General features: G+C 33.3%; 1 protein-coding gene and 1 pseudogene across 1 annotated transcript; both read right to left on the bottom strand.

The window, feature by feature from the left end:
* Window positions 1-34,019: 34,019 nt before the first annotated feature.
* On the bottom strand, window positions 34,020-43,794 carry LOC149531309 (caffeic acid 3-O-methyltransferase-like; annotated as a pseudogene).
* Window positions 43,795-47,058: 3,264 nt separating this feature from the next.
* On the bottom strand, window positions 47,059-48,065 carry LOC149531308 (F-box protein At2g27310-like). Its single transcript, XM_089808473.1, is given in 2 exon segments — window positions 47,059-47,573; window positions 47,576-48,065. Coding segments are annotated over 2 exon segments (1,005 nt in total).
* Window positions 48,066-72,089: the final 24,024 nt, after the last annotated feature.

Raw genomic sequence — 72,089 nt, 5'->3', positions numbered from 1 at the left:
GAGAAGAAACAAAAGTGAGTTTGGAATGTTTGGAACTTCCTCTACTAGAAGAAGAGGAGGTATAAGAGGTGGAAGATTCACCATCCCCATCTCAGATGCCAATTTACTAGTCAATGTTCCTTTTGTTCATTTATGGCATTATTAAAGGTTTTATATATATTTTGTATTGAAATATATGAATGTACCAAGAACACCTGAGTTCTGAATGAGAGTTTTTGATTATTAATACACTTTTTTTTGTTTATTTTGTGTTTATCTTTTATTTTAATTTAATATTTGTTGGTTCCTTTTTGTCTAACCTTTTAATATCTCAATGTCTTCTTAAGGATTCTCTAACCTCTTAAGTATAGAGCTTTTGCTGGATCTTTATCTATGTTGTTTTAGGTTATGCAAATAGATGGGGTAACTAAGGAATTACAAAATCTCTCCTAAAGTTTTATTTTATTTATATATTATCATCCAATGGTTTTGATATGAAAAGGGCAATAGTGAAGGACTATCACCCAACTCCATCCTCCTAGTACTCCTTGAGTTGGGTTGTATTACTATTTTTTAAAAATTAATATATGGCTTCAACCTCTTGCTTATCAAAAAATGAAAAATAAAAAAAATTACTATACAAGTAAGAAGGAAAGTACTGGCTATTATGTGGCACTTACGAGTACAAATTACAAAAAATAATTAAAACACAACTAACATTAACTTCACTCTTTGTTTTAAAAAAATTACAAATCATATGTGATGGTTTGATTTGCCACAATGCAAAATTTTTATGAAATAATTAGATAGATCTATGTATATCTTGCAAACTAGGGCTTGGCCTTTTAAAAGTTTGTTAGCCCTAGAAAAAGCCCTATTTTAAAAACTAATATTTGTTTCCTACGATCAGATCTTCCTTCAAATCTATGGTGATCGTCATGTCATTACCAAAATTTGTAAGGTCTTTATCCTTCACGACATGGTGACCATCGTAAAATAGAAAAATGGTGAGAATAAATTCCAAAAGATGGGCGTTACATTTTTGTTTTCTTTTTGTGAATTTTGGCGACATGATGGGATGTCAAAAATGTTAGGCACTATAAAAGGTACTAGTTTAAGCATGTTTTTGTTTTACAACACCAATTTTTGTGAAATCATGGTGGTCACTATGTCACCACTAGAAAAAGAAAGAGTTCTACCCATAGCGACATGCCACATTCTTGTAAAAGGAAACCACGATTGGCCAAAAGTGAACACGGTGCTGAAAGTCCTACCTATCATTAATGAACCATATCCACATGATGGACTGCTAGATGTGTATGAAGGGCAGTAAAGATAGTCATAACCAGAGTATGTGCTATTTTTACAATGCCAAATCATTTTAGAAAACATGGGAAGTCACTATGTCACCATTGGAAGTTATGAGATTTTTTTGGTAATGATATGGTGACCTCCTGGCAAACCGAAGCATGATGAGGCCTAACTTTAAAGCCAAGCACTATATAATTTCTTTATCATTTATTAAGAAGTGTCATTATTACTATGGAATGTTAGAAGATGCATTAAAAGAGCATCCTAATGAGAATGTGCCTTTTTCCCAGTAGCCAAATTTCATAAGAAAACATGTTGGTCGCCATGTCGCCACTGAATGTTGTGAGATTTTGCCAATAACTACATGATGACTTCTCGTAAAACAAAAATATGGTGGAACCTAATTTTGAAGGAGCATTGCCAAAATGATTGACATCTATAAATGACTATGCCAGCATGTCAAGGGAAATCTGATGTCACATGCTATGTGGACCTGCACTCATAGAAAGATGCATGTTGATTAAAGCCTTTAGATTGAGGATGCATCAATGATGATCGTCTTGTTGCTACAGAAACTTGATCGATGTTTAGTGCATGTACAATGGAAACCAAAGGAAAAAAGAAGAAGGACCCACCATAATTGTATTAAAATACTTGTTAAATACACATGGTCAGATCAAGGAAGAATCAACAATGGTTACTATGTTGCATGTAGAAGTTGCACAATGTTTATGATAGTGACATAGCGAGAGTGTGACACATCTCCATGAGTGCTAGTGGGTCTAGATTGGGTTGCCAACGGTAGAGAGAAAAGCTTACATGGAGAAATTAGATTGGGTTGACAGCCAGCCTAGTAGGTGGAAAGTGAGTCATTCACAATTTTGTTCTTGAATCGTCAAATTTTTTGGAAATCGATGACATGTTTTAAAAACAAAGGGTGATGCCACCCTGTTTCTCCTTATGATTCATTTATGAAGTTTGAAGGTTCCTTGTGCAAACCAGAAACAAAATAGATTACAAAGATCTCACCATTTCTCCTCTATACAAAAAAACTTTAGACCTTCAAAGAGCTCAGAGCCATTGAGGAATTGTACTTTGTGCAATTAAAATGTGAAAAAATAGACTTTCAAAGAGCTCAGAGCCATTGAGGAATTGTGCTTTGTGCAATTAAAATGTGAAAGGATTTCCAATATTTATGATGTGTCACATAATTATAGTGGGAGAGTAGTGAAAAGCCAAGTAAGTTTCTAAATTCACTATATATATCAAAGTACTCTACTATTCTACTATTTTTATCCATCATGCTTCCAAAGAAAGTATTCTCGAGACAAGTAGATTATGCTAGCATAAACATACATGATGACCTTTTGGAATTATTGCTTGAGTCCACAAATGAGTCTGCTCAAGTGAAAAAGATAACCTCTATAGACCCTAAAGATGCTACCACTGCTAAAATAGGGCTCCATCTTTTTAAGAAATGGTTCTTAGAAAGAAACTTGTTTGCTCCTCATGGGAATGTTTGGAATTTTGACTTGGGAAGGCTAGTGGTCCCTAGTGTTTTTATGGATTCTGACTTATTAATGGCCATTGCCCAAAATTATGACCCAACAACTAGGGTAATGAGAAGGATGGATGGTGAGTACCTAGTTAAAATAAATCTTGAAGAAATTAGAGAGGTTTTCAGCTAGAACCATTTTTCAAATTATCATATACTTATTGACCTACTAGAACTAGAGAAAGAATATTTTTCTAATAAAGATAAAATTAGGAAAGGTGCATTGAGGCCACATATAGGTACGATTAGAAATTTTCTAGTAGTCACGACATCTACTAGGGAATCTTTTAAAAAGGAAATTTTCACTTCTTGGGCTGTAGAAATAGACATGACCTTGTGCAGGGTTTTTGGTGAGGATGACGGGAGTTTTATGCCTATAAATATTATGTATATGATGGCTCAAATTTCCTCTTTTAGGGTTGATATTATTTTTTATTTTTCATTCTACTTGGCAGAGGAAATTCATGTAGGGTTAGTTGGAATTGCAAAGGGCAAGGTGGAAAAAACTTTTGGCCACTACTCATTGTTGATGCATATGTTTTTGTTTAAAGGGGTATCATATTTTGAGAAAGAAATGGTTCTCAAAAAAGAACATTGAGGGGAAGCTCCACTGATCTAGTTATGGAGTGCATAGATGACTTGGCATGTAGAAAATGCTAGCTTTGCCAAGTTTGATAGATACTTTGCTTCAAGGCTAAGATGCCTCATATTAAGGGACAATCCTTGAATCCCCAAGGCATTGATAAATTTTATCAGACCCATGGATAATTCTTCTGGTTTGAAAGTATCACATAACTAGGTAGACATCATACCATACTTTGTTTGAACTATATTTAGAGTTTATGGTTTCCAAGAGACTCCCCATGTATTTCCCTACAAGGTACCTTTGAAGGTAGGAATAGCTGAGATGTTGTGGCATCTAGGAGGATTAGAGGAAGCATATTTGGTAAGAAGAAACAAAGGCTCAATTTTCCCCACTTGTGTTGTGGCCCACCATTTTATAATTAAAAAAGGTGGTTGGTTGTTCTTGTACAAATTTCTAGACTAGTACAAGATGGCTATGTCTCATCCCCATTTTTGTGATATTGAGGGATTTTTTGATGTGTTTAGACTAAGGGCTAAAGTTGGTTGCAAAATTCATGAGTTTTACTTCCATAAGGACATCATAAGAAATGAGTTCTCTCTGCAAGAGAAGGAGGCCAAGAAGGAGAAATGTAGAGTTTTTTCTAGAATTATGGATTTTATTCATTGTTTTGATAAGTATTACAAGCCTCTATGTGATGCAAAAATAGAGGTAGATAGATTAAATAAGCTCATGATTACTTTTCCTGAGATCATGGAGGCTATGAATGAAAAGAAACAATTTTAATCAATTCTTTTCCTAAAAAAGGCTAGAGAAGTCATGAGGAGATTGAGATTTACTCCTACAATAGGCACGGGGTAGGTGATAGTCTAGAAGAGACCTGGATATAATGTGATTCAAAATAAAAGGGCTATTGTGGACAAAGGTAAATAGATAGTGGGATCAACCAGTGTTGCCCTAGAGGAAAGACCTAATGAGCCTTCACCCAAGAGGCAAAAAATAATAAAAGAACATACTCCTCACATTAAGGAATATTCACCTACTCAGTCCCCATTAAATTTTTTAGATGAGTAGCTCACCAAGGATCATATGGAGTAGTTAGGGTCCCAAGGAGGAGTATTTATCGCTCAAGCAAAGTTAGACGAGGGGAATCCTCAAGAACTCCAACGCCAAGCCTTGAATTGACTATGGCAGATTATAGAGGAAGAGATTTGAACCCTATGTTGGAGGAAGCCTTCGATGAGTTTATATTTGATGATGATTTTGTTAAATCCAGAGCTTCTCATTAATTTTCTTGGACAATAAACATAGGATTGTTTGAAGAAATATGCAGTAAATTGAGTGTAGATCATCCAAAGATGGAAGAGGTAGATGCATAGAATCAGGTCAAAGAAGAAATGACACAAGAATTCAAGAACATGACCCTTGAGGACCGAAGACAAATGGTAAAAGTATCTAGTGTTTTGCTACTATCCAATTGGGATATTGCAGATGCTTTGGTTTTTAATTTTGTTTTAGATAGATTGAGTATAGATGAGCAGGGGAAGAAGGAAATAAAGAGTGCTAAATTTAGTGAGGACCAAGCTATATTGGTCATATGGTCAATAAGGAAAGGGTCTAGGAATGGTTCTTCCGAAACCTAATAATACTATATTAATAGGCAACCTGATTGTGAAGAGAGTGGAAGAAACTACTAATGTAGAAGTTGCACATCTGGGTGTTGGAGTATCTGGCTTGACTTTAGCCACTGTTCAAAGAGATGAAAAGACAAGGTTGGATTTGCAAGATAAATATGAAAAGGTTCTAGAAGCATATAATAAAGAAGTTCAAAAAAGAATTGAACTTGAAAACAAAGTGATGGGATGGTCCACCAGGCCAAGGATCATATAACCTTGCCCACCAGTGAAGCATTTTAAATCCACTCCCCTCTTGAGATTCCTGATACACCACAGAGGCCACATTACTATACTATTGAAGATTTTGAAGAGGAAAAGCGAAAATTATGTGCATTACATGTAGAGTTAAATGTACAATATGAAGATAAACTAAGAAAGTCCCTCATGTATTTAGTTGATAAAATTAAATGGTCCTTGTTTTATGATCAACTAGTAAAGACACCAAACATATGGGAAGAAATAAAGGCAATTGATGAGACCTTGAAACCTATTGTCAACAAGTGGCATAAGGGAAGAAAATAGGCTACCTTCTTATGCTTTTCTATTATTAATTTGTCACATGATCATATAGAAATAACTTATGATGTTGCCAATGATCTCTTAGAGTTTGATGATAAAAGAGTTGATTGACAGAGGAGAATTGTCAACTAATTCGACAAATACAAGAGTGCTAAATTTTATTTATTCCCACATGTTTTGGATAAGAAGAATAAATTGAAAAGTAAGGAGGAATGGGCCAAAGAGTTAGATGACTTATTTTGTCCAAGGATGAATATAGTCATAAATGAAAGAGGAAACACATGCTTGACAACTACTATTGAGGAAATTGTAAAAGCCTAATTATTCTTTGATTCTTTAAAGAAAGATTTTATTAAAATTGAAAAAATAGCTAAATACGTGATTAAGAAGCAACATGATATTCTGCAGTTCAATTGGCCAAATGAAACACTTTTGACAAGTGGATGGAAGATATTGCTCCTGGTGAGAAATTAGAAGATGTTGAAACTGATGATGATGAGGAGATGGAACAAGATGAGCTATAGATAATTGATACATCATCAAAGGATCAAAAGGAAGAAGGGGATAAAGGTGAGCAACCAATTGCAGTTGTAGGCATAGAAGCCTAGACTGATAACATGGAAGAAGAGGAAATAAAGATAAATGTTGTTTTATCAGTTCATGATGATATTAATGGGGATCCTCAAGTTGAAGTAAGCTTGCACATATCAAAGCAAGATATGTCACAATAATTCCCATTAGCTACAACCTTCAAGCCACAACAACATTAATAAGGCTAGTCATCAAGTTTTTTCAAACAAAGAAAGTATAGTAACTAGTGTAACAGAAAGTAGGCCCACCAAAGGGAATGTTATGATGTAAAATATTTTTTGTTGTAGGAAAAATTTGTCTTGCATTATAGTAGAAATATGTAAATATCTTTTGTTGTAAGGATAGTTGTCATTTCTCTATACCTGAAGCTTGTTGCATCTCACCATATAAGTGAGATCCCAAGGTCAGAGAAAGGGTCTGTGAATTTTGTATTTTTGCCTAGTTCGAAACTACAGTCGGTCCATTTCTATGTGTAATTTTTGAGTTTATTTCCTAGCTTTGTATTTTGTTGATGTGTTCATATCAATGATAGAACTAGCAAGGTATCTTGAGTAACATTGAGTCTCTATCAGTTTTTCAAAGGATAATGCAAAAGGGCACTTACACTATATTTGTATTATCAATCTCTATCTCCATTTTATGAGTTTGTTTACTTTGACATTAGTTAAATAAGGTTTAATTGATTGAATGCAATTTGGATAGGTTTTATATTGATTCTATTGTTGCTTTTAATTCAAGGAATTAGGGAAGTGCTTCAATGAATTAGTGGGGTTTTTGAATTCATGAGAGGCATATTTTGTAAGAATTAGAATTGGTGATCACAGCTAATATAATTCATTTACAAGGTATTTGAATTAGATCCCTACTAATAGTTGACTCTTTGTTACAATGTATAAGGTACTAGTCATATAATCAGAAACAAACTAAAGTAAATTCTACTACACATATCCAATTTATATTCAAATCTAAATCAATCAAATATTGTATCAAGTGCATAAAGGTGGTCATTGTCTATCTATGGAAATTTATGAGTTATTGTTAGGTGTTGTAGCTCATCTTTGTTTCATATACATTAGAGAACATGGACCACATCTGTTATTTCTAGGGATTAAGGTTAAGAGTCAAGGAAATATTTGAATCCCTAAGGTACTCCCACCTTGGTCTTGTAGAGCTAGAAGTATAGGAAATATTTGCGTTTTGTGAAGTTAACCCAGAGACTTAGTTTATTATGCTAAATATGAGCATTAGCTACCTCTAAGAATGGTAAATTGTCTACTGGTAATAATAATCATTGTTAAATCAGGAGCCAACAATATATATAAGAAAATACAATTAAGTTGAAATAAGATTTTAAATAGTTTTAAATTTTTTTTATTAATCTTATAAATAGAAAATTGCTATTTATGATTGAATAGAATTAAAAATATTTAAAAATATTTTTTTAATTTACAAAAGTATATAGTCACATAGTAAATAAAATATAAAAGTTTAAATCAATAGTTTTTAGATTAAAATTAAAAAATATAAAACAAATAATAATATAATGTTCATGCTTTTAAAATAAATTTCTCAAAAATGAGTACACAAGAATTCAAACTTAACTTATTCCATAACTAAATTCATGCCCGTGGGTAGACCTAGAATTTGACAGTCACCCTTGCTTGTCATCTTACTTTCTTCCAACGATTTGGTCATATTAATGCCTTTCATTTTATATTTTGAGATAAAAATTGATTGTAAAAAAATCATATAATATGCATATAAATTAGGAATATTTTTAAAAAAATCTCATATCTCAAAGTTTCTAAATTCATATATTCTAAAAAATAATATAAAATTCTAGAAAGTAATTAAAAATCAACAATATGTGTAACTTAAGAAAGTTTTTAAGTTTATATTTTGCATACTAATATTTCAAATTGGTAAAGCAAATCTATATAGTATATTATAAAAATATTATCTATTACAATTTTTGACAGCTTATTTATAAACTTAAATACCATATTGATGGTTTTATAAAAAAATTAACATGCCAAACAATACGGTCCGATAAATTTTTAGCTTGTCATATATGGCTCAAAAGTAAAAAACTGACCAATAGGACCATCAAATTCCAAGCCTACCTATGGGTCCTTTGGTACTATTAGAAAATAAAACTTAACATTTTTTTTTTTTTTAATCCATGCTTTATGGATAAAGCTTCTTTTCTTAGTGTGTAAGCTAACTAAGAAATACTTCTATTTTTTAATTTTTTTTCCAGTTTTATTCTTGTCTTTCCTCTGCTTTATGCTTTGAGGAAGCCTATATTATTGTAATTATTTCATTGTAATTAATGAGAAGTTTCATTTTTCATCTTTTCCTCTCAATATTTTCTTTTTATTGCTGCATATTTTTTATATCATTCCAGCTAGATTATTTGTTGGTTGGGTGAAAATTTTACATTGTATCAGAGCTTATGGAACCTAGAAAGGAGAATAAATATTTTTGTTGGAGGTATTGAAGAAACATAGAGCTTTTAAAGAATGGAATTTTCTACCTTTTCTTGCTTGAAGCTATATTTCTATTTTAAATGGAAGCCAAAGAGATTTTCATGGAATAGTAATGACAATAGAGGTTGAACTAAATTCCATTGGCCCATCATAGATAGGAAAAGATCATTCTCTTTTTGCACAAGTCTTGCCTTCATCTTCTTCTTAGTGAAACACAATTTTAGTGGACCTACCATGCCTTTCATTTCAAGATTTTGGAGGGTTTTCTATTGTTAGTGTTGATGCTTCCTTGGTTCCACAGTTGATTAGTTTTGTAGACAATTTGCACCCATTTTTTCACCTAGCAATTTATTTTTGCATGGTTGAGTAGTTTCATTTGGGTCACTCATAAAGATTTATGTGTCATCTGCATCTTTAACTAATATATCTTTTTCCTTTGTTTTCCATCTATTCATTGTTTGGGGGATGCTATGTAGATTATTGTTTGTTGTATCTTTGACTAATAAATGTTTTAACTAGTTTTCCATATGTTCATTGTTCGAGTAGTATAGTTGGGGGCCCTCATGCAGATTGATCCTAAATTTATTCCTAGTTTCAAAGGAGGTTTTTCATTCAATACTATGACAATTATCATTTGAAAGTCATCCACACTTTTCTTGTGTCTCAAAAGATGTTTTTCTAATGCATATTTTGAGGGGGTTTTCTGTTCCTATTGGGTTTTCCCTCTTTCCTCTTTCCTATTATTAGGTTTTTGTCTCCTTGGTTAGACTTAAAGGGGGGTGTTAGAGAATAAAACTTAGCATGATGTTTTTTTTTTATCCATGCTTTATGGATAAAGCTTCTTTTCATAGTGTGTAAAATAACTAAGGAATAGTTTTGATATATATATATATATTTTAAATTCCTATTTTTCCTTTGCTTTATCCTTTGAGGAAGCCTATATTATTATAATTATTTCATTTTAATCAATGAGTAGTTTCATTTTTCATCTTTAGTTTTGAATTTTTTCTTTCTATAACTACATATTTTTTTCTATCATTCTAGCTAGATTATTTGTTGGTTAAGCTAAAAGTTTACTTTTGTTCTTACTAGATTTTCCCTCTTTCCTCTTTGACTTATGATTTTGTCTCTTTAGTTAGACTTAAGGGGGGGTGTTCTAAAATAAAACTTAGCATGTTTTTTGTTTTAAATCCATACTTTATGGAAAAAGTTTCTTTTCTTAGTGTGTAAGCTAACTAAGGAATACTTCTATTTTTTTTTTCCAGTTCTATTCCTATTTTTCCTTTGCTTTATGCTTTGAGGAAGCCTATAATATTGCAATTATTTCATTGTAATTAATGAAAACTTTCTTTTTTGATCTTCTATTTTGGATTTTTTCTTTCTACAACTGCATATATTTTGTTCTATCATTCTAGATAGATTATTTGCTGGTTAAGCTAAAATTTTATAGGTACACTAAGCATTTTAATTTTTTTTGACAATATTTGCACCTATATTTGACAAATCTCTCCTCAAACAAGAAGATCAAACAAGACAAGAAAGAGCACAAGGTGAAAAGACATAGCTTACAAATAGTGCATGATTTAAGGTAACACCACCACTAGAATAGCTATATTTGTTGGTTAAGCTAAAATTTTACAGGTACACTAAGCTTTTTAATTTTTTTGACATTTTCTACACCTATATCTAACAAATCTCTCCTTAGAATAGAAGATCAAACAAGATGGGAAATAACCCAAGGTGAAAAGACATAGCTTACAAACAGTGCTAGATTTAAGGTAATGCCACCACTAGAATGGCTATGCCAAGGTAGAAGAATCAAAAAATTTCATAAATAAGAATGATCCTAGGAAAAAAAATTCTAGCAAACAATGTGTCTTTGATGCAACTTCTTACCTTCATTTCTCCAATTTTCCCCACTCAATCTCGAAAAGGGGATGAATGTTTGGGAGCATATATAGAATTGAATAATTTTTTATCCTTTTTGAAGCCAATGAGGATTCCTTCATTTCAATGTGAATGTTGTTGAGAAAGTAGATAAGGAAAATCTTAGTTTCTCCAAATTTCAACATTACATCTTAGAAAGTAGATAAATTATTGAGAACATGGATAGAATTTATGAATTTTTAATATTTTTGACTTGCCGTTGAGGATTTCCTCCTTTACAATGTGCCTACTTCTTTAATCAAATCTCTCAAGATGATAAAATTTGTGAGATGGTTTGTCCAAGCCAAAGACTTAGTCAACTAGGTTAGATTGTCAATGTATGCATTGTTGTCATCAATTTTCTCAATTAAATCTCCAAATTTTTAGGACAACTCATACTAAAATTAAAATAATAGGGGTTAAATCCCCTATATACATAGGATTTGATCATCATTTCATTGCTCATTTTTCCCTATAGCATAAAAGAGAAGGGAAAAGACAATGATCTTTTTTTGCATGCTACTAATTATAATAGTCACATTGGTTAAGTGCATGGCACCTATAGCCATTATAAGCTCACCCTTATCCTGATTACTTGCATTGAAATTTTTTATTATAAATAATGTTAGATCTCTACAATTCATTTTTTATGTAATTTTTGTTTTTGAATTTGATTGTGTATGTTTTTTAGTATCAGTGTTTTGGATCACATTATGTAATTTTCATTGTGGTGATTGTTGATATATTTTTAGGTATTGCAATTGCTCGGGGTGATCCATGCATGGATAATACATGCTATAACAAGTCTCATTGTGGCATTGATATGACATGTTGCAAGATAGGAGCATGTGGTGAATAGAGGTGATATGATTGTGATCCCTACACGGGTGCTTGTGTTTTTGACACTGATTATCTTGAGGAAGGTGAAACATGCTGTGAGATGGGTGCTGATTTCTAAGCCTAAATTTTCCATTAGTGTCCAAAAAATTAATCATTTACTAGGCAAGATTACATGATCATCACTATGACTAAGTTATCTAGTAAAGGCTGAGCATACAAATCTTATACTGAGCAAGATAATGATTACCAAGTATTTAGTTGAGACCAAGCACCTGTACATGTCAAGAAATATAGTTGGAACTAAGCACACTGACAAGTCAATTATTTTCAAGAAAACATGTATATAGAAGCTAAGTGTCAACTTGAAGAAGTTTACATGACTGAGCACAAGAGCATTCAAGTGCCAAGCAATTCAATTTTGACATATAAGTTTGTAATGACACAAACACATATGTAAACCATTTTGATAGACTTATATATGACATTTAATATTTGTAGATATAGGTAAGAAGATGATCATGCATCATTACAAAAGGTAATGATCCTAAGGAATGTAATTCAACCAATCAAAAAATTAGATAGAAATGACAAAAGATAATGAATTGAAAACTATCGATCAAGATCTAGAACCTTCACAGAACATCTATTTAAGGAGGATTATAACCCTAGAATTTCTATGCATGTATGAAGGAAAGAATTACTTGGTGTATGTGCATATGAAGAAGAGAAGACTAAGTTTGAAAGTAGATAAGACATAGAGCAATCAAAGTAGTGAAGGATTGAACATAGTTATCAGATTAGGAGATCAGATTAGAGATATATGTAGGGAGGAGACCCAAGACTAACTTATGGAGAAAATTGAGGGTTAGGTAATGAATCAATTAATATTAATTGAGTCAAGGTAAATCTCTTAAAAAAGTGGTTTTAACAGACCTATGTAGATCTCCTAATAGAGTCCTAACTTCATTGTGAATGTAAAGTCCTTTAACAAGGAAAAACCTAATAATATTTAAAGATTTTAATAGGGCATACCCCTCACAGGGTTGATCATATCTTATGATCAAACATTGTAACCCTAAAAGGTTAAATTTATTGTTGCAACATTGAAGATTTGTGGGTTTCATCCCCATCCTAATTTTACCTTCACATTGAAGTGTTTTTAGGTTACCAAATCATTGTTTTATGTGATGAAATCTTTCATGGATGTGATGTATTTTATTTATGTTTTAGCATTACAATTTTAATGGTAGATCCATTTGAGATGAATAAGGTATCAATTCATTAAATTAGTTTTGAAGATAAAATGTTTAAGATCCCAATTCATCCCCCCCTAAGTATCTTGTTTCTCATTAACTCATTCCAACAATTCCAGTATTAGAGCCTAGTTCTTTTATCTAGAAGCCTAAAAACTTGAGAGGATCAAATCATGGAGATGAAAGTATATAAGATGGGAAAAATCATTGAGAATTAGATGATTGAAATCCAAATCATAGTGCAACAATTAGAAGCATCAAAAGAAGAGTCAAAGAAAACCTTGAAAAGAAGGAAAGAGATAACTATTCAAAAAAATGAGACAAAATACAAATAACTTGACATAGAAGGACTACTTAATAGTAGAAAGGCTAGTAATAATGATGAAACATTGACATAATTATTGGAGAAGAATAGTGCCCTGAAGAAACAAGAAAAATATCTCAAGATAGAATAAGGAAATCAATCTATTACAGTATGCGAAGAAATGAAACAAAAGAAGAAAGAAATGGATGACAAGATCATGGCTGAAGATGACAAAAGATAGATGACTATCAAACTTGAAGAGAGATCATTTGAAGTATAGTTTAGCTTACAAATAATCAGCTGGATATGATAAATCAATTAGTAGTTTTAAATTAAGAAGCAAATAGAAAGGATTTGGAGATCACAAATCTAAGGCTAAAAAATGAGATATTTAAAAGTGAGTTAAGGCATGAAAAGGAACTTATGGAGATAATGAATAAACCAAATGAAAAAATCAATTTTTTTGAAGAACTATTGAGGTCAACTAGAATAAAAGACACCTATGAACTTGGATACAACTAGCACTCTTCATCTACTAAAGAAGAAAAATTATCCAAGAGTGGATACATAATCCCAAATCCAAATTAATTGGTAACTATTTTAATTGCAAGAAAGAAGGACATTAAACACATGAATGTAGATCAAAGAAAAATGACTCAACCAAAAATGTATTTAAATTCCAAGGTCATCATTATAAATGTGAAAAGTATGGAAATATAGCTCATGAGTATAGATTCAAGAAAAAGTCGAATTGGATATCTGGGAAACAAACACACACATCAAAGAAAGGCAATTCCTACAATTGGAATTACAATACATATTACAGTTGTCATTATCGTGGAGAATATGGAAACATTCTAGAGAATTACATCAAAACACATTTCATAGGAAATTACAAGAAGTGGCTAAATGGAGAAATAATATGTTTTAGTTGTCTCAAAGTTGGACATATTAGTAGAAACTACAAAACCATAGCACCAACACCAACACCAAGTAGTGGAGATGAAAAACCTAAAAGAAAGAAAATATGGATAGAGATAGCAAGAGCTTGAAGAAGTGGAGTGGACAAAATTGTGATCCCCCAATTTGAAAATTTAGGTGATCACACCACATCTCTCTAAAGAAAGAAGGTATGTAGGAACTGTATATTCAATGTTTTATTTCTACATTAGTTCTTAGCATAGAAGTGCTAAAGGTTCATAACTACATAAGTAAGGATGCATTAATAACTAAAAGTAAAAGAAAATCATCAAGTACTGAGCATCAATGGTACAATCTATATTCATCGAGCCTTGTAGTATAGACTGAGTGATCAAGGAAGTTAATGTAATTGAGGACATATTAGTTGGATTTTCTATTCAGGTGATTGCACACAAATTTTATCAATTGAGTAGGTTAAATAGTGTACCATGTGTAGTAGTGGATCTAGGCTACAAAATTGAGAAGAAAAATCATTCCTATGATCTTTCCAAGCTACAACTTCACCAACTTATAGAGAATTTATAGGTAGTAAGGAAAGTGGAGAATAAATCCTGTAAGTTTGAATCTTTATTAGTCTATATATTTTTCTATGTACAAAACTCTTTTTAGGTACTATTGGAACAATTTCTTGGGATAGAAATTGACCAACTATGGAGCAGATAAGTGATTTAGTTAGTAGATTGGGAGAAAACTTTGAAGCAATAATGGACAATTATTTTGAAGAATTCAAAGTAAAGATGATGAACAAGATGAGGATTCCTAAGTTAGTTGTATATAATTACTATGATGAAGTATGTTTTATTATAGATACATATTTTATTTATGCTCAAGTAGTTTGGTCAAGGATAGCATGGCTAAGGCCAATGCCCTACGAATTGAATGTAGATGAGGTCACTACAATACTTACTGCACTTTTGGCTAAAGACAAGTGATAGCTGATCCTCATTTATCTTGAATAATTTATCCTTAATCTCCTTAGTAAAGATAAACATGTCACTCAACTTGACAAATAAAGAAACAACATTATTTATAGATGTTTCTAGAGTAGAAAGAATAGTAGATAGTTCTACTTGATTAGTAGCAATCTTCTATGCTACTTGATCCAAAACTTTATTTTCAAATCTTCTCTCTGCTCTCTCTAACAATTTTTCTTGTCCATTCAGTTCTTCATTGTACTTGTGGATAATTTTAACTAATTGATCTAGAATGGGTTGTTTCTCATCAACCTCAATGCTCAGAGCATCAACAAATATACTCTTGATGTCCTCAAGGACTTGATTTTCATTTTTCCTCTCTTCTCTAAGATTTTGTTACTTAGCCCTCTTCTTCCAAATTTCTCCAAGGGTATCCATTTGATCATGTGTTAGATTAGAAAGATCCCAATCTAGTATTACAATATCTTCCTCTAGATCATTCTCATCCTTAGAGGTTTCAACCTCTTGACCCTTATCCTTAGGAATAATAGATGAAAACCTTTAGTTTGCACTAGCCATGGTGGAAACAATAATTGAAAAAGTAGGAACAACAAAAATTGTACTAATAGTAGAAATAGCATTAACAATAGGAATACTTAGTTGTTGCTCGGTCAAGCTTGATGTTGGAGAGACTTGCTACTCGACAAATGAAGTGTTAGACACTTCGGTCATAAAAAAACTCAGTAGAGTAATTCCAAATATTGGTTGGGTACTATGTGATCTAGTTGTACCCACAACCAACTTAGTAGAAACCTTCTCTGAGCCTGATTGCACTAAGGCTTTGCTCAAAGAATGAGGAAAGGACATCATAACTTTTGTTGCAATCTTTTCTGCATCAGATTCCTCAATACTTTGAATTTTTGGAAAACTTCCTCTAGTAGCTTCTTGTCCTTCTTCCTCAACAAAATTATCAAGATCTACATTTTCTATTTCATTATCTCTGATTTCTTCTTCCTCTTCCACATCATCTTCTTCAACATCTTTATTATCTATTTGCACAACATAGTCACTAGGCTTGTGCAACCCATAGATTTTTTACCATGTCATAGTATTGGATTTTGCCACATATTTAATGTCCCTTAGCAATATTAGACATGTATTAAAATTAGGTGTAAGCTTCTTCTCATTCTTTTTCAATAATTCCTTCACCTCTTTTTCACTATGACGTGACATAAGTTGTCTCAAGTTTTATTCACTAATTTCTTTAGCAACTTTCAATGCACTATCCCATTGAGGTTTGATTGCTTTTAGAATTACATCAAGAACTTGTGTGTTAATTCATCAGGTGAGTACTTCCACTTACCCAATTTTGTCATAAGGGCATCCTCAATTTTCTCTTTCTCCTCTTGGCTTCTAGTCTCATACTTAAGAGACTTGAAACATGTCATACCTATTCCCTATTCCAATCTTTTCTATTTTTCCTAAAGTGTAGGGGCAAACCTCTATAATATAATCTTTTCTACTTCATCCTCCATCCAACTTCAGTTTTCTATTGGATTTGGTAGACCTTATTGTACCATGTGTAAGTTAGTGGATTTGGGCTATAAAATTGTGAAGAAGGATCATTGCTATGATCTTTTTGAGTTGCAACTTCACCAACTTATAGAGAATTTAGAGGCAGTAAAGAAAGTGAAGAACATCTCCTATAAGTTTGAATCTTTATTAGTTTGTATGCTTTTCTATCTACAAAACTCTTTTCCTATTATTGGAAAAATTTCTTGAGATAGAAATAAACCAGTTATGGAGCATATAAGTGATTTAATTTGTGGATTCAGAGAAAAATTTGAAGCAACAATGCACAATTTTTAAAAAGAATTCAAAGTAAAGATGATGAATAGGATGAAGATTCCTAAGACAGTTGTAGATAAGTGTTGGAATGTCTTAATGGGAAGAGTGCTTCTAAGAGGGGGGAGGGGGTTGAATTCGAAGTACTATCCTTTTTATTTGTTTTAAATCCTTAATAACATATAATTGAAATTAACATACATGCATAAAAACATTAAACAATCATGAGAAGAAAACATGCATCACCACATAACACTTGAGATTTTGATGACCCAGAAACCCTCCATGAATAAGAAGGTAAAATTGGGGTGGGGATGATACCCATGAAATTACTGCAACAATTGATTTCAACCACTTCTGATGGTTTGCCCTATTAAAGGCTACAACACACTATTAAATGTGATCCTGTTAAAGGATTTCTACACCTTGTTAGGAGTGTGCCTTGTTAGAGGACTTAAGAAAATTCAACTTAGAATGCCACCCTGTTAAAGGATTTACATAAGGTTGTTAAACCCACCTAACTCAATAGGATTTCCAAATTCGTAATACAATTGTGAGAGAGTATTAGAATAATACACCTGATCTAATGCAATCTTTGATGCTGATGTCAGGCTCTTGGTATGCTCTTTTATCACTAATCTCTGCTAGATCTGATCTACTAATTGTGTTCCTTGTTCCGTTCCGATCAACTAGATGTGTAAATTTCATCCTTTCACTAAATCTTTGACACCAATGTTCTGCAATGACCTTAATAATAGGCTTTGCTTTTCCTTCTTTTGACTCTGCTCCTCTCCTTTGTTCAATGGCATCAAGACTCCCTTATAAAGATTAGTGGTTTGTTATGCATCCTTGATTCAAATGTTCCTACTCAAACCCTTGAAATTCACCCATTAGCTACATGCAATCTCCAATTTTTTGGTTGGCTGCATGTAGAATGCATGGACAAAAGAAAGGATTCGATCTTATCTCCTTATCCTACTATGAGTCATGCATAACCATTTTACATCTTTGTTTGCGATTGCACAAACTTTCATGTTGATCCTACATTGCTCAGAAAATGAAGTAATACTGATGCTTGGCACCATCTATTATGGATTGCTTGACATCCACTATGTTTCCTGGTTGCTTGGATCCTATAGAATTCCTATGTTACTCGACTCCTGTAGAATTACTATGTCACTTGACACCTATTAGTTTTTTGCATTGCTCGACTTCTACTGATTCCTAAATCACTCAGCTCCTATTAACTTTGCAATGCTTAGCTCCTGTTGGATCCTAAGTTACTTGACACATATTGGTCTTATCTACTCGACACCTACTATGACTTGCTCAACACATACTATCTTTTGGTCTACTTGGCACTATCTGTAACTCGGCATGTGTTAGATTTCTAGCTCGGCTTCCATTGTATACTCGACATGTATAGTGAAGATGGTTAAGTGTGTTGACACTCATTTGTCAATCTTACTTATTTGATCAACAATCTCCCCCTTTGACATGAGTGTCAAAAACACTTAACTGATCATTCATGATCCAATCCTTGTGTGTACATTCTTCACTTGCTTAATTCACATACAAAATTTCAAAAAGATATTGTAAACTACAATATACCTTATGACTCGCCCTGAGTTGATTATGCCTTATCATGTCATGAACTCTGATATCTTGTCCCATTGTGCTTGATGTTCTTTGTTTCTATCCTGTTCTTGCCTTCTGATCCTACATTTCTCCTCCTTTAATATATCTCCTCCTTAGAATATTGTCTCCTTCATAATCTCGCCCTTTGAATATTTTCTCCCCCTTTTTGACACTTATGTCAAAGGATTCTAAATGTTAATGCCATGCTTGGCCAAAAATATCTTATTTACCTCAAGGAGGATTTGGAGAGCTGCATCCCAGTTATTCAATGCAATATCTAATGACTTGTGTTGGATTGCAAGCTCTGCTGCTAGATCAACAAGTCCTTCATGTGTAGAAATATTTGGATCCTTCTTCAAGACTATTTCTGCATACATTTTATCCTTGTGTAAGACTTCCAAATGGGGAGTGATAGAGGCTTGTATTTGCATAAGCTTTTCTTTAATAGTGGCCTCTTCTACTGATAATGAAGCTAATTCCCTCTGAGTGTGAAGAATTTGAGAAAAATGCTTCTCACTTTGTGTAGGATTTGAGGGTAGCTTCATGCTGGAGAGCTTTAGTTTTCTCTCAAGGTTCAAAAATTTCAGATTTATTTCTTGTGTGAAGTTGGAAAAATCACACAATTTTCTATAAAGGGAAAAGATGTTCCCTAACACAATCTTTACATTATCCAATTTCTTAGCTAGGTCAACCTGTCCCAAAATAATGTTACTAGCTATCTTTTGGTTGAATTTGCCTAGAAACTTCTTTCTTGACCATTCCATTAGTTTTAAATTTGTATCATGGTCTTCATTATTCACTTGGTCAACTATATTAGATAGTTTCTCAAGGATTGGCCTGCTTGAATATGGAAGTTGTAGGTTGAAGGCATCCATGAATATATCTTTGATCTCATTCATTGCTTGCTTGTATTTGAAGTCTTTCCTTGTTGCCTCTTGCCTCCTTCTTTTATCCAATGCACTCTATATTTCATTCATCTTTTCCTCAGTTAGAGTGCTTGGATCATAACAGGGTATTTGGATTTCTTCATCAAGCTTAGGAATACCATAATGAATGGTCTTGGCTACCCTAGTAGAACTTGAGCTCGATGTACTGACTTGTAAGGTCAACTTGTCAGTACTTGGCTGCTGAATAGGTTTGGTAGGAGTTCCTATTTTTGGCAATTCAATCAAATTTTGTATTGCAAACTCCTCCTTATCCTGTGTTTCTTCTTTATCCTCTTCTTGTGCCACTGCTACTGGGGGTGTACTTGTGATCTATAATGATGTACCTATGACTTCTCCTGCTGTTGCACTCAGCTTTTGATGAGCTTGCATGGCTATTCTTGGTGGAGATGGAGGTGGTAAAGATGGAAGTCCAGTAGTTTGAGTGATTAGAGGTGGTTCTTGTGGTGACACCTTGGCTTCTTTGAGTTTATCTACTGACTTTTGGAGCTCATCTACACTAACCAATATGGCAATTGTACACAAATTTGCTTGAAGAGTTGTTTGGTCAAGGATCTTAGTGAGATCCTCTATAGTTAATGGATTGATTTTTTGACTTGAGGTGTCAAAAACATCTTTAATCTTTATGATTTCTGCAGGTGTAGTGGTAGAGTGAGGAGGACTAGGAGGTGGAAGTTGTGTGTCTTGCACACTTTGCTGCTCATCAATACCCCTGTCTTTATCTTTTCCTTCCTCCTCTTCAACCTTTTTCTCTACTTCTATCTTCTCTCCTCTCCTCTTTCTTCTCTCTTTTGGTTTAGCTATGGCTTCTTCTTTGTATTCCTCTTCAAGGACATCTTCAATTTTCTTATACAAATTTTTCCATGATCTTGTTGTCCTTTTTACATCTTCTTCAATTTTATTTTGCAAAATGGAGAATGCCCTGTACTTTGGTGTAAACCTTTTATTATGCCTTTTGACTGCTTTAATTATTTTTTCCTTTTTCAAATCAAGTAGTATACTTGCTAGGGTTGATTCTCTCATTTCTTTCAACATTTTTAAATAGAAATGCCATCTGTCTTCTACAATTTTAGACAATTCCTTTGGCAATTGTCCATCTAGTTCAAGAGGTGTATACTTGAACTATGCCATCCTTACATAGACTGATTCTTCTATTTTGTTTTGTTCCTCTTTAGTGAACTTATTGAAATCAATCTTTTTCATTTCACTTAAGTCTCCATTCCTAATCTTTTCACATAATGTATCAACTGAAGACTTAGGAGGATGACTTACCATTTCAGAGTGATCTTCTTCATCAATATTAGGTTGAGCCACATATCTTTTCCTTTTCCTTGGCTCCTCCTATGCCTTCTTGGTTGTTTGCTTCTTCCTTTTAGCTTCCTCTTTGGATTTTTGTGTGGTGGCCCTTGTTGTAGCTCTGGTTGTTGGCTTCTTTGGTGTAGGCTGAAAAGTAGGAGTTTTCTTTGCCTTCCTTTTAATGGCCTTGCATTTGATGGGTTCTTCCTTGGCTCCTTCTTCCTCGGCACTCTCATCTTTGTCTTCACCTTGGCCTTGTGAGAATTCAAGTGGCCCTTGTTCTGGCTCATCCTCATCTTTCTCATCATCACCTTCCTCTTCACCTTCACTAATTTCTTTTGCTTCTCCTACTACACTTGTTGCTTCAACACCAAATTTCTTCTTTATTTTCTTTTCTAGCTTCTCTTTCTTCTTCACTGCTGTGCAGTCTTGAGTTCTGTAACAACTCTTGATTTGACAGTGTCATAAGTTCCAAATGCCTTGGTAGATTTGTCCATTTCCTCTGCAATTAATGCTATAATAGCTGCAAAAGCTTGATCAACATCAAGCTCATATCCCAATGGTTTGAGCCATTTTACTCTTGGGAGGATTGCTTGGATGTAAGTATAATCAATGTCAACAAGAAAGCATATATCATTCTCATGTTTTTCTACCAATGAAACTAGTATCCTCATTCTCCTTTTCATTGCATTCTTGAAATCATCAAAATATACAGTCATTTGATCATCAAAGCTATCTCCCATTTGTGCAATAAAATCATTTATTTGATCAACAATTGTTTTATTTTGATTCCAGTTGACTTTGCCAAATGAAGGGAATTCCTTCATCACATAGAAGAACATACAAACTAACACTGACCCAAATTTGCATTGTGCTCCCTTGGAATTTCTAATTGCTCCAAGATTTTCATTAATCTGCTGCAACATGAGCTCTGGAAGGTTGTATGTATGATCCTTCTTTATCAGTTTGTATGCAACATCAACAACTATACAAGGCACACTATTCAATCTACTGGACTGATAAAATTTGTGTGATATGATCCTCACAAAAAAATCTAGTAGGGGGTTTTTAACTGTGTCACTTGTCATTCCTCTGTTATTCGATTTTGCACCTATGTTCTTCTCTATTATTTCCTTCTTTTCACTTCTTAGTGTCTTGGGTCGATCTAGGGTTGGAAATCTTGTAACCCTATGAACCATCTTTTTGGTAATTTTAACTGGTCCTTTCTCTAACCAGAATGATCCATCACGAATTTTGCTAAGTATTATGCGTATCCACTCAGTTTTGAATACAATTGGAAAAACTAGGGCTTTGGTTAAACCCTTCTTCTCTATAATTGAAAATTCATCCTTCAATATACCATTATCACAGAGTTTATCATAGGTGTTGGAAATTTCTAGGTCTCCAATGGCTCCTATTTTGTAGTTATAACATTTACGCACATCTTGGACCATAACAAATTTTTTGGGGATCATAGACAATGTACCTACGGGATCATTTTTGTATGCTACTTCTAGGATTGGCCTAAATTCGGGTTGCTTAACCTCATTGTTGACAAGCTAAATCTCATGGCTTTCCTTCCTTTGGGTCAACTTTGAACCAGACACCATTTTTAACCAAACTAGGGTTTGAAATTTAAAGTAAACTTCACAAACTGTACAACTCAACACCTGAAGGAAATACCTGGTTAAATGCTTAAATTGCTTGGGTAGATGCTGAATCACTACAAATCACTGGTTGAATGCTTGAAAATTGCTCAATCATGCTCCTGGTAATTGCTCTTCGTTTGAATGGATTAAATGAATTGGTTTTCACCTTTAAGCAGCTCAAAAACCTTGCATTTAATGCATTCTTGTACCTTCACCTGTCACTTGGCTTCCAAAGGTTTTCAACTTGGCATCTATTCTATTTCACTCGACAACTATTCTCACTCGGCATCTAATAACTTTGTTAATAACTCGATAGCCACTACAGTTTTACTCAGCTTCTACTTGACTTTTTAACTGGACTTCCAAAGCAGTTTCACTCGGCAACCAAAGATAGCTCGGCATCATCATTCAAATTTTGTCTTGGCATCTTAACTCATGCAGATTTATACTTTGCAGTGCTTCTTCACTATTTAGGGCTAATGTATGATACTTCCTTATATGTATCAACCCCATAGGCTCATCTTGTGATTAGTTGGATGAGGTATGATCACTTGACCTCTTGGGTGAAGTGACCCTTTTGTTAGATGCATTTGGTACATCCTTTTTCTGCCATGTCTTCTTTACATCTGTTCTGATGTGTGCCTCCTAACTTTTTCTTTGCCCTTATTTACTTCAATCTTGGGTGCTTTGGCCTTTGTTGGACAATTCCTTCTGACATGTTTAGTTTTCAAGCAATTGAAGCAAGTAGTTTGGTTCAACCATCTTTTATAGTTCCCCTTGAAGTGTGTTCTGATGCAATTTTGGGGTATGTGACCATACTCTTGACAATAATGACAACTTTGTCTTGTATTGTAGTCCCAATTGTAATGATGTACATAGTTGTCCCTCTTTACATGCTGATTTGGTGTCCACATAGGCTTTGATCTATACTCAAGGGCTCTATGTCCATACTTCTTGCAATTATGGCAGTGTCCATAAAATCTTTGTGTCCTTGTGACTTTAGACCTGCAGCCTTATGTCATGTGTCCTTGCATGTTGCACTTGTGATAGTAACTCTTGCTTTTAGGTATACTTTGTTGATTGATCCTTCTATTCCTAAAAACATTAGCAGTATGCCCCTTTTTATTATAGTAATGACAAGTGGGTTTAGAATCCTTAACTTTGTCACTTCTTTGCTTAGCACTCTTCCATGATTCACCAACTCTAGTGCTAGTGTATCCAAGTCCTGATGTATCATGGGCTGATCTTGGGTATTTCAACAATTGTTCGAAGTACTTGATAGCTTCACTTGACTTGTTGAGATTCTCTTCTATTTCTTTTTCTCTCTTCAATTCATTCTATAGTTTTTCATTCTGCATCCTCACAGTAGAGATCTCAATATCTTTCATACTGAGATCATGATGAAGATTCATCAGTTGGGCAAGTGTATCCATCTGCATTTTTGAGATCCTTGTTAATTTAGTAAATTTTTCTTCGAGTCTGTTTGCAAGATTTCTTTTGTCATCTTCCATCATGAATCTATCCTCAACTACTCTTTTATTTTTCTCAGTGATTTCACATAGTATCATGGCCTGTGATTCATGCTCCATCTTAAGAGTTTTTTTATCTCTTCTACTTGAATTCTATTTTTCTCCATCAATTCTGCTAATGCTGCATCAAATTCTTTGGAATCTCCTTTGGCAAATACTTGTGTGGTGTCAATCTCCTTGTAGTGATTATCATTTTTGGCTATAGCTATTTCCTTCCTTCTTTTTAAGGATTTTCTTAGTTCCTCTCTAGATTCCTCTACCTTGTGTAGAGCGAGATGCACATCTATCACTTGGTTCTTAAAGATCTTCCCAAGTTTGAAGACTTCCATCTTTAGATCTTTTCCTGCAAGCTGTTAGGCTTCTTCTTGAGAGAACTTGGCTCTGATACCAATTGTTGGAATGTCTTAATGGGAAGAGTGCTTCAGAGAGGGTGGGGGGGGAAGGGGTGAATTAGAAGTACTAGCCTTTTTATTTGTTTTAAATCCTTAATAAAATATAACTAAAATTAACATGGATGCATAAAAACATTAAACAATCATGAGAAGAAAACATGCATCACCACATAACGCTTGAGATTTTGATGACCCTGAAACCCTCTAAGAATAAGGAGGTAAAACTGAGGTGGGGATGATACCCATGAAATTACTGCAACAATTGATTTTAACCACTTCTGATAGTTTGCCTTGTTAAAGGCCTGCCCTACTAAAGGCTACAACACACTGTTAAATGTGATCCTATTAAAGGATGTCTAGACCCTGTTAGGAGTGTGCCTTGTTAGAGGACTTAAGAACAGTCAACTTAGAATGCCACCCTGTTACAGGATTTACATAAGGTTGTTAAACCCACCTAACTCAATAGGATTTCCAAATTTGTAATACAATTGTGAGAGAGTATTAGAATAATACACCTGATCTAATGCAATCTTTGATGCTAATCTCAAGCTCTTGGTCTGCTCTTTTATCATTGATCTCTGCTAGATTTGATCTACTGATTGTGTTCCTTGTTCTATTCTGATCACCTAGATGTGTAAATGCCGTCCTTTCACTAAATCTTTGACACCAATGTTCTGCAATGACCTTAATAATAGGCTCTACTTTTCCTTCTTCTTTCGACTCTGCTCCTCTCCTTTGTTCAATGGTGTAAAGACTCCCTTATAAATATTATTGGTTTGTTATGCATCCTTGATTCAAATGTTCCCGCTCAAACCCTTGAAATTCATCCATTGGCTACATGCAATCTCCAATTTTTTGATTGGTTGCATGTAGAATGCATGGACAAAAGAAAGGATTCGATCTTATCTCCTTATCTTTCTATGAGTCATGCATAACTATTTTACATCTTTTTTGGCAAATGCCCAAACTTTCATGCTGATCTTGCATTTATCGGCACATGAAGTAATACTGATGCTTGACACCATCTATTCTATATTTCTTAGCATCCACTGTGTTTCCTGGTTTCTCGGCTCCTATAGAATTCTTGCGTTACTCAACTCCTATAAAATTACTGTGTCACTTGGTACCAATTATTTTTCTACATTGCTTGGCTTCTACCGATTCCTGAATCACTCGGCTCCTAATAAATTTGCAATGCTCGACTCCTGTTGGATCCTGAGTTACTCGGCACATATTGGTCTCATCTACTCTGCACCTATTATGATTTGTTTGGAACATACTATCTTCTAGTCTACTCAATACTATATGTAACTCGGCATGTGTTAGAGTTCTGGCTCGGCTTCCACTGTATACTCGACATGTATAGCGAAGATGGTTAAGTGTGTTGACACTCATTTGTCAATCTTACTTATTTGATCAACAATAAGTACGATGATGAAGTATGCTCTATTGTAGATATAGATTTTGTTTATGGTCAAGCAGTTTTGCTGATGATATCATGGCTAAGGCCAATGCCCTACAAAGTGAATGCAAATGAGGTCACTACAAACTCACTGCACTTTCAGTAGAAGACATAGATGCAAGTGCTGAGAGATATGGCACATATGAAATATCAATTGTCAAGCTTAGTGTTGAATCTAGCACACCCAAAGCAAGAAAGAAAAGAAAAATAAAGATTGCCGAGGGTGGAAATAAGGAAGAAGGAGAAGGGTTTGGACAACCTATAGAGGTTGAGGAAGGCAAATGAAAATAAATTTCTATTGCAAATCTTAAGGCTACTAAGTAGAGAAAGGTTGTTGTTATTGAGCCTAAGGTAAAGGCCAACCTAAAGAAGGATGTGTAAGGAACAGTGACACCTTAGGAGCCAAAGGGAAAGGTGATTATCACTAGTTCAAAGATATCTTAGCCCCTTATCCAACAAGTCATAGTAAGTCTATCAACAAAGAGGAAACTGACTAAAATACAAAAGCATCCAACATAAGAAAATTCAAGGAGAAAATTGATTGCAACACAAGAGGAGGAGGCATATGATGGAAAGACCAATTTTGATGAACCCAACAAACTTCAAATAGTGAAGAGACTCCCTCGAATGAATGTGGATTAGGTATGTAAAAAATTAAGAGAATCAAAAGTTTCATGGATTCAAAGATTTTCATTATGATTCTTTGAATAATGTTGATCAAGATAAGATTGAAGGAGCTATGATTGACATGATGATCAAGTTTAGACATACACCCTTGGAATTGGGAGATGGATTCCCAATAAGATTGTACAAATGAGTGGATGAAAAGTGGAAGTGGGAATTGGACATTGCAAAAAAAATAAGAGAAACACCATTGGCACAAGCTATGCCAAATTTGGGGAAGATTCATAGCCCTTAAAGATTTTTTAAATAAATTTATGCCAAGAGATAGAGCATATAAGATTTGTTTGAAAAAATTCTCATGAAGTTAAGTAAGATAGCATTTAGATATAGAAAGAATCATTTGGATTGGTTACTCCATCTGTGGAAGTGAGAGAAGGCTGAGACATAATAGAATTTGAAGATGACTACAAGCAAGAAGTTTCCATGCTGACCAAGGATATTCAATAACTAGTTAGTCAATGCGAACAAAAAGAGATCGTCACAATAGAAGATGACATAGACACCCCTCCACCGAATCCAAATATATTAGCAAAAGATGACATTCAAAGCTTAATGAAAGATTTAAGAAAGCTCTACACTAACCTAATTTTTCTATATATTGTAGATTATCCAAATCTTGACAATAAGAAGATTGATGATATTGATGTGACATTAGTTATAGAGGATACAAGTCTTTAGAAAATTGGTAAAGCTTTAATTATATTTACACCATTTACTTGTATGCCTATTTTGCAAACAAAGGTGAATTTAAAAAAGGACACATGCACTGAATCACTAGCAAAAGAAGTAACACAAAAAGAGAAAGAGGCTACTCAAGCTCTTATTCAATTTTTGACCATAAAGGCTGCAAAACACACAACTAAGACACCTATGCAATAGGTGATTACTACGCAAGTGTAGCAGCCAAGATCAAGATTAAGATCAAGTGACAAGGGAAAATAACTACAACTATCACCACCAAGAGATACACCCTCATGATCTCTAGACATGACTCAATCAGGTGAGGATGATGAGTTAGTGAGCCTTGATGAGGTAATCATATTACTTATGTATGATTTGAATAATCTAACACTTGAGAAAAAGAAAGAGCTACAAAATTTATTGAGCTGTAAGGCAAAGCAAGAGTATCTAAGAAGAGAGAAAAAGAGAAGGAAGGTATTACATACTGTCAAAGATTATTTTGTAGATGCATTTCAAATCACAGATTTGAATAATCAACATACAATTTTGGATCAACTAGTATATTTAGTTGATAAGATTCAGACAGAAGGTATAGAGACCAATGAAAAATTAATACAATAGTCTAAAAGAAGAATTGAATAAAGTGCTAGAGAAAGTCTCATAGGAACTTGTACAAAGACAAGCTAAGCTTTCTACATCAATCACACAATTGGCAATAATTTTGTAAATTATTAATTCATTGTATTTGAAATTGTGTGATATTCATTTCGTTACAATACATACTACACATTCATTTAGAGCACTTAGATGCAGCCATAAGAAAAAGTGTAATTACATTGGGCAATAACACACATTCAAGCTCATCCTTCTATAATAAATTGACATCTAGTCAAAGGAGGTTAGCCAAGCTCAAGGCTAAAGACACCAAGATCAGGAATAAGTTGATGCTGATTTAACTTTAGTTACTCCCACATATAGAGATTATTTAGAAGGAGGTATATGTTGCCATGAATATTTTGAAGAAAGATACACATTTTTCACATATTGCAGGATTTATTGATCTAGCTTCCAATCTAGAAATTCAAATTCAAAATTTGGATCAAGTTAAGTAGAAATGGATTAAAGGCTATTCCAATATTGTGGAAAATCATAAGCAATTCTTTGATAGGTATAAATTAGCTAGACAACAACCCCAAGTTCCATCAATGACAAAAACAAGGGGGATATAGTATGAAAAACAAGAAAAGGGGAGATAAGAAATGAGTAGATTATGGATTAGACATCAGATATCAGATTTTACAAGTTCAAACTATGGTTTCAAGGGGAGTACTCATTTTGAAAGAAATGATTATTCATGAAAAAGTATTTTTGCCACTAATGTCAAAGGGGGAGATTGTTGATCTCTAAGTCTACATTGTCTATTAGTGTTCAAACACTTAGTTATTTACTAGGCAAGATTACACGATCATCACCGTGACCAAGTTATCTAGTAAAGGCAAATCATATAAAGGTTGTACTAAGTAGGATACTCATTTTCGAGTACTTAGTTGAGACAAAGCACATGTACATGTTGAGAAATATAGTTGGAACCAAGAAAATTGAAAAGTTTATGATTGCCAAGAAAGCGGGTATATAGAAGCCAAGTGACAATGGGAAGAAGTTTATATGACCTAGTGCCAGAGTATTCAAGTGCTAAGTAGTTTAGTTTTGACATATGAGTTTGTAATAGCACAAACACATATATGTAAACCATTTTGACTGACTTATATATATGACATTTAATATTTGTAGAGCTAGCTAAGAAGATGATCATGCATCATTAAAAAAAGGTAATGATCCCAAGGCATGCAATTCAACCAATTAGAAAATCATATAGAAATGGAAAAAAGATGATGAATTGTAAATCAATGATCAAGATCGAGAACCTTCAAAAAAAATCTATTTAAGGAGTATTCTAACCCTAGAATTCATATGCATGTATGAAGAAAGGAACGACTAGGTGTATGCACATGTGAAGAAGAGAAGACTAAGTTTGAAAGCACATTAGACAAAGAGAAATCAGAGTAGTGAAGGATTGAACAAAGTTATCAGATTAGGGGATTCAATCAAAGATATAACAAAGAGGAGATCCAAGACCAATTTATAGATAAAATCGAGGGTTAGGTATCGAATTAGTTACTATTAATTGAGTTAGGGTAAATCTCTTTACAGAGTGATTTTGATAAACCTACATAAACCTCCTAACAAAGTCCTTACTTCATTGTGTGTGTAAAATCCTTTAAGAAGGTGAGACCTAACAGTCTCTAAAGATTTTAATAGGGCATACCCCTCATAGGGTAGATCATATCTTATGATCAAACATTGTAACCCTAACAGGTTAACTTTATTGTTGCAAGAATGAGGATTTGTGGGTCTCATCCCCACCAAGTTTTACCTTCACATTGAAGTGTTTCGAGGTTACTAAATCATTGTGTTATGTGTTAAAACCTTTCATGAATGTGATTTATTTCATTTATGTTTCAGCATTACAATTGTAATGGTAGATCTATTTGAGATGAATTAGGTGTGAATTCATTAAATTGGTTTTGAAGATAAAAGGTTTATGATCCTGATTCACACCTACCACCCTCTCAAAATCTTGTGTCCCATTAAATCATTCCAACAATGGGACCCTACAGTGAGGTACTTGGGCATTACTATGTGGAGACTTCAAAATGATTATCATAGTATAGAGATGGATATTTTGGATTCGATTATGTGTCATATTTTTGCATAATTTTTTTGAATCACACTTAATGATCCATCATCAGTGTGAGAAGAGTTAGAGGACATATCTCCTTCATCTCTTCCCATCATGATGATGGATAACTAATTTCTCTAGCTTTTTGCATTCTTATTGTTGATCACTAAGCCTGATTCAAAATGTTGATGCAATAATATGGCACATAATCAAATTTATAATCTGCATCTCTCTAGCATGATTGATTGTGAAATCTCTCTATGTTAATGATTATCACAACACAATTAGATTTTATTTCATTAGATTGTGATGAAGATTGTGTGTGAGGTTACAATAATTTCATAGAATTAGTATAAGACAATAATGATATGTATTGTCAACCTATAGAATTTTTGTGTAATATGAGTCATTTATATTAAATTGTCTATTATCACATAAATTTTTTAGAGTATGTATGATTATATATGTAAATTTTAGGTTCTACTCAACTATAGAAGCATCATAACTAAAAGAGAGATCCTCATTTTTTACATTTAGTATATTATTTTCTTATAATGGGAATGAATAAGAGTAAGATAATTATCTTTTATTTGTATTAATATTAATATTAAATCTTTTTCTCTTATACTAATCATAAATAAAGTGGGTGCTTATCTTTTATCATGTACTATATTGATTTAGTGGAATGGTGATAGATTTCTATAGACATAGCAAAGTTATGATAATAAAATTGATTAGATCTTTTATCAAATTAGATCTTGAAATTTTGATTATTATAAAACTAAAAGGTTTACAATAGAAGATGAATTAAAGATATTAACAAAAAAATTAATAAATTAATTTTAATTCTTAAAATATGAAATAGAGATGATTTATCCTTTCTAGTGATTGATCTCCCCAAGGTAGTTCCTATCACCCCATCTTTAGGGAAAAGTTATAAGGAGGTGGTGAGCGGATCCAAGGAGAGAATTGTGACATTGGATCTTCCAAAGGTCATATAAGGAGTTGTGGGCCCAATTTTTTTCTATCAAACTCTCTAGCAAAGAGTATATCCTTTTCCTTAAACATCTTCTTGGTAGGAATGTTTTTAACAATCAGACCATCGATTAAGATGGTCAGAAAATGGAGTGGCCATTGGAAACTTAAGGTTAGTGTCTTAGAGTGAATGCTCCTAGGTGGATTTTTCTCCTCAAGTTTACCTTAAATAGTGATATTAACATGGTGTTATTGGGTACTTAGAGTTATGGAAACCATGGTTTTTTGTTGGGTTGATGGAAACAAGGATTTGACCCTACAATTAACCTCCATCGCTTGGCCCCTATATGGGATCATTTTCCTAGGCTTCCACTTGAATTCTTGGATGAAAGAGTCCTTAATAAGATTAGTAACTCATTTGGAAACTTCATTACTCTAGACAAGGTTACTAGATCTATATCTAGGCAAGTTAGTCTTTTCTTGAATTTTGGTTAATGTTGCTACCAACCAACCCCTCCCAATGACTATCTCACTCAAACCCAAGTGGGGGAAGAGAACCAAATATTTGGATTATGATAATGCAACCCCTTTTGCCAATTATTCTTGAAATTTGGTCACTTAGATGTACATTGTAAAGATTCATTCCAAAAAAAGAGAGGAAAAAGTGTCCTCACATGGGGTCTCCAAGGTTGGTCGTAGTGAGACAAGTTCCACCTCAGCTAGCCCCCTTTTGGTGGTGCAGCTAGTTAAAGTACAAACAGACCCCACTTTAGTGGAATAGGATGAGATAGTGACTATACTAGAGGATTCAGAGGACTATCCCTTCACCAACGAGATCAATGAGATATAGCTAACCATAAAGGCTTCCATACTAGATTTAGGTGAGACAGTGTTGAAAGAGTGCAAAATTCCAGAGAAGCCTTTGGAGGTCATGCTTGACATCAATATGAAGGATAAAGATGTGTCATACCTTCTCACTCCATGATTGACTAAACCTATCAAATAGCATTGAGGGAACTCCCTCAGTTTGCTTGGTAAGTTAAGCTTGATAAAAGACCAAGAAAATAACTTACTAGAGCCACAAAATGATGACAATTATGAAGGATGGGAAGAGCTATAGAGAAAAAATTGGGAAAACTTGAAGGCAGATGTGGGAAGTGAGGTCAAAGTGGGGAGACCCAATAATAGATCAACTAGAACAAATGCTATAGAAATGGAGATTGCTAATGGAAAATAATCAACCTTGGAAAGTACCTAAAGGAGAAGAAATAAATGAAGGCCTTATCCTAGAATATAAGGGATTTGAATGAACCCCAAAGATAGTTTTTGGAATATAAAAAAATGATTCTCTACAAGAAAATTGATATCCTACTACTTTAGGAAGTTAAGATGAAGTATGATAACTTTGATACTATTGTGAATGGCTTTTGACTAGGTGTTGGTTTCCACTATATGGAAGCTACTAGGGCTTATGGTGGTATTTCTAGTCTATGGAATCCAAGTAAGTTCTTAGATAAATTTATTTCCTTCTCACATAAGTATTTGGAAATTATGTCTAATTATCATGATACCTTCTAGCTCCTACTTAATACACATGTCCCAAACTCTTTGTCCAAAAGGGTACTAGTTTAGGAGGATATCACTAAATTTTTGTCCATTAATGGTAATGCACTTTGTATGTGTGACTTTAATACCCCCTTTTCCCATCTAAAGAGGAGGGAATTTCAATTGATATTAATAATAGTATATTAAATTTGGGTAATTTCATTAGTAGGAATTATATTATAGACATTGAGCTCTTTGGATATAACTTTACTTGGTCTAAGTATAGGAAGGGAAATGACTTTATCCGAGTTAGACTAACAGGTTTCTATCTCTGTAGTGTGGGAAATCTCCTCTTCCTCTATCCTCCATGCTCTTCCCTGAACAACCTCAATTCACTCTCCTATTCTCCTAGTTTGGAAGGAGAACAACTAGAAAGTACCACAACACTTTCATTATGAGATGATGTGGCACTCTCGCCCATAATGGTTGTATAAAGTTCATGAGTTGTGGAATATCAAAGTGAAAGGAATGACTATATTCAGGAACAACATTGTGCTTTTACACATATACTAGAAATGAAAGCTATTTAGGCCTTATAAGACAACCTTTTAACATTATTTATCATAATATAGACCATTTTTGTTTAGATGTAATCACATAATCCTAGCTTAAAAAATGATGGGATGAGACTCCTTTATTAGTAAGGAAATATGCAACCCAATTTCCTTCATGATACTCGTGTGAAATTAAAAAAACATTGAAAGTCATTCAATATTTATATACAATCATTTATGATGTTCCTAATAGTCCTACTAGGATGGGAGAGACCCTTTAAGAACTTGATGATGTTTAAGGAATCCCTCTCAATCCAAACTTTAGCTAAACTTTTTTTTTTTGGCTATTTTAAAGCCCAAATAGATTGCTCTAGCCTTGACTACATGTTCTTTATTCTTTGAAATAAATAATTAAGCCCTCTAAAAATTAATCAATTTTTAACATCCTATTTATCTCTCACTTAATATAATACAATAATAAGTTTTCAAGCTTGGTTAGCATAAGCATCGTAATTTTCTTTAAAAAATTTACATCTTATTCTACCATCATGACATGTTTTTTATACAAACAATACTTAATAAATAAATTTACGAATATAAAGAATACCTCCTTATTGAAGATAATTTTATTGTTTGATCTAGTTTAATTTATTTTAAAAGGAAGATAAATAGTAATTTATCAAATTTTTATTTTAATTTTATAGGGTTGTATTTGTTTATTATTATTTATCATTATAGAAAAATTAAGGACCAAATGACTAGACATCATTCATATAATTATTCAATAATATTTTTGGTATAATTTGAAAGAAGCCATTGAAGGAGGCAAGTGCTTTTTCTACAACAATTTGCTAAATATATTACATTTCAATTAATTTGCAATGCAATAATAGTTATTCAAATAAGAAAATTTATTTAAGCTCCCTATTGAGACCAAAATATGAAAGGAGGCTCATATATACAACTAAAACTAAACAAACATAGTATATGGAGAGTGAAAAGAAAACTAGATAAATGTGTTATCTATCCTTCTTAGAATTGAACCCCATCAAATATTTTTTTATAGTGTTAGCAAGGGTGTATATTCCACACCCAACAAGTTATTCTATATGGTAGAAGACAAGTTTGCATTCCAAGAGCTATTACAATGAACATTTAATAAAGTCACTTGTAGAACTCAATAACCCATAAACCATTGACACAACAAACTAGCTTAATATCTCTTGAAAAATTTACAGCTTTTGCAAGGTTGTCAAATTCCTCCTTTGACCTCTCTTTTCACCCTAGATTGTATGCCAACATTAAAATATCTATATGAAATGACTATCTTACAAATGTAGTGGTCTCTGCATCTATTGGTAAGATACAATCCACTACAATCAACTTTCCATTCTTTGATAATGCCTTGTGACAATGTTTCAAAAGCCTTATGCAATGATCATCACTCTAATCATGTAAATTCCACTGACCAAAATAATAATAATATTAATTGTCTAGTTCAATATTCAAATCAAAAACATTTTCAAATATCATATAGATAATAAATTAGACCATAACTAACAAACAACTAATTTCATTGTAAGAATTATTATTATATCATGTAAGATTTTTATGTTGTAAGCTTCAATATTTACAAAAAGTGTAATTATTATATTTGTTTAAAAAAGAATATTACATTTCTCTAGCTTAACTAATGTTTTCTTAATAATCCATTACTTATTCAATAATAATATCAGAATTATAATGACTTTCACAATAAAGTTGCAACCTTCAAATTGCTTTATGCATTTAAGTTGTGCTGGTAAACAGATTTGTCATAGTAGAATATGCCCAATGGAGTGTGTGTGGCAAACCGTTCACAACAGTTGGAGAGGCCCTTGGTATGCGGCCTTCCTCTGCGTTTAGAGGGGCAGCTCCCTCGTATGATATAATTTTGAAGTTTTTCAAATAAAAGATGGAATCAAAATTTTAAAGATGAGAAAGCTCATGATGACAAATGCACCACACGACTTCAAAGCTTTCTCGAACTACTAACTTAAAACCGCTAATAACAATGATCAAAATCTACACTTGAAAACTATTACTAGCACAACATTGATCCACAGATTCATAAACATCTACACCATACCATGAGAATGCTCACTACAAAGAGAATCAACATTTGTAACGATTTAGATTCGAAAAGAGGGAACTCAAACTACACATTCCATTATTTTCTTGCACCAAGAACTTAAGAGGAATTTCTAATTATAAAGACAAAATCTGTACATACTTTCCAAATATCATCTTTTAATCAAAATTTCAGCATAGTGTTCCCTTATTCTCCAACCCAAAAAGTCCCCTTACAAAGCCCAAAAGAGCCCTTATATAGACACAGAGGTTAATAACTACCCTTCTGTGGTTAATAACTACCTCCCAAATATGTGATTTGGGTGAGGTTAATTAACTTCTACAAAATTAACCTTAAATGACAAAGATCAATAATTGAAATGTATGGCTTAGAACAAGTCTTCAGAAGGTCCGCCCTCTCTTTGCTTTTGTGTACAAGACTCTCCATCAGAGGGAAAGTGACAACTATAAGTAATGAGGAGATTTTCAAGTTTTCTCTTTGAATTCTCATCCAAATGTTGCTTGATCTCATAATGTATACAAATCTAAGGATTTGAAGCTTCGCATGAATATCACATAACTATTTTGTGGTTTGAATCTCCATAATGCATTTGGCAATTCGGGCAATATGATCTTCCCATCCCATCATAATAATTTATTTTTATTTTTTATTTTGGTTCTTTGCAAATGGATGCATGTTGAGATCTAGTTGTAGCATCCAATGATATAATTTCTCCTAGAAGACTTTTTTCTAAATTCTCTATTGTTCATCTTATAAATGGTCTAGGCAAACTGCTTCCTTCTTTCACTACCATGTCTTCAAGAACTTGTACTGTCTATTCGATTGATGGATTCTCAACTTGACAATTTTGCATAGAGGAGCTATAATTAATAACAAATCAATCACCTCTTAAACCATTTAGATTGAGTTCAATATGATTCAAACTTGCTTTATAGGTACAACCATCATAGTTAGTAAATTTTCCTGTAAATGAATTGTTACTTTTCCATTTCTCATTCGATTATCATTGCTATGAAACATTTTTACAATCATTGCTCGAATGAGGGAACTTTTCTCTACACCTAGCATGCCTTCTCTTCAATTATTTTTCCATGGACCTATCTGTCCTATTTGAATTGATTCCCATTTTCAATATAATGGTCTACTACGGAGAACTAGTAGACCCAGATCTAACTTCAGATTTGTAAGCCTTGAGAATGTCAATTATCTTCCACTTTTGTATGAGAATATTCATATTTTCTTACCATTCTCAACAAAGAAATATGCAAGAAATTAGTTGAAGCTGCCCTCTATTTAAAGATCTAGCTTCATTGCTCATGGAAAAGATATACCAGATCAATCAAAGATAATAAAGTAGACATTTCCACTGTCGAGGCATTTTCCACCAATCTATGGCCATTTTCTGAAAGTAGAAAAATGCTTCTCGTTCTTCTTCACTATATCTCATGAACAAAATCTCCATTATTAGAATTGATTCAATGGAGATTTGGCCACCCATATTACTTCCGGGGGGAGCTTTTACTTACTGCACAAACAAAACTTTTACTACATTGGATAAATCTCAGAGTGTACAGTAGGGGGAACATGCACAACTTTGGCCAAATCTCCTTTACTCTCATTTTCAATAAATCAGGCCTTCCAAAGACTTTAGCATTCGGCCCATATCCATTGTTCACCACTATGGCAACTCTGTCACTTACATCTATCTTGGAATGAGCATCTCCTTCCCTTTGAGTGACTTCCTCCATAGCTCTCAAATTGTCACAAGTAGGCAGAATGCTTGCAAGCATGAAATGATCTAGAACAATCCCACTCCATTTCATTTCACTACACAAATTCAAAGCCTCCTCATCATGTCTGTGCTTGAAGCAAGCTGCAATCATAATAGTCCATGCCATCACATTTCATTTAGGCATTCCATCAAATGCATTGCATGTATCCATAAAATTATCACATTTGGCATACATGGCATACATATTGAGGATTTTGGTTTCAATAGAGGTACGAGAATGGCATTTCCTAGGTTGTCTGAATAAGTTGACTCCACTACAGACCTTCAAGAATTACAACAATATCAATAGAATTGATTCAATGGAGCTTTTTGCAAGATTACCCCAAATTCTTCTTCTTCTTCAAGAACTTGATTCACTAGATGGTATTGTTGAGCACTTCATCTACACCTCCAGGCTAGAGTGTTAAAGTCTGAGATGATATTATCCTAGGTGTCTTGAAAGCCGAGGTTCGGTTGGAGAACAGGAAAAATGTTCTCATGTGGAAGCACCATTGTGCTTCATTACAGGCGACTGTCAATCTTTCTTGTTCAGTCTCCCCAACAGAGTTGCCAAAAATCTGTTGGTAAATAGATTTGTCACAGTAGAATATGCCCAATGGAGTATGTGTGGCAAACCATTCACAACAGTTGGAGAAGCCCTTGGTATGTGGCCTTCCTCTGCGTTCAGAGGGGTAGCTCCCTCGTATGATATAATTTTGAAGTTTTTGAAATAAAATATGGAATCAAACTTTTAAAGATGAGAAAGCTCATGATGATGAAGGCACCACACGAATTCAAAGTGTAATGCCCTGCCAAGGGATCCAAAGAATTAACCTAGAATTTCACTAAGTTTAGTAGCATTTTTTTCTTTTTTTCTATGAAAGTAAATATCACATAAAACTTATGGACAATAATGGAAGCAATAGCAATGTCCATCTGAAAGTAAATATAACATAAATAATAGATTACATTCTTTAAGATCCCTTAACGTTGAATCACATACATGAATCCATCTAGTACAACATCCACATGAAATGATAAGTCCAATGTTTATACATTACATTTCAAATGTTCATTCATCCACTATACATGTCACAGGGTATGACAAGCTCAAAAATATACATACATAGAATAAGGTACATCATCCTATTCTAATCCATGATACATCAAAGTAGAGATAATCACATGATACAACATCATAGAGAACATATACATCCATCATAAAGATCAAACATAATAAACTAAGTGCACGGTTCCTCCCAACCGTCAATAGCATCATTAGACCATCGTGGATCCTAGCCATCCCTTCGTGCGTAACAGTCCAAATCACCGAAGAGATCATCGGTATTAACATAGTAGGAATGTCACTCCTAATAAATACAACATCATATGTAGAAGAAATCTAACATGCAAATAAAAGCAATAAGATAACATCATCTAACATATGCTAATCATCAACAATAACTGAAAATAATATAATGATCATCATACATACATGAAATGTAAATTCTAAATGATCTCATCATATAACAACTGAATCCATAACATAATGTCTGATAGTGTCAAAACAGTACCACTAATCCATCAACATAAAACTAGTCTATCATAGTCTGATAATAATAGCAATAATATGTCCAGAAAAGATGTGAAGGAGGGTAGGCACTACACAAAGCTTTCTCGAACTACTAACTTAAAAACACTAATAACAATGATCAAGATCTACGCTTGAAAACTATTACTAGCACAATGTCGATCCATAGATTCATAAACATCTACACCATACCGTGAGAATGCTCACTACAAAGAGAATCAACATTTGTAATGATTTAGATTCAAAAAGAGGGAACTCAAATTGCACATTCCATTATTTTCTTGCACCAAGAACTTAAGAGGAATTTCTGATTATAAAGACAAAATCTGTACATACTTTCCAAATATCATCTTTTAATCAAAATTTCAGCATAGTGTTCCCTTATTCTCCAACCCAAAAAGTCCCCTTACAAAGCCCAAAAGAGCCCTTATATAGACACAGAGGTTAATAACTACCCTTCTGTGGTTAATAACTACCTCCCAAATACGTGATTTGGGTGAGGTTAATTAACTTGTACAAAATTAACCTTAAATGACAAAGATCACTAATTGAAATGTATGGCTTAGAACAAGTCTTCAGAAGGTCCTCCCTCTCTTTGATTTTGTGTACAAGACTCTCCATTAGAGGGAAAGTGACAACTATAAGTAACGAGGAGATTTTCAAGTTTTCTCTTTGAATTCTCATCCAAATATTGCTTTAGCTCATCATGTATACAAATCTGAGGATTTGAAGCTTTGCATGAATATCATATAACTATTTTATGGTTTGAATCTCCACAATGCATTTGGCAATTATGGCAATATGATCTTCCCATCCCATCATAATAATTTATTTTTATTTTTTATTTTGGTTCTCTACAAATGGATGCGTGTTGAGATCTAGTTGTAGCCTCCAATGATATAATTTCTTGGGGAAGACTTTTTTTTGAATTCTCTATTGTTCATCTTATAAATGGTCAGGCAAACTGCTTCCTTCTTTCACTGCAATGTCTTCAAGAACTTGTACTATCTATTTGATTGATGGATTCTCAACTTGATGATTTTACATAGAGGAGCTATAATTAATAACAAATCAATCACCTCTTAAACCATTTAGATTGAGTTCAATATGATTCAAACTTTCTTTATAGGTACAACCATCATAGTCAGTAAATTTTCCTGTAAATGAATTGTTACTTTTCCATTTCTCATTCGATTATCATTGCTATGAAACATTTTTACAATCATTTCTCGAATGAGGGAACTTTTCTCTACACCTAGCATGCCTTCTCTTCAATTATTCTTCCATGGACCTGTCTACCCTATTTGAATTGATTCCCATTTTCAATATAATGGTCTACTACGGAGAACTAGTAGACCCAGATCTAGCTTTATATTTGGAAGCCTTGAGAATGTCAATTATCTTCCACTTTTGTATGAGAATATTCATATTTTCTTACCATTCCCAACAAAAAAATATACAAGAAATTAGTTGAAGCTTCCCTCTATTTAAAGATCTAGCTTCATTGCTCATGGAAAAGATATACCAGATCAATCGATGATAATAAAGTAGACATTTCCACTGTCGAGGCATTTTCCACCAATCTGTGGCCGTTTTTTGAAAGTAGAAAAATTCTTCTCGTTCTTCTTCACTATATCTCATGAACAAAACCTCCCTTATTAGAATTGATTCAATGGAGCTTGGGCGACCCATATTACTTCCGGGGGGAGCTTTTACTTACTGCACAAACAAAACTTTTACTGCATTGGATAAATCTTAGAGTGTACAGTAGGGGGAACATGTGCAACTTTGGCCAAATCTCCTTTACTCTCACTTTCAATAAATTAGGCCTTCCGAAGACTTCAACATTCGACCCATGACCACTATTTACCACTATGGAAACTCTGTCACTTACATCTGTCTTGGAATGAGCATCTCCTTCCCTTTGAGTGACTTCCTCCATAGCTCTTAAATTGTCACAAGTAGGCAGAATGCTTGTGAGCATGAAATGATCTAGAACAATCCCACTCCGTTTCATTTCACTACACAAATTCAAAGCCTCCTCAACATGTCTGTGCTTGAAGCAAGCTGCAATCATCATAGTCCATGCCATCATATTTCATTTAGGCATTTTGTCAAACGCATTGTGCGTATCCATAAAATTATCGTATTTGGCATACATGGCATACATATTGAGGATTTTGGTTTCAATAGAGGTACGAGAATGGTGTTTCTTAGGTTCTCTGAATAAGTTGACTGCACTACAGACCTTCAAGAATTATAGCAATATCGCTAGAATTGGAAGATGATTATTATAGGCATGGACTTTGGGTATTGTTTGTTTACGAGTACCAACAAGAGTTATTGGTGTAACAGGAATGCCATGAGAAGATCTACCAAATGATCTAATAATTTTCTATTAACTCTAGAAGCTTTTGCAAAGAGGGAGAGTTATAAATCTTCAATTTTCTTAACTCTAGGTTGGCCTGCAGATTCATCTGCAACTGTTGCTGACAATGATAAACTATCTTGCATTTGATGCATTTCAAGCCACAAGAGGCTAGTCTCAGCTGGAATGGAAGTGATTCTCCTTCTGAGGGACGAATCACTAAACGAGTGGAAATGCCCGCCCTTTGTTTTGTTAGAATTAGCTCAAGTCCTTTTTCTTCCATAGATCTAAGTTGTTTTGATCACCATAGCCGAGGAGAGCCCAATTGATCTGCCATTTGCTTTCCCAAATCGCTAAGGTGATCGTGCATTACAAATCTCTACTCCTCCATTTCAAGTTGGAGCTTATCTTTCAGGGTTTGGAGTGCACGCTCAACACTCCAACCGGATGCACTCGGATGACAAAAACACCTTTTGCATCTTTCAAATTCATTCAAAATGCATGAACATCCCATAGCGGACACTTAAAGACAAGATTAGCAAGGAATCTGTTCGGAAAGCTCACATCTTTTGCCTCTTCAAGGGACAATTCAGAAAGTGTCATATGTTTTTCAATTTCTATCTTTGTTTTGTGCCAAAACTTTTCCCCCCTTTCATCTCTAACCAGCATGCTACAGAACCTAGAATTGATCAAGATGGCCTTGGTGAACTTTTCCCTTAGAACATCTTCATCCACTTCATTTTTCAAGAAAACCATGCTATAGATAATCTTATCCCATCTCCTAAAGATTCTCCCAAATGGTGTCATAGGCTGATCTCCCATGTCAATAACAACATCATGGTCATCTTTGCCACTATGCATTGCAATGATATTCTTTTGCTTTGTGCAGTAGGGTAGCAGATAAGATACCTCTTCTCTTGGGTAGTGCCACACATTTATCTTCTTTATTCTCCCCACTTTTTGCATGCTTGTTTAATTTACTTCTTATTTTACTTCAGCTTGTCAGACAGATCTTTCTCTTTGTTTCATTTCAAACCTTTCACATATCCAACTTCTCATGGATAAATTTCAAACAGGTTAGAGAAATTCTGAAACAGGTTAATAACTGTCTTGGAGAGGTTAAGAAACACACATTTTTGGAGAGGTTAATTAACCTACTCCAAAATGTGCTATCATTAACCTATTTGGGAGGTTAAGAAAAACATGTTTTTGAAGGTTATCATTAACCTTTTAAGAGGTTAATGAAAACATGTTTTTGGACATTATCATTAACCTTTTGAGAGGTTAATGAAAACATGTTTTTTGAGGCTATCATTAACCTACAATAACTTGAGGATCAGAAGTCAGATTTTAAAAATTTCAAGTGTTGTGCGGAGCTGGGAATGAGCTAGTGACACGAACATTTAAAAACTCACAAGAATTCAAAAAATAAAATGGCCATTTTAAAGCTTAAAACCAAGCAAGTTTCAAAAATTAATCATGGCTTATAAAATTGAAAGAATTTTATAACCGGGCAACAAGTTGTTTATAAATCTAATGACAAATGTTGAAGAACTAAGCACCAAATATATTAATTGAGAAATTTCTCAATAAAATGACCCCCAAAAAGCATATTTTCCTATATCAAGGTAATTTTATTTTGAAATTAAATACCCACCACATTTGATAAACAAAACATATATCTAAAGTAGAAACATAAGTATTATATACTTCATTTAAAATCTAAATGCTAAAATACTAGCAAATACCATTTGAAACTTCACCCAATTATTTAAAATTTTGAATTTGAATTACATAACTTAATAAAAATAGCCTTGCTGGATGGTACACTCTGAAACATGTCTCCTCCAAAATGTGTCACACCTTATGAAAAATTCATTCGAAATTGTTTATTTTTTGGTTTATGAGTGATTCAAATAGAAATCTTGAAATAGAATATAAATAGAAAAATAGGAGATATTTTCCATAACAAGTCAAAGTCAATGTTTAAGTAATATAGGTATTTTTAGATTTTTGTTGTTTCTGAAATAGATAGTATTTAAATTTTTTATCAATGTGTTGGGTCAATCTGCAAGATCCTTCTTCATAATGCTTGAGAACATAGATTAGACAACATTTAGATTTATGGTCATGCTCTAATCTATTAAACACAATCTGAGTTATTGATCAGTATCTGAAATACAAAAATCAAAATTTTAAAATTGAAATCCTTATTATCTCAATAACAACTCACAAAATATAATACAAAACAATATGAAAAACGTCAAACAATGTAATCTTTGACAACGTTACAACAATCAATAAAATCTAATTAATCAACACTAAAATAGAAATGATTATTACTCATTTACACATTCATCAATATTGTTTACTAACCTGGATACTCGGGGGCATCTTTCACAACATGAGGCAAGTCAAAATTCACTCCCTTGATATGAGGGTACTTGGAGAGTATAAGATTGAGAGTAGACCCAACTCCACCTCCCACATCCACAAGCTCCTCCAAATCTTTGAAGCCCTGATAGACATCAAGAATCTTCTCCATCATCATTGCAGAATGTTCAGACATGGCCTTGTTGAATACCAGATTGAATCTCTGGTCCATGGCAGGGTACTCAAATGCATGCGCCCCATAAGCTTTGATGAATGGCTGACTCCCCTCAAGAACAGCATCCTTGAGATGAAACCAAGAATCTATAAACACCTTGTCCTGATTCACCAGTGCAAATGGTGCCAAGGATTTCCCATCCTTGTTGGCCACAAGGTATTTGCAGAGAGGAGTAAGTCGATAAACTCTCTCAGGCTTCCCATTATTGTCCGTGTTTAAAGAGCAAGTGAGGAGTGAATGGCTTGCAAGGACTCTCAGAATCCTATCTAGAGTAATTGCTGCGTCTGGATTTGTTACATTGTGAATTTGGGCCACAATCTGGGCAGGAGAAATTGGAAGGCCAGAAGCCGCATTGGCTATGATTTGTAGCACATCGAGTTCTAATGCAACTTTCATAGCAATGGGTAGACAAGAGGAGGTGCCAAGAGCCATTCCTCCTCATTATTAATTGCTGCATCATTGGAGGACATTTTCGCAGTTCTAGTTTAGAATTTGATACACAATGAGAGAGTCTGTAACATTTTATTATAGATATATATAAGGATGGCCGCAATATAGAATCATTTAATGAATGCATTTTTGTATATCCAATGATCATAGCACATGGTACATGCCGATTGCTACCATTCTAAAGTAGTTTTACCATTCCTTCATCGGTAGAGGTGGTGGTTCTGAAAAATGTGCGTACGATATACGAACTATAAAAGATCTAGTGGGAAAATGTGCAGAGGAAGAGGAAGCGTATGTTCCCTCCACGTTCATCGTAGATTTCGGATTCATGGAAGTTCTCGTGATGCGCAAATCAAATTGTTGGCTTTGTCACGATGTGGACACTGAAATTTGTGCAGTGGGATATAAATTATGAAACTGACTAATTGAGAGATGCTTTGATTCATTTGTTTTTCAACAAAGCTACGATCTAATAGTCGTTGAAGAATGTAGACCTTTTACAAAATAGCTAAATAGTTTGACAAGAAAGTATATATAAGCTTGGAATTTGATGGTCACCTCCACTTTCATTTGGTTTTTCTACGACGTTTGATCATTTTGAGGCCTTTTATTTTTAGTTCCATAAAAAAAATCATTGTCATTTTTTATCAATATCAAATTTCTTAGTTCAAAAAATTATAAATTAATAATATTATATAATAAATTATATTGAAACTTTCTATTTCCTAAGCAAAAATAAAAAAATAAAAAATAAATTAAATAGATATATTTTAAATTTGGATATTTTATTTTAGAAAGATTATAAGTTAATATAAATATATAATAAACAATATAGAAACAATACATTACATACTAATATTATAAATTAGTAAGTATCTAGATCCATATTAAATATAGAATATTCATATCCACCACTTTAAAATATGTAAATAAATCAATAGCATATATTTATTTTATAAAGTAAAATACTAGATATTAATAATAATAAAATTTTATGATTTCTTTATAATTTAAAGTTTCATATTGACGGTTTTATGGCATGTCAACTTTTATGGTCTAAATAAATTTTAGACTAGCATATACATTTAAAAATTGCAAAAATGACCATTATGGCCATCAAATTCTAGGCTTTGTAGATATGATTGAAAATTACTAGTATTTCTAATGACATCAAAACTTTGATAAATTGTTTGAACATCATATTCCTACATCCCTTCTTAATGATACAACATTAAACTAATACACAACGTTAAACCTTAGAAACTAGATTATGTCTAAAATTCTTCTTGTGGGCATTCATGCATGATAGTATTCTCACCAAAATTTAACTTCCTCTTGGAAGAAATGGGAAATCCAAAGTGGAAAAATGTCTAGCACCCCCACTTTCTCCCCAAAATTAACTTCTTCTTGTGGTCATTCATGCTTGATAGTATTCTCACCATTGATAACCTCAAGAGGCGCAGATTCCAGATGTGCAATAGGTGTGTGCTATGCTACTAGAAGGAAGAATCCATCTCACATGCCTTCTTATTCATTGTCCTTACTCTATCCAAGTTTGGCAGAATTTTTTTTGGCAGCTCGGATTATCATGGGTTTTCCATCATTTCATTTCCTAATTCACTTTGGGGTGGCAATGCCCTCTCCACCACTCCCTAATTAAAATGCTTTGGAAGGCCATTCCCCCATATGTTTGCTGGAACATATGGAAAGAACAAAACAAGCATATTTTTAGAGACATAGGTACCCCCTAGGGGTGGTCATCCATAAATGTATGGGAGGAATAAGTGATGGGGCCCTCAATTAGAAATGGAAACCACCTTCCAACATGTGTTGAGTGGGCTTGGGAGATATTTTGAAGCATAGATCAAATTATTGAGAGAATGGATAATTCCAAGATTAGCTAAAGGATTAAAAAAAAATGACAGCCACCCCCCGAACTAGTTGAAGTTGAATTTTGATGGTTCTAAGTGTCATGAGAGGGTTGATGTGGGAGGAATAATCCAAAATTCTCAAGGTGTTGGCATTGGAGTCCATACTCTAGGAAATGCGGTAGTGTCTTGAGCAAATTGGCTGAGGTATTTGGGCTTCTATGGGGAGTCGAGTTAGCTAATAGCATGGGAATTCAAAATTTGATTATGGAGGGATTAAAATTATTAAAGAAACAGATTTGATATAAGAAAAACAAACAATATATTTTAATTTTTTAATTTTTTAAAGGGGTTGTTCGGAAGGTTCTTTCAGAATATCATTTTCCATTTGTAAATAGAACAATGAAAAGTGTAATTAATTCATGGCTGTTGTCCTCTCCAATATGAGATAAGATTGAGGTGCTGAGACTTTCCATGTACACGTAATTGTCAATATTAAAGTAGTTCAATGGCCCGTTCTTTCCATTAGACTTGTATTTATTATGCTGCATCAGGCGTAGGAAGATAGAGATGTATAATACGCTTAGGTTATGAATATTTTACCAAATGAATTATTCTTGGACGAATTGGATTTTCTTTTGTCTTTCCTGTTTAATGTTGTACAGATTTTATTCAATCACTGAAAATTACATTATTTTTGTGAAATCTAATAATGTACAATACAAATGATTAAGAACTATGTTTGGTTGATTTAAGTGCTAGTCAATGTCATTGATTTTTATCATATCTAGAAATATGAATGGGTGATTAAAATATTTCGGATAGATTCAATCAATAATATATGTACACAGAAAACTTTTTAAAAAAATAACTGTTAATATTATATCAAAATTGTCATATAAACAACCACAAAAAATGGGATTTCAGAATCTCTGTAAAACCTATTTTACTTAATAAAAAACAAACACAAAAAATGATAATAATAAAAAATGATTTACATCACTAATATTTATAAAATGAAATAGTTTATTCTAGTTAATCCATATGTAATGTATTTAAATTAAATTAAAAATTAATCTTTGAAAGCCTCTAAAATAGATTGAGAAATGGTAGCTTGATATTAGCTAAAACTCCAAGAAGATGCTTGATGAAAAATCATGACCGTAAAATTGTTTCAATATTTGACGGTCTCCTTTTAAAAATTTTGAACTTGGTGTGTGTTCAAAACATACTAGAAAGTGGGGAATAAAAAATTAAGTTTATATATCATCTATATTTTGGTATTAAACTTCAATTACAATTGCTAAATCTCTGTCAAAATATCCGATGCAGAGGATATCCAGTTGGAAATTTTCGATTGCATATTATGCAATAAAAATGATACGAACATGAAATTTAGCGGCTCCATATCTCAGTTTATGTCTCGAAGAAATAGTACCAAGACATAATTGCTAAGCCAATTGAAAATATCATGCAAAAGGGATTTAAGTGACCTTTACATCCCAGATTTTCCTCCATCAAATCATTCTGTATTTCCAAAACATCATAACAATTCTGTATTACTCGTTCATGGTTCTTACTTCTCTTACCCCACTTAACTGCTCTCTGTAAAACTAAAACACCCTCTCTTGCATTCACTTGACAGCCCATCATGTCCTCTAGTTGCAGATTAATCCCACTTATCTGCAAATAATTATCCTCTTTGTCCACACAAAATGTGCCTTTAACCACAATACTACATGCCACTAATTTTAAAGGCAAAGTATTATGACCACACAGAATGGATCCAAACCTAATTGTAAAATCATTGTGAGAGCCCCAGTTGTGCTTCTGTACTTCCAGAGGCCTCCAACTGGAAAGATTTACAACATGCTTTGTTCTTCTATTGATGAGAATCCAACTGAGTCTCAAATTACCTTAAAATATGAATCCTCAAAATCTTTCTCCCAATTAGCTGAAATTGAAACGAGTGTGCCATCAGAATTACAGGGAAGATCTATCACCAATGGAAATACTGTGGATGACCCACAATCTATGATATCATCTTCAGCTTGAATTTTCATGACAACTTTGGAGTAAACAGATTCATTGTTGTAATGAATGTCTACAACAGAGACAAAATCGGATAGAGAAACTTCATCATCTTCCTCAAAAGGATTAAAAATTTCTTTAGAATCTTCTTGGGAAATATCGATGAGGGGAAAACAATCTGCATAGAACTTGTTGAACCCACCCAAGGAATAAATCAATTGTTTAACCTCATCGTTTTCTGTTGAAGGCCAAAGTGAAGAACATGCATCCTCCCATAGGCCTTGTTCCTTTACAATTGACTTCATATCAGAGCTGCAACATTTTGTTCTTGCAAGAGTGGTGCCGTCCACTCTCTTTAAGATTTCTCTAACAATATCACTGCTCAGAGACATTCCTCTTACACTCAATATTCGCTGCAAGTCTAATCTCTATGCCTGATTAGCTCTCTATAAATATAACATCTTTAATGAATACGGCGACGTGTGCATTCCATTACTTGAGGAGAATCGTTTTGTCCATAGAATTAGACAATGTAGAGATCAGATTAATGTTTCACCGCGTGAACAGACAGTCGTCTTAAGAATTACGAGATCAGATTCCTTACGCCAATATCTAATAGCGGCCAAAATGTATTCGACCGACAATCTTAGTATTCCCCCCCATGCATCTCTATCGTTCTGGTATCATGAATGGGTTCAAGATTTTGTCTATTTTAAAACTGAAGTTTTTTTGTTGTCAAAATTTAGAATTTGGACATTCGATCTTTTTTTATTTATGAATAATTGTTTTCTATTAAAAAATAATATACTTTTACAATAGTCTTTTGGACATTGGAATTTAAAATACGGTATGTATATAAAAATAATGAAATATAATTTTAGTTTGCAAATTGAAACAATTTGAATAATATGAGTTCCGGCTAGTTTCATTGACACGAGCTTCATCTAATCTCCTAGTTCTGAGTTGCATAAAAAAATTTCTTAATATAAAATTATCTCTGTTTTTTAATATTTTCTTTTAAATTCTATTGATTAATATGAGATTAATATCAATATATACAGTTAAATCCTGATAAAAATACGAGATCACTTTATTTTTAGATTCAGATATCGAAGTGAATAAATAATTAAAGAAGTGGTTGGAAAGAAGAGACAAGCGGAAACAATATCAGCAATAACGATTAGTGCGGAGTCGACGTTGACTTGATAAATTGCTTAAATTTATAATCAAACAAATTTAAAAACTGCGTAGTGGTCTGTGCAATTAAAAAGAGATTTCTTTTTTAAGTGGGCTCCTTCGGAACGTCATTTTCTAGAACCGTAGTGGTGAATGAAGACAAGAGATAAGATCACTAGACTTTTTAATATTTGCACGGAATTGCCACTTAAAAAATGTAATTAAGCTGGGCCAGGCGTAACAGGTTAGGTTAAGATTATAGCGAGTCAAGAAACAAAAATCTTCAACGGGGAATTTTATACGCACGCTTGGAGCATGATTTTACCCGAAACAAAGAGCATAAAATTTGCCTAAAATGTCAAAGGCTTCTTTTAATAAGTTATAAGAGCTATTATTGAAATTGACCAATTTGGCAAGTGTATAAATTGAGCCATGTTTTACATTTAGATGGCCAGGAGAGGGTTCTCGACGGGAAAAAAGTACAGCTTCAGGCCATTTAGGGTTCTCAACGATTTTTAGAATACCATTTATACTACATATTAAGAATTTGGTAGAATTATGTTTCTAGAAGTCAATGGATGTACAAAAGTTTAATATTATTTTATAGTAAATCTAAGTTTATGCCTAAGCTGAATTAGGTGGCATCAAGTCAAATGAGGGATAATCAAGTCTCAACATAATTACATTATAATGTAAATGAGTTAAAATGTGAGTGTGTTACAACACCATCATGTTTTCAGTAGCATACAAGAATGAAGAGACTCTCAAGTCACTTGGGTCATTTTTCTTCAAAATATGAATGACCTATTTTAGGAACATATTTTGTAAGGTAGATAAATTAAATTGAAATAATCATATTTCTATAATGCATGCAACATGTACTTGTTTGCTCAATATTTTAGAAGTTTTATTTGAAATGAAATAATTTTGATCTCTTTTGCTTATTTAGTTGTTTTAAGTTTTTCTAACAAATCTTAACCCTTCAATGTTGAAGTTGATGAAAGATCAACTCCACAAATCTTAGCATCACCTGCATGCAATTACCTATCATAGAAAGAGAGAAGCAACAACTATGGAGGCTGGAATTGTCAGATCCACAGATGAGACATTCTTGAAGAGAAAAAAAGTAAATTGTTATAATCAACAATGAATTGGTTAATAATTACAAAGAGAGATCATCCTTTTAAAGGAGATCGAAACCCTAAAAAGGTCTAACCTAGGTTGCATCATAATTAACAATAAAAGAATTAATTATTATATGCTTAAAGATTAGCTTAATAAAACTAGAGTTAATTAGAAAATATCTAATTAGTCCAACACCCTCCTTAAAATAAACTTAGGGAGTAGCTAAAAACCTAGAAACTACTACAGAAAGTAGATTTGGGTCCCGACACTAAAGCTTGATGAGGTACTCAAGTACAACCAAATCTCTAAAAAGAGGCAAAATAGAGAAAACTGTTGAGATAATGGGTGTTGCACACATTGCATAATATTGTTATTTTATTGTTTTATTTTTTATTATGTAATGTTGTACCTAGATGGACGTGCAACATGTAAAGATTCCCATGGAATATTCTTAATGAGTTGTATTGTAACATTGTGAAAATATTTCATGTAATTATTTAATATTGGGGGAAAAGAATTAAATGCCCAATATTAAATGTGGGGTCAGTGGGTTAGGTAGCACATGGTATTAGCACATGGTTTATGTAATACCACTTGGTGGTTTTGTGGGACTTGCTACTATATAAGCAGCCACAAGGGTAGTTGTTGTAGAGAGAGAGAGAGTGACAAGGAGAAGACAAAAGGCAAGAGTCGAGCGGGACAAGGCTTGACAGGTTAGCCAAGGGAGCATTTGTGAAGGTTGAAAGCATGGCATGGGATGTGTGGATTCATGCTTGTTCACATAGTTTGCTCGGTTGTGGCTATGGCCATGAAGGCTTCCATGGTTGTATGGCAATGGTATTTTTTGCTGAATAATACATGATGATGGATGCTTTTGGAGGCTGGGTTTTTCCCTCAATGAGGGTTTCCCAGGGTATATCTTGTGTCACAATTTTGTGGGTATGTTTTCTATTCTCTTGCATGTGGATTTTAATTCCGCGTTTATTTCAGATCTATGATGGGTTATGTGGAAACGGTTATATTCTTTATTGCCAAGTTTCCTTACAAGTGGTATCAGAGCTATGGTTTTATTATTGTAACCCTAGATTGAATCCATGGGAATGCATGAGAGGATAAAAGAAAGGGCAAGATATATGAATGATTTGTTGCAGATCTGAGGGTTTTGGATTTGCTGTTATGATGGGATGTTAAAAGATTTGGGCATGGGAAATTGTTGGATAAAAAGATTTTTCAGATGTTTCATTTAAAATGAGGGTTTTGGGGGGTAGCATGCAAAAATGACCTCCTGGGCAAAAATAGACCTCACCATTGGATCCGGGTCGACATTTCCATAAATTTTGATATATAATATGCCCTAGTTTGGCCATGTTCAGAGGAAATGAAAGAGTTTTTTGGTTTCAGCCCATGATGGCCGTCAAATTTAATCCCGTCGGAATTTTCGTCACTGAAAAAAAAAAAAAATGAAAAATCGTACTGAAAATGGTAAAAAGACTGTCTTAGTAAAACGGCCATAACTTTCTCTCAGAATATCGGATTTCAGAGTTCTTATAGGCGTTGGAAAGCTAATTCAGAGCACTACAAGATGGTGTAGGTTTGGTTCTATGATTTTGAGATTTTGTCAGGTTTTAAGAGCCCTAAAGTCAGATGTTTTTTATTTTGAGCACGGATTAGGGCATAACTTGGGCATACGGAGTCAGATTTTGGACTTCGAGTAGTCAACGGAAAGCTCTTGGAGAGCTCTACAAATTGGTTTAGATTTGGTGCAGGTTTGGCATGATTAATTTGTTGATATATTGATCTGAACAGTTTATAGATATATTTTGACTATGGTAGCATTGTGAGTTTATGGCATTGGAGATTTAAGTTTTGATGTCATTGTATACTCAGTTCATATTTCAGATTGGTCTCATGATGATATGGTTATCAGTGTTTGGTTTGGATATGCATGATGACTTGTTGGGTCTACAAGTTGTGTAGTGTTGTAAGCGGTCTATACTTACAGGTTGCATTTATAGCTTGGTTATGGGTTGTCTTTGCCCATTGATCTTTCATTATTGATGCATATTTAGATTGGTGGCTTGGATTTGGGTTGTCTATGCCCTGAGTCACATGATTTACTAATTTTATCTTCATGTAGAAGGGATGTGATGTTGTTACCAGGTACATTCATGGTGGAGGATTGTGGTTGACTATGCTGACGGGTTGGACATATTGAGAGCCAGATGCTCAGTTCATGGATGTGATCATGGTGCCATGGATTTTGGCATGACATGATTGGTTATACAGGTACATCCTTGATGTTCTTTAGCTTGGATTTCTGATTTGGTTATGGTGGTATATCATCTTGGTTGAGGATCATGGTTATTTGGTTTTCTTTTAAGGAGCTCATGATGTGCACTTTGAGTTCTTTGATGGTTTGATGCCTTGGTTGATTCTCATGGTTAGAAGATGAGTTTTCATCATGATGTCATGGATAGCTTGGATACACAGTTTAGTGGGAGCTTGTGACAGTGATGGGGTGACAGTGCAGGATTAGTTCCTGGTTTGGTTTATATCTTCTTGGTTTGGAGAGGATGGGTTTTATGATGCCATAGGTGACTTGGTACCACGGTTGAGTGGGAGTTTTTGGCATTGATATATTTATTGAGTGTTTGCAGATGTTGGAGGTTTGTCTTAGATCTTGTTGCTGCAGAAGCGTCTTTGACATTTGCATGGTGCACTTGTTATCTTCATGGTGTGTGAAGATGGTTAGATCTTGAGGACTCATGGAGTTCTTGGTTATCTTTATGGTGTTTGAAGATGGTTAGATCTTGAGGACTCATGGAGTTCTTGGTTATCTTCATGGTATGTGGAGATGGTTCTTCCTGGTATGTGGAGATGGTTTTCTTCATGGTGTGTGGAGATGGTTGCATCTTGAGGACTCACAGGGTTCTTGGCAAAGGTGTGGTTTATGCTTTTATTTGGCATGTTATCCTTGGTATGAGGATGGTTTCATTATTATGTCATGGTATACTCTTGATACGCGTTTAGAGTTGTGACATGTTATGGTGTGTTCATATGGAACATGTTATCTCTTTAGTTGAGATGGTAAGATCATGTTGTCATGTTTATGTTCCTGAGGCCATGGTTGGAACTTTGACATTGATCTTGGTTTAGTTTCTTGGTATTGAGTACACTAATCATAAGATGGATACTTCATGATATTGATATGTTGCATTTGGAGTTGGCATGGATTGATTGGTTACAGGTGCTCATGGATACTTAGAGACAGTGGTGACGCTGATTTCTCTTGGATTAGAGAAGTATTTGTTGGGACAGTTGATGGTTTCAGCAGGAAGTCCGAAGGGCAGTCACCTGATATGGACTTGAGAGGAGATTGTTCTTAGATGAGTCTTGGTTGGAGACTTGGGTATCTTGATGAGCATTCTCATTCCCCACTCTTGGTCTACTCGGCGGTTTGCTACTTGAGAGGTATAGCCCATTTTTTCTCTCAGTTGCATTTTATTTATGCTTGTCTTTCATGGATATGGATCTTGAGCTATGGTACATGAGTTAGTTCTGGAGGGTTCATTTGAGAGATGGTTTAGCATTGGTTATCTCCATGTGCATATGTTGTTATGCTGGTTGAGTTTGGGAGATGGTTTTATATTGGGCATTTTCCTTGGATTAGGAATGGTTATTCCTTGGTTTAGGAATGGGTTTATTGAGTTTGATCTTCTTGTGAGAGGCTTACATCCATGATTAGTTATATGGTATGGTTTGGGTGTTATTGAGGCTTCTTGTTGGGGTTTTATGGAGGAGATCATACTTGCACAGTTTACATCTAGAGGTGTGTGTAGAAGGACATGATACAGGTTATGATTTGCATGGTTTCTCTGGTCTTGGTTATCTTCCTGGATGTTCAGTTTTGCTTACATTGGATTTGAGATTGGTTGGAGATTGTGATCACTGGTTTGTGCTCATGTATGTCATGTGAGAGATGACATGGTTATTCCTTTATCTCTTTCCTCTGTTGGTTGTGGTGAACTTGGGAGAGCATTGGAGACTTGTTATGGGAGTTGCAGGATATTAGTTTATGTATTGTGGATGTCCTTGATACTACATGGATTCACTTCTTTGAGATGTTGTGAGTGGATTGGTTATAGATTTGACATTATCTTTTGCAGTGGGAGCTTCTTGGTATATATGTGGCAGGTATTGCTCTTGAAGCTTGTGATTGTAGGTTATAGATTGGATATGTCGGTGATATGAGATTCACTTGTTATACCTTTGAGGTATGGATAGTTGGATGGGTTTGGCACTTGCTGTGGGTGCTATTTCAGCTATGGATATTTTTTGACAACTACGGATACATGTGATTACCTTTGGATCAGGTTATTTGTGCTTGGAATTTCAGTTGGTACAGGATTTTATGATCTTTTAATGCGACAGGTTGGGTGGCTTTCTCTTTGGATGGCTTCTATGTATGTCCAGTGGGAGTGGCATAATAGGAGGCGAGATCATTCATGTTTGAGATGCTGGATACTTTGATTTTGTTGTGGGTACCAGAATGGAGCACTTGGTGTATTTTGATCCATGATGGTGGATGTGCTGGGAGGGATTGTTCCCTTGTTCATTTATGTGGCTACGGATTGACCCTATGCAATGTATACAACAAGTGGGAGATTGTTGAGATAATGGGTGTTGCACACATTGCATAATATTGTTATTTTATTGTTTTATTTTTTATTATGTAATGTTGTACCTAGATGGACGTGCAACATGTAAAGATTCCCATGGAATATTCTTAATGAGTTGTATTGTAACATTGTGAAAATATTTCATGTAATTATTTAATATTGGGGGAAAAGAATTAAATGCCCAATATTAAATGTGGGGTCAGTGGGTTAGGTAGCACATGGTATTAGCACATGGTTTATGTAATACCACTTGGTGGTTTTGTGGGACTTGCTACTATATAAGCAGCCACAAGGGTAGTTGTTGTAGAGAGAGAGAGAGTGACAAGGAGAAGACAAAAAGGCAAGAGTCGAGCGGGACAAGGCTTGACAGGTTAGCCAAGGGAGCATTTGTGAAGGTTGAAAGCATGGCATGGGATGTGTGGATTCATGCTTGTTCACATAGTTTGCTCGGTTGTGGCTATGGCCATGAAGGCTTCCATGGTTGTATGGCAATGGTATTTTTTGCTGAATAATACATGATGATGGATGCTTTTGGAGGCTGGGTTTTTCCCTCAATGAGGGTTTCCCAGGGTATATCTTGTGTCACAATTTTGTGGGTATGTTTTCTATTCTCTTGCATGTGGATTTTAATTCCGCGTTTATTTCAGATCTATGATGGGTTATGTGGAAACGGTTATATTCTTTATTGCCAAGTTTCCTTACAAAAACCACATGAGAAAAACCCTAATCCAAAAAGAGATGGAAAACATGCTAAAAGAAACTAGTGAAGGATTGAAGAAGCCTCCAAACTAGAGAATGTCCCAGAAGATATGAACAAAAGATGATCGTAAAGAACACTATTGAAGCATGTAAAAGCTATGAAACTCTATCAAAAGTAACTATTGATCTAAAGAACCTCCACTGAAATAGAACCTGACCAAGTGGAGAAGATTATAATATGCATCGAATCAGGAGGCACACAAAGGAAAACAACTGAACTCGAAGATATAGATGACATGAAACACCAAAGCTTGAGGAGTTGACCAATCGAACATGGAAGACTGCATCCAAAGTAGGAACAAAAAGAAGAGTGTCTATATGGTAAATGATCCATCTCATTGAAATGCATAGGTACCCAACCACTGCATCCACCCAGTACATTGGAACAAATATTGAATACATAGCTCACTCCATTGAACCAAGGAAGCATGAGAAACAACAGAAGAGCCCCCACCTAATGTAGTAAAGGGTGAGGTGATAGACAATTGGAAAAGTGGGCCAAAAGAACTACATTTCAAGGAATCATGATAAAGATCCACAAAAGAGTACATATTTGTGGACTGAGGTGATCAATCTCAGACACATCATGAGGCTAATGTCATGGATGAAATACTCACTAACAAGGGAAGATGGTAAAAAAAGGAAAAACATCAATCCCCAATGGAACTTTTATCATGAGTAGTGCATGGACAATAAGACACAAGATATGGTGAATTCCAAGAATATAATAATGTATATGAGTATCCTCAAATGACACTGCTCGAATCAAAAGGAAAAACAAGACAAAACTACTGAAATAAAAATACATATGCAATATGACACTTTATCTCAGTGCGTTTGCAAGAATGCATATAAATGATCTCTAAATAGATTGGAAGAGACATAAGACTAATAAAATAGATAGTATAAGTCATGAGGAATCATCTTAAGCAATGAAATTGATCCTTGAACTTGAAACAACCAAGATATCTATCGGAATAAAAAAATGCAAAAGACTAAATAGAATGTGCCTAGAGTAGAATCTAGAAAAACAACCAACATCATTGGAAAGAACTCAAGAAGACCTTTCCAACGATATAAATAATTCCTGAATTGGAGATCAGATGCTCAAGATATATCTCTAAGAGTGCAAAACAAAACTCCTAACTTTTATAGTAGAAAAAATCATAGAAAATATCAAAATTGAAAACTAACTACACCACTATGATGGGCTTGTAATCAACTTTTTAGTGATGTCTCATTTTCAATAAATGGAGTTTGTATGTCTGAAATATGAGCAAAAATGCGTAGGTAGGTCCAAACATATCTTAAAGAGGTGACATAAGTACTTATGCAATGCTGATGTCGACAAGTGATGAGCATAAATTTGATAGTTAAATGACCATCGAGGCAAAAAAATGCTAGAAAATGAATCCTCTTGGAAAATTAATCTAGCTATCAAAAACAAGACAATGAAGTCATAATGTCATCGGTAAAACAACCAGTTCTGAAAAAAAAAATCTAGTGGCCAAGGAAGAAAGTCAAAAAGTAGTTACTTTCCAAATAAGGAAAAAAATAATAGCTTGACAATTAAATCCCCATTGGTCACAAAATACAATGGAAAAAGTAGAACACCCACAAAATCTTCAATCTTTTCAATCAACATTCTTGCAAAGGGGCCCTCCTTAGGAATGGTTAATCTAAAGACAAAATCTCCAAAGATTGAATGGATACTGATTGCATCTATTACCAAGCCAGATGCTAGGACACTTTTAAGTGTTATGTAGACAAAAGGCTCATTTAGCAACTCATTGACAGGTGACTGGGAATCCATCAACGCCATCACGAGTCTCACTGCAAACATAATGAAAAACACAGATACTACACCACATAGTAGAACATAAAATGATATAACTAGAATCTTTCCTGAGCCAAACAGAGCAACAACAATGGCTAAGAGAATCCATGCTACCACATCATTGATTGCTGCTGCAGAAATGGCCATCTATCCCACATCTCTTGTAAGAAGGTTGAGCTCTACAAGTATCCTTGCAAGCATAGGGAAGGCAGTGATAGACAACACAACACCCATGAAAATAAGAAAGGAGGCAAAAAATAATGTACTATGTAGGCCAGTGTTTGGTGCAGGCTATACTTCTCCCAAAGTCTAGTGGACACTGCTACAGCTGTAGCCCAAAAATAACACATCAAGGGAGTGCCAAAAAAGGGCTTACCATAACCAAGACGAGGTTTCTCCCAAATAGAATGTTCATGGAGCCAAAAAATGGACATGCAGAATCATGAGTGGTGGACCCATGGATAGTACCTTTCACATAGAGAAATTACGGGTGTCATCCCCAATGAGGCCGATGAGACAGGGATCCCCTATCTAATTAAAAAATTGAGCTTTGACATTAAAAAAAAATTCTTTTCCACATGGGCTCCTTTCCATGTACGATCCTCTCTTTTTAATAAAAAATTAGAAGACCAAAAGACCCAATGCTAGTAAAAACCTTTTCTAATAATAATTTTATCAAAAAAATATGTCTGCCTTGTTTTGCATGCCCAGTTCAAAATGACCTAGGTGCAAAATTTTTTTCCTTAGATTTCAACAACATGCAAAGTGGATGCATTTTATATGGAAATGGGGGTTCTTAAGCACTTTGAGCTTGACGGTAATGTTTGTTTGGGCTCAAAGTGCTCCAAAAATAGGTCCTCCCTAGATCCAATACAAAACACTTCTAAAAACTGAAACCCTCTAAAAGAGAAAACCTAGATCTGAAAATCAATGCAAAATCTCTCAAAAAAAGAATAGGGGCATGAAGATCTAGTGCTCTAATACCATGTTGAAGTTGATGAAATATCAACCCCATAGCTCAAAGAATCACCTACATGCAATTAATCATCATAGAAGGAGAGAAGCAAAAGCTATAGAGGTTGGAATTGGCAGATCCATAGATGAGACATTCTTGATGAGCAAAAAAGTAAATTTCTATAATCAATAATGAATTGGTTAATAATTACAAAGAGAGATTTTTCGTATAAAGGAGATCAAAACCCTAAAAAGATTTAACCTAGGTTGGGTCATAGTAATTAATAAAAGAATTAATTATTATATGCCTAAAATTTAGCTTAAGCAAACTACAGTTAATTAGGAAATATCTAATTACTCTAACATTTAACTCCTATAAAGCCTCCTACACTCTCAAAACACACTAAGAAAATATTATTAAAATATAGGCACACAATAACCCCCTTTATCCTCTATTGTGTATGAGACATTCTTGTTATACCCAATAAAGTATTTTAGGATAAATTGAACATAATAAAAATAATATTCAAATATTATTAGAAACATTAAAAATTACAATGCAAAAAATATTCAATGCCAAAATATTGTAATGTATCTTTAGAATTTAATATTGTCTCATAGGTTTCAACTATGGAACTATTAGAGAAAATGCCTACTAATATTGTACATCAAAATTGTCATTATAAAAATAATAAGTATTTATGTAAATTATTTGTAGACTCAAAGACTAATTTATCAATACATATAAGTTTCAAAATATATTGTATTCATTTGCATCAATTCTAAGGATTGCAAAGTCCTCAAGATTACAAGAATTAACATGAAGGGGAGAAGGGTTAGATTATTATTAAAAGGAAACACTTAAAACAACCTCGTCTACAAGTCAGTCAAAACTACTAGCTCCCTAATCTAAAATTATAATCTTAAAATTAGAAGTAATATTGAAAAAAGAGGGGAAAAATGTGATGGGAGAAACAAAAGGTTGTCGCATGATATTTAGTATAAGAATTAGACTCTTTGAGGTACCAACTATTTTAGTTATATTGAGGAATTCTTGATACAAAAAAAAAACAACTTACCTAAACAATTATTTTATAATGCATGATGCCCATGCCAAATGGGGAATGTTTAGAGACAAGCTCAAAGAGTTAAGGGTACAAATTTTGTTAATCACCAAAAGAATGGAAGAAGAAATTACTCATCTTCAAGATGATCTAGGGAACTATTTCCATTTTTTAGTGGATAGAAAAGATGCGTTGATTTGAAAACATCAACCATTGGAATCCCTTTGAGTTAAATATCTCTAATATGTGGTCTTATTTTTGTGGTGTCTGATTAGTCTCCAATTGGGAGATTATTTTGTTGTGGAGCTTAATCAGACTCATAAGTTAATTCAACATGGTTTCCCTGTAGATTTTTCTTTGGGGGTTCAGACAAAGTGCCCCCAACATGGGGTCAAGGGGCAACACTCCTTGAGGGGTTCTAGGGTAGAGCCCCATGCGAATTTCTAAAAGCTCTCACAAGGGCTTCCAAGCGAAGTTCCCTTGAAATATCAAATAACTTATATATTTTTAAAGGCATTGGGGTCTATTTTTCCATTGGACAACTTATTCTAGCCCTAATTTTGTAAGCAAGAAAAAAGATTGTATAAAATGGCTTAGTGTTAGGGATTTCATAAGGTATAATTTAGTAGCTTTTTGCATTGGTATTGAATTATAAGGGATTGTAGATTGTAATCAAGTTGTAATCACTAGATAACAATAATAATATTGGACTTGCTGTTGGTAAATGCAGCCCAAGGATTCATTGCGCCACATTAAATCTTTGTGCCTTCTATTCTCTTCCAAGTAGTTTATTATTTTCTGATATTGGTTATATTTTCATGTAATTGGTTTTAGTTAAGTATTAAAAAATGTTTTTTACAAGGGAACCAAAACTCTAAATGTCATTATAAAATATGAACTAAAGTTTAAAAAAATGAATAGTACAACCAACATAAACAAAAAACTAGCCAAAGGATAGAGACTAGAATTAGCACCAAAACTAAACAACTATCTATATGAATAAGCAACAAAAAGACAAAAACCCAAAGATTAGATAAATAGACCAACATTATGCTGGCTCTAGTGACATCTCTTCCTTCTTTTCTTTTATTTTCTTGACAACTACTTTGACTTCTTATTTAATCTATTCCTCAGTCTTTGTCTTCACCTTCCTAGTATAAGACTTGATTCTCTTCTTAGCTAGATTCTCTTTTGTGGCCTTTTCCTCGTCCAAGTCCAAGACCATAATATTATCTACATGCATATCCATATTTCTAAGAATCTTGTTCATATTTTCCAATGAGGCTTTAGTCAATTTCTAGTAATTGTTGATAAACTTGGAAGTATTTCTTTTTGAATTCTCAATCATATTCACTAGCCCATGAATCTTCTCTTCCACATTATCACTTGCATTACCATTCACTACCTCCCCATTCAACTTGTTCTCAATTTCCTTCATTCTAGCATTCAAGGCTCTATCATTACTATTGATTTTTTTGATGGAGTTGAAAGTACACTACATTATTCTAAAAGTGTACATTGAAATCACTTCTTCTATTTGGAGCACTACAAGTGGAGGCTAGATATCAATTCCTTTTAGGTCTTACTCCCATAACTTGATATGGATCTCTTCCATACTCACACTATTTGTAATGGGGAAGCACCTCTCTCAATTTCCCTCAATCTTTTCCTTCGACTCTTCAAGGGCCATATTGGGAATCGAATTCTTGGTCTCAATATAGACATCATAAGTGACATTATCCTCAAAGGATTTATAACAAGGGGCCTCTTTATCATACTCATCTTCTTCCTCCCATGCCTCCACATTTTTGTTTTCCTTCTATTTTTTACCAATTTCCAAATTTCTTCTTCCCCTCTCCTCCTTTTCCTAGAAATCAGCCTTCATCTGCTTAGAATGAACTAAAATAGGGGAAGGATAGGTATTAGGTGGCCAAAAACATTTTTCCACTGACACACTAGAGAAATCACTCTCTGTTTCCTCCTCTATATCTCTACCTTTTTTTTCATCCTCAGATGATTCATCTAAGTATGAATCCATTTCCTTATAGTTGACATTCCTTTTTATTCTTTTAATTGGCTCCCTTCTCTTCTCTCCCAACTCAGCCATGAACCTCTTTCCTTTTCCTTTACTACTTGTTGGGGTTTTGGAACTTCCCTATCTTTTAATAGGGATGGGAAATGGAAGAGACTCATCACATGATCCATCATAAACTCAAAATTTAACTACATTAACCCTTCATGAAGAATGGGTTTATTGAGTTTTGTCTTGTAATCTTTGATGCTGTGAGCAAGAAAATATAAAAAATAAAAGGATAAACAAACCATAATTTTATGGTGAAATTAATTAATCAAAAAAAAAAAAATAGTTAGGAGCCCTATCATACTTCCCATCACAAGAAACACACTATATTACAACTTCAAGAATAATTTTCCACAAATTTTTGATGGAAGAAGCAACCAGAACCCCCTCTTTCTCGAACCAGAGCCCCATCCTCAAACTTATAAAATCTACTATCTGCTTCTTTAGAAATATCTTTTTTGCAATAGAGATTCATACCTTTATTGTTAAGACCCTTAATTAGAACCATACTATCAATATATCTAGTTTGAGATGCCACTGAACAAGAGTCACTATGCTCGCCTCCCAACCATTGATGAAATCTTTAGTAATTTTTGGCTTGGCATCCTTCATTCTAGTCATATATGATACAAGACCACCTTTTTTGAGGTTCCCCTAAACTTCTACATGTTTTTCTAGTCTTTGTAGTTTCCTAACTCCCTCCTTTTCAAAGCTCCACCCTTGGAGATACTTTTGCAACTATCTCCAATGCCAAAGAAACTAGAAATGTGACTTTCTAAAATAGAGAAAAACCCAAATAAAAACTCAAAATTAAATCCACCCACAAAAAGTGAGAAATTTTCCTATTTCAATGCCTAATCTTGATATAAGTACACTCATTATTACACTTCATGTCCTAATGCATACTTTTCATTAATTACTAGATTTTTAAAATATCCAACTTTACAAAGTACCTTCTCATGATCAATCACATCTTTGATATTTTTGTATCCTAATAAATACTCATTCCACATTATGGGTGTTGTGCTAGCAAAAATAATGTTGGTGAGTACATCTCACATGTAGTTTGCTTCCTTGTTCATGGGGCTTATTACCACTTTTTCAAGAGTATTAACAATAGAAAAACACTCTAACTATTGACATTATGGTCAATTTGTCTATTAGTGACTCAAGACTTAGTTAGTTGGTTATAGTTGCTACCAAGCTCTACAGTTGCTACTGAGCTTATCATTCGTCTAGTAGTGTTAACCAAGTGTCTCAATTGATACCAAGCTAAACAAATAGTTTGTAGTTCATGCCGAGCTTCACAATATCTACCAAGCATTAGAGACAATTTTTAGTATAGCCCAAGCATAGTAGAGTCTACCAAGCTATCCAATAGAAGTGATGTAGACTCTAGTGTTAACCAAAGTCTATAGTGTTAACCATGTTCTACAATGTCTACTAAGCTCGTAGTTTTAACGAAGTGAATCTAGTGTTGACCAAGTCATGTAGTGTCAACCAAATGATTCAACAATATTGAGTTAGTTAATGCTCACTAAGTCACGAGTGATCCCACAATAATGGGTTCCACATTTTGGCCAATTTTGACACTAAAATCAATATTTTTGCAACAAACCTCATGTTTGAGTGACTATATCTCTAAAACTATAAATCATTTCAAGATGACATAAACTAGTGATTATTAGTACTCTATTCCTACCTTGTAACCATATTTTTTAATCTTTTTTAAAAATTTTTTTTATGTCAATTATTTCATCTCCTTCGAAAAGTGGTACATAATAAAATTTAATATTTGTAAAGAGCAATAGTCCGTTTGACACACATAATTTTTTTTCTAGAAATAATAATAAAGTAATTCTTTTGGCATTAGATTTTTAACATCAATATCTAGAGGATGAATTTGGTTTTATTCATTTTGGTTGAATATTGTATAGTTTATGAAGTTTTGAAGTGACACCAATCGTAATTCAGATATACGTTTGTTTTGACACAGATAATTTGAAGTCAATTTATGATAAACCTATTTTATTTTTTTGAATAGAAAGCTATCTCAATAAACTATTTCCTACATATTTTTCAAAAAAAAATTGACCTAATTTACTAATTTTTCTGAAGTGTCAAAGTTGGTTGATGTTCAATCGGTAATGAACCTATGATGAGTTAAACTCATATTTGAAAGTCTTAATGATTAAAATATGTATTAAAATTATAGTCGTTGGAAAGCTTGCTTCAAGCAAAACATTTTGATATTTTTTATTTTACAATAGGAGATCATTCTTCTGCAATTATGGGTGTCAAAAGAGCAAAAAAAAAATTAAGAAAAAGGGGGCAAAATTTTCTTCATTTTGGGCATTCGTAAGGAACATGACGTTCGCATATATGTTCAATGCGAACATCTATTCACACTAAACACATGGGTTATAATTTTTTGGCCATAAAAAATTTAACAAGATATGTTTATGCAAACATATATATTTTCTTATGTTCACGCGAACATTAGCTTCCAACAAGAAGTTTAAAAGTAGTGACAGGGACAAGAAAATTCGTACAAATTTTTTTATATATGATTATTGCATGAAGTTTATCTTGAGGCAAGGGGTAATTTTTTTTATTTTTTTAAAATTTTATAATGGGAAACGGGAAAGGAAAGCAAAGCAAATATGCAAAAAAGGGTTTTGATGAAGCAGAACAAAGAAATCTTTAGAAGATTACAACACGTTATTATCAAATTAAACATGGTGAAGGAAATGTTGAAGAAGGCTCAACAGAAGTAGAAGAAGTGCATATGGGATAGAGGTCAGGAACACTCCCTACAGAAGATCACAAACAATGAATGTTTAAGAAGGCTCAAGATCACTCCCTATAGAGGTTCAAATAACAAAAGTCAGAGAAGGGTCAGAATCTTTCCCTGCAAAATCTCAAACGATGGATGCTGGAGAAGGCTCAAGATCGCTCCTTATAGAAATTTCAGTAATAGAAGTCAAAGAAGGGTCAGGATCAAGTGTAGGAACTAATATGGACGAACTCCTAAATATTGCCCAATCTGTAAAGAATGCTATTTCTCCAAAAAAATTAGATCAGTTACTTAAAATGGATGTGGATAAATTGAGAAGACTTGCAGCTAGTGTTAAACCATTAAGTTTTTCTAAGAAAAGGTCAATGAATAAGAAGATAAAAGAAATAATGAGTCAATTTGATAACATTGAGCACTTGAACAAGCTCAATTACTTTCACTTTTTCTTACAAAAAAGAAGTTGCAAGAGGCATTGAAATTGTTAGGTGTAGACACAACATCAAAGAAGAGAAGATTTTCTAGCATGCAAACTGATCTGATTGAAAATGTTAAACAAGGTTTGAGAAACATAGGAAAATACTCTAGAACTAAAGATAAGTCTGTGGCAAGAAAAGTGATGTTGATGTCTGTTGTAAATAAGAATATGACTCAAAATAGACAAATATCTTCAATTTCATCTGAAATGGGTTTTAGTAGGAAAACTATGAGAAAACATGTTAAGAGAAGATTAATTGTGGATGATAGTATTATGGAGGGCAATTGGGCAATCATGTGTAGAGCACCTCATTCTGATAGGATTGAAGAGTCATTAAAAATTTTATTCATATCATTTTGGATTGATAACACTCATCTTTTATCAAATAGTAAATATGTTATCAGGCATAGGATTGCATCTGATCAATATGAACATCGCAAAAAACATTGGTTGGACACAACACAACATGAGTTATGTGTCATTTTGTATCACTTGAACATTGTATTGTAAAAGTTGGGAAAATATTGTTTGAAAAATTGAAGCCATACTTTGTGAGGTCAAAAAAAGTGTTTGAACATGTTGTTGTCATCATCATATTGAGTTTGATCTCCACTATCAGGTATTTCAAAAGTTTTTAGAAGACACATGTGGTTTTCATGTTGCTCCTCCTAGTAGGAGAAGTGAGTTTATATCATCCATTCTATGTGACAAAATAGATGATCAAGCTAGTCAAATAAATTTCATCAAAGTATTATGTGAAACATGTGGTGAGTTGGCTCTATTTCCTTTGAAAATTGAAAATATTGATGCAACAAAAAAATTGAATTGCAAAAGTTACAAGTATGTCAAGAATAAAACAAAGTTGGGAAAAGAGACAAAAAGGTTGGAATATGTTGAAGAGGAGTTACTTTTTCTAACATTTATGATCAAATTTAAGAATTTTATTCAACCTTATATTCGTCATGCATTTTTTGCAAAGTGGCAAGCACAACAGTTTCAAACTTTGAGAGATAATTTCCCACTTGGAACGATTGTATCAATTGTTGATTTTGTAGAGAATTATTCCTTTGTTCATCCGAAAGTAATTCAGTCAGATTATTACTTTTCTAAGCAGGTCACTATTATGGTACATGTTTGTTATAGATATGCACAATTAGATTTGGATGGTGTTCAGAGTACAGTTCAAACACAAGTAATTAAAAAGGAATATCATTTCTATATAAGTGATGATAAAGAACATGAAATTCATTATGTCGAACATTGTTTCAATATCTTCTTTTCTTATTTGAAAGAAAGAAACATAAATGTTGATAAACATTATGTTTGGTCTAATGGATATGATGCACAGTTCAAATCATCAAAGACCATTTTATGCATTGTGTAGAAATCATTGCAATGAGAATATAAAACACATATGGAATTTCTTCAAGAGTGGTCATGGAAAAGGTGAACATGATGGTTCTGGAGCTTGCATCAAATGTGCTCTGCAAAAGTATCAAATGAATTATCAGGGAGTTCATGTAAATGATGCACATGATGTTGTTGAATGGTGTAAGATACATTTTTCATTAGATGAGGTTAGGACATCATCGACAACAAGTTGACAAGTACCATATAGAGTATTTTGGGAGATAACAGGTATGTATTTGTACATCTATTTAATTTTTATGTAATTAATTTATACAATTTTATTGTTAAGTTTTTTTTTTCCAATTCATTGAAGTTTAAATTTAATTTGTCCATATTTTCAATTTAATGAACTTTCAGGTGTTAATAAAAAAAACATGAATGGTTGCAAGAGGATAGAATACACACGTTCCTTACATTCAGTCATGAGTATAGATAATCGCAATTGGACATTGAGGACAAGACAATATTCATTTTTTTGTGATAGTTGCATTGATGAAGATTATGAAGAATGCATCAATCAAGCACATGGATATATAGGTGCATGGATTTCGGTACTGCTTGATGTTACTGATACATTTGATAAAGTTGAGGAAATTTTTGATGATATTCCATTGATTTTTGATGATTATGATCATATCTCTGGATTGGTAAAAGTGGGTAAGTATCATAAAAATTAATTTGAACAAGTTTTATTTAATTATCAATTTGAACCATCTTATATATGTACTGTAGACATACACATGTATACTTGTTATGGGAGATATCTTTGCAATGATTGCTAAGCTTAAAAATTATGAAGGTGTCAATTATTATTTATTGCGATGTACTGCAGAGAGGACAAAGTTATATGACCTTGAAAGAAAGTGATGGAATATATATATATATATATATATATATGTATGTATGTATGTATATATATATGTATGTATATATATATTTATATGTATATGTATATATGTATGTATATGTAGATATGTATATATATATTTATGTATATATATATGTATATATGTATGTATGTATATATATATATATGTATATATATGTATATATATGTATATGTATATATGTATGTATATATATATATATATATACATATATGTATATATATATATATATACATATATGTATATATATATATATGTATATATATATATATATGTATATATATATATATGTATATATATATATATGTATATATATATATATGTATATATATATATATATATATATATATATATATATATATAGGTGACTTTATATTTATCAAATTTTAAAATACTTAAATTTGTGGTGTAGGTTCTATTGTGATAAAGGGAACATATTTGAAGTAAGACAAAATAGTCCAACATGGAATACACTTTGTTGATTATCAACCTAACTACAAAGTTTTACAATACAACCACCTGGTCATTGCTATCGGGCTTTGTCTACATATAGTCAAAGTTAAGCATACACGTCGCAAGTGGAGACTAGATAGTGAAGATCATGAGAAGATATTACATGTTATAAGTGTACATCATGGTTGAACTAACATTTGAGATTTATTTTATAATAATTTGAATATCAACTTCTTTTCACACTATTGAATTTCATCTTGAATTAAATGTATTTTTAATTGTACAATCATAGTCTTTGTTATCATTAGTTTATTTAAAAACTATATAAATTAAGAATATTAATTGTACCATGGATGAATTTAATAATTTAACAACATGATCTAAATAGACTAAGTTAGTTCAAACTTACACAATCAAATTATCTATAGATATGTATCAAAAATAATTTAATATGTTACAATTCTTAAATATCAACTTCTTTTCAAACTATTGAATTTCATCTTGAATTAAGTGTGTTTTAAATCGTACGATCATAAATTTTTAATTATCATTAGTTTATTAAAAAACTATATAATTTAATAATAAGTTAATTTTACCATGGATGAATTTAATAATTTAACAACTTGATAAAATTAGGCTAAGTTAGTTCGAACTTACACAATCATTATCTATAGATATGTATCAAAAAATATTTAATATGTTACAATTCTTAAATATCAATTTCTTTTGAAACTATTGAATTTCATCTTGAATTAAATGTATTTTTTATTGTACGATCATAAGTTTTTAATTATCATTAGTTTATTAAAAAACTATATAATTTAATAATAAATTAATTGTACCATGGATGAATTTAATAATTTAACAACTTGATATAAATAGGCTAAGTTAGTTCGAACTTACACAATCATTATCTATAGATATGTATCAAAAATAATTTAATACATGTTACAATTCTTTTATATCAACTTCTTTTCAAACTATTGAATTTCATCTTGAATTAAATGTGTTTTTAATTGTACGATCATAAGTTCTTAATTATCATTAGTTTATTAAAAAAATATATAATTTATTAATAAATTAATTGTACCATGGATGAATTTAATAATTTAAATTCATTTATCAACTTTTTTTCAAACTATTGAATTTCATAAGTGAATTAAATGTGTTTTTAAAATTGTACATGCTTCTCAAGATCATGTTCTATAGCTATAATAGAAAAAAAATACACATATATACGTCTCAAGAATAAACATCTACAAATCTAATATATGTCTACAACTGAAATGCATACATATGAAAACTATAAATCTCGAATAAATACATGTACATAGAAAAATGTAAAAAAGTCATATATATACATGTGACCATCTAACTATTGAAGTACTCAATAATCAAATAAATAATGAAACATATGTATACATGTATGTCATCAAGGTACTAAAATGCAAATATGTGTGTGTACACTATCTCCAATATATAAATGCATCAAAAAATATATAAAGATCTACTACTAGAGGGAGCCCTCAAGAAGCATACAAACAGAACGACCCTGTGATCGTCTCCTGTACATTGTCTCACCAAGGCACATCAACTGAGCCCTGCAAAGATATATACATATACATACATTAGAGTTCTATCTAAACATATATATACATTTACATGTACATTCAAATTAAATACAAACTTGCACACACACACACACACACACACACACACACACACACACACACACACACACACACACACACACACACACACACACACACACACACACACACACACACAGTTTGAAACATTTAAATAACTTTAAACAAACTATTTACAACTCAAGTACCTGAGCACTATTGGGTGCCTCAATAGAATCATCTCTCTCACGTACATGATGCCCTGAACTAGCACTACATGTAACCATCTGCTCAGTGACCTGTGCCTGCATGATTTATTATAGTTATTTAGATTAAATTAAATATCTAGATATATATCTGAACTGAATTTTTTAATAAATTCATTTTTTAAAATTCCATATATATTTAAAATTAAAACTAAATTATATATGTACTTGGGTCATCGGAGGTGGAGGATGATCAACATACTCCATCATATCATCTACCGATGCACCTAAGCCTGAAACTCTTACACCTACGAAACCATCCTCAGCACCATGTCCAACTGCTAGTAAATCTAAGTGAAGTGGACTATGTAACTAGCTAGGTAATGGTGTAAATTTAGTGCTGCCAAGTCATCCGAACAACAGGTCGATGTACGATGAAATACCCAAGATCGAACTAATATCAATCTTAGACAGGCTTCACAACTAGTCATCAAAATCATCAAGACCCTCAATTGTGACATAGACATCTCCAACTCGTATGCCTGAGTCATCTATAGAGTGTTGCGAGCCTGGTGCTGAATGTTGTGAGCTATGCATAGGTGTATCATTTATCACTAGTGTGGTAGCCTATGTCTATGGAACTACACTGGGGCTCTGATGTTGTCTAACAACATCCATCATTGAGTGAACTGGAATCCCCTATGTATTGAAAATATAATTGATAATTTGCAACATATCCTCAAAAAAATACAATGCTGAATCCTATGTCTGATGTCCTGAAAGACCATGAACATCACCTGGTAGTGGTAACCCTGCAACTCTATATGCATCATCAGAGGTGCCTAAACTACTAGTAGATGCCTTTGAAGAAGGTTGACTAGGTGGACAAGGATGTCAACTATGAATATAATGACCAATATAATCAAATGTGATACTAGCGGTCGTAGATGCAATCTGTCCAATAGTGTCAATTGCTCGCCTCTAGGAAACAATGACAACTCTATCTGCAATAGGCGCATGTGCTGGAGTCATAGGAGGCAGTCTCTGTCCAACAAATTGTCTAACATCTCGAGGTGGTAGATGATGTCCACTATGATATTGGTCATGAACTGTGATCCAACCATGAAATATCCATGTAGTTGACATTGAGCCCCACATGGAGCTTAGCGTACAACTGCTATGCAAAATAAAGAGGTATCTAGTCATTATTAAGATAACAAACATGTGTAGCTAAAAATCAAGGATAGATCATGCTAGCAATAATAAGATTTGTGCATCATGTGACTCGGTAGCCTCTCACCTTACCCTATGCTCCCTCATATCTTGGAAAGAGCTCTCTTTTGATGACGTCTTTGGGGGCCACCCTCTTGACATCATCAAAAGATGCATCTCTTGAAATCTCAGCCCTAAGCTCCCTAGATATGGAAGGTAATATGTCAAGAGTAAATGAATGGTGAGCTCTAAATCTAGCTATCAAATCTTGTAAACTCCTACATATCATAGCACATATATCTCTATAAAGACCATCATCAAAGGATGATATAGACTATTGTAGTCTACTAACCTCCTGCTCTGAAAATGCAAATAAAGCATCAATATCAATATGTGGAAATGGTACAGCAAGACCTCCAGTAGGAGCTGTAGGTGCAGCCTAACCTAGAACAGGAGCTACACCAAGAGCTGGAACATGAGCCACATGAAAAGCCCTACTTCAAGGTACACCACAAGGCCCACTATGAGCTGCAACATGAGCCCCACCATGAGCAACATGACAAGTTGCACAAAGAGCCAGAATAGGAACTACATCAGGCACTATAATAGGAACTGCATCAACCTGTGTCGTAGCAGGAATTGCATCAAGTGCAGCACCAGGAGCTGCAACAAGCTGATCATGTGAAGCCATCTCTATAGAAATGTGTCAAGAGCAAAACTATCTACTATACACACACTTTTTTATTTTTAATGAAAAATTATACATGTAATTGAACATACATCACACATGTCTAGATAATCTGTAACATCTATATATAAATATGATCTAATAAAATTTTAAAAATATATATGATTGAATGCATATACATACATACATGTGATAATTTAAGTAAATTCATTTTGTTGAGACATCATGTGTGGTGTCACAAAGGTTGGTCACATGTGAATCCCTCTAAATTTAGTCTTTAAATGTGCAATTAACTATAAATTTGAATGCATTGGTCCATAAACCATCAATTAAAATATATATAAAATAATCTAACATGATCTAAGTATAAATTAGATATTATTTTGTCCCCTAGATCAAATATTTGTAGTTAACTTCTAAAATATATATAATAGTTTTCATATTTTGGAACTTTTGATTACTAATTGTATAAGAATTATAAAGGGTTCATCTTATTAGATATTTAAGTAATATTTTTTTATAATTTTCTAAGAAGTGCAATTGAAAACATTGAAACTTATATGAAACCTTGATTCAAGTTTTCTAGATTAAAATACATTAATATATTATGGTCCATTGTGTTATTTCTATAAGGAATTAATCAATAGTTTATGAGTCAATCTCATTGACCCATGTTTCAAGCTCGTAGTGATTCACATGAATCCATTTCTCACAAGAATGTCTTCTAAGTTTATCAATATTATGAAATGTTTTGAAAAGATTTTCTATATTTCATTTAACAATAATTTATTCAAAATAAACTTTCAAACATGAAAATGTGTTAAATCAACTATATATATTTACTAATTATTAATTAAAAATTAGCTAAGTCTACTAGGTAGACTTAAAATACATTATTATATATTATGATATTGCACGTTACTTCTATAAGGAAAATGTAGAAAATCTAGCTAATTTAACACATTTTAAATTAATAATAAGTAAAT

This window comes from Cupressus sempervirens, chromosome 11, assembly GCF_028749045.1.
Source record: "Cupressus sempervirens isolate cs-2001-9-10 chromosome 11, ASM2874904v1, whole genome shotgun sequence".
NCBI classification, from domain to species: Eukaryota; Viridiplantae; Streptophyta; class Pinopsida; order Cupressales; family Cupressaceae; genus Cupressus; species Cupressus sempervirens.
This window is presented reverse-complemented; position numbering and strand designations above follow the sequence as displayed.